We start from the raw sequence: 71,290 nt of genomic DNA, 5'->3' as shown, positions 1-71,290 counted from the left end.
TGATGCTATCATCAAGTGAAATGCTGCTGTCGCTCAACGAGGCGCTGAAGTCTTGGAACTTCAAGAGCTAAAGGAATAGACGCTTGACCGCATTACTCAATCGGCCTCTGCGAGCGTCTCTACGTTGCTCGGCCTGCTCAAGAGTTACAACCCTGCACTCGACACCTTGGTAGTGACAGTCGGGTTTAACTGTACCACTGAGGAAGCAGCAAGACTTATTCACAACGTCCAGCCTGTGATCCTAGCCTTTGTTGAGTCACTAGGGCTCAACCTGCCTGATGATCACAGTGAGGGGAGTCCATTTGGCTTGAAAACACTTTAAACTTGTTTTATGATCTGGGAGTGTCTGTAATAGTATTATCATCTTGTTTGTCTAACATGCTACTGCCTGCTATTCTCTTGCTTATGAAATAGAGTTAGCATAAGTAGATGCAACAACCAATAAGTACGTGCCATAACCATTCTTGATACTAGATGATTATATATTTGTTGATACCTGTAACCTCGATTAAACAAGCCATTAAATGCATGACCCTCGAGTGAACACTCGAGAAGACCGTAATAATAAGGAAAAGACTAGTGTAAAACTAGAAACAGAAAACCTGATGGCCTTTTGCAAACTTTCATTGACTTGCTTGTTTAACCAGCATTCGGAGATGAACTCGACAGAGGACACACATGGGATCGACTAGAACTTTAGAACCTTTTTTAGCCATTAGGTGTGAGATATCTGACAATCTCTTGTTCTGTTATGCCTTATTAGGTGTAGTTGTCCATCATCAGCCCGACATAAGCCTCTACTAGCTCTTATCCAAAGCAGTCGATGCGAAGCTAGATAAACTTTTGCAAAAATATGTCAAAATTTATGAAATGTATGATATTATTATGTAGCCCCTAACTCTATGGTCGAGGAGAAGATTACTTGATCTAAGAGTAGAAAAAAGCACATACATGTACCATTGAATATATGTGTTTCTATAGGTCTCGACTATCTACACGATGATGGAATCGAGTGAGAGTAAAGTCGTAGCATCGAAATTATGTAATGTAGCCCTCGACTCTCTGTTTGATGTGATAATCAAGGCAGAGAGTAGAGCATATGAATGAAAATATACCTAATGTGGTCCCTGTCTCTTCGCTCAATGACTGAATTTGAGTATAGAATGGAGCATAAGTATTCACACAACATGGCTTCTGACTCTCTGAATGGTGCAATAACCAGAGACAAAGAGTGAAGCAAAAACATTGAATCAAAATTATATTATGTAGCCCCCGGCTCTCTACTCGATGAATGAATCGAGTGGAGAGTACAACATAAGCATTAAAAAATGTGTGATGTAGACCTTGGCTTTTTGATCAATATGATAATCAAGACAGAAAAAGGAGCGTAAGCATCAACACATTACTCTCGACCACACGCTCGAGAGCGCTAGCCCCCAAGCTCATGGCTGTGGTCATCGAGTAAAGTCGAACATGCAAGTAGGTGAGCATAAAAAACCCACTCCCTCCCATGCTCGTTTTCACCACAACCCTTTATTTGATGCATCATCACAACTATGCACTCCTCTTTACATAGATTAGACAGGTCATAATACCACATCAATGCCTCGACTTTTGCCAGACACATTGCATGACTGAGGCGGCCTCATTATCACGCCTAGTGATATCGGATGTTGATGACTTAGTGTGTACAGTGCGACCTGTTCCCATCGCTATAAATATAGGGGACTCGAGGCCGTTTGTTTTTCAACCCATCTGCCTCCTTTCTCCCTATACGCTCAATAGAACTCGTAGAGCTTGAAGCCATGACCTCCATTCCACCATCGTCTCCCAAGCCCAATCTAGAAAGTGAAGAGATATGATCTCTCACCCAAGGCCCCTCGCTATGGTTCTTCTGAGAATCATCATTATTTCTTCCAATGATGAGGAATCGATCGAGAGACCTAAGAGGAGAAAGAACAGAATGTCCGTCGGAGGTCGCCAACCCTTCACCTGCCACCTCTGGTGTCTTCTTGACGTCGACGCCGTGGAACGATCGATACAAGAGCCGGTGACTCGAGTCATGCAGGAGGGAGATGAAGATGGTGGTGATCTTGTTGAAATCATCGACCAGATCAATGACGAGGTCTTCAGTGATGAAGCCACCGAGCCTCCAGTGGTAGAGAGAGTATGGTCGTCTTCTCTGTTGACAACCACCAGATCACCTTCGCATCCTACGAAGGACCACTCGGCATCATCAACACCGGTCAACAGCTCTGGTAGGGTCTTCGCCTCGGCCACTCTCCCTGGCCCTTACGCTGGTCGGCGTCCAATCCCTAGTGCGATCAGTTACCATCTAAGGGATGAGATAGAAGGTTCCTCGACTCGTTCTAGGAGAAGTAGAACCTGCACTGTTTGCAAGAGCTAGGTGAATACTTTCTATCAACTTTGCACTAGCCACACATGTTAGATGCAAAAGAAAAGGTATGTAATCAAGTAATTGATCGAATCAAATGTAACTGACTTACCTGTAATTTACCTTTTTTACGAATGAAACTTTTGATGTTGGTCGATATTCCATGAGTGCTCGAGTATCTCGCCATTTGGAGTAGATAGTTGTACTGATCCTAGTTGAGTAACTTTGACTACTATGTAGGGTGCTTCCCACTTAGGTGATAGCTTATGGCGTCAGGCCTGTTTCTACACCTTTCGCAGGATAAGATCCCTAACAGTGAGTTTCCTGGGTTGGATTTTTTTACTATGGTATCTACGCAATGCTTGTTGATACTTAGCCTCTCAAATAGATGCTCGATCGTGATACTCCTCGAGTAAATTGATGTTGTCTGCTCTTAACTACTCTTGCCCCTCTTCCGAGAAATTTTCCACTCGCGGTGATCCGAACTACAACTCAGTTAGGAGCACTGCCTTTGCTCCATAAACTAAAAAGAATGGAGTTTCACCGGTGACCCTATTTGTTGAAGTACGAATGGCCCATAGTACCGAGGAAGTTCTTGTTGGGGAACGAGCTGGCTATGCTAGCCTAAAACAAAAATTTTCTACCGCATTCACCCAGGAAATCATACTAGTAGGAGATCATAGATTGTTACCACTCGACGCGCAGTGTGGTGGAAGAAGAGTTGGCGTAGACCAATCTAACGTCATGCGTGTTAAACTCCTCGAGTAGCTTCTCGATCAGATCCGTGACCAGCCCCGTGCAGGTGGTCGTGCTCCTCGATCAACTCCGAGCAGATGATCGTGCTCCTCGACCAACTCCTCGACCAACTCATGTTCGACTCACCGAGAAGATCAGTGCCACAATAGCAGCAGCACCTCTACGGTATCCACACGTACTGGGTAGAAACATCGAGCGCCGATGTGCTAGCACCGGACGCACGACTACAGTTTTTGGGAGATCTTGTGGAAGTTTGTGGCTAGGGTTTCAGAGTGTCTCAACCTTAGCACGTCCTATCCACACCTCTCCTTATATAGAGCTCTCCAATGGGCTCCCACATTGGAAGCCCTTTAGGACTCTAACTTCTCAGGGATCACAATCCAATCAAAACACATATACGAATCCAATTCACATGTTTTGTTTCAACCCATTAAGTATGTGACCCGTTAGGTTTATGTACAAATGGCTATGACTCAGAAACCCTTTCCAAACTGAAATCAATAGCGGTCCCTAGCAGGACATGTTGACTCCCGAGTATACATAAAAGATCATATCAACTGAACCTTGATATACTTATGCACCGATCCCTTCGCCTCATGATACCAGTCAAGCTCAAGGCGAGATACGTACCACCCTTGTGATAGCCCGACCATTCACTCGATCAAATAGTGGATTCATCATGATTAACACTTTAATAATATTAGCATGGCCATGCACTTTCTCAATCCATCTACATGGAGGGGCCCGGAGATATCTCTCCCGTTATCAAGGAGGGACAAATTCCATCTTGATCGCTCATACCTCACGACATATTTCATGACAAATCCGAAAACTACCTTTATGACTACCCAGTTATGGAATAGCTTTTGGCAACCTCAAAGTATGCTACTACACATTCTGAGAATCAATAATGATCTCAGGTCTGAGGATCCTGCAGGTACACCATTTGAGATAACAGCTGATGGCATATCATAAATAACAATCCCAGCAGTATCTCAAGGGGGTCTATCCAACATTATGTTCTCTAATATAAATATCCACATTATTGACCTGGTATCTCTATACCTATGATCAATGAAACGTGATTATCAATCAATACATGTGCTGGTCTTATGTATCATCACAATGATATGTGGCTAGGGATCGACTTAGAATAACATCATGATATAAACAAAGAGTTTCATGAACAAGTCACATACTTGCCAATCAATGTAAACGATATTCATTCTTGAAATAACACATTATTTGGTAGTACATGAACATAGACGTGTGATACAATCATCTCTATAATTGCCTCTAGGGCATATCACCTTCAGTTCTTTCACCTAGTGTTTCAAGTAAGCCTTTAGCCTGTCGAAGACTCGAATTTGATGCCCTGCAAGACTATACCATTAGCACGTTCAACTTGACCATTACTTTGCGGGTGAGCTACTGAGACAAAACATGTTTTGATGCCAAATTATTCACAGAACGCAGCGAAGGTCCCGCTTCTGAACTGGCTACCATTATATGTAATTATCCGATGCAGAATACTGAATCGAATAATTATGCTCCTCATGAATGTCTTAGCCTCTTCAGCGGTTATCTTTCCCACGGGTTCGGCCTTGATTAACTTAGTGAACTTGTCGATAGCCACAAATCAGAATTTATAACCACCTTGGGAACGATCTCAGGATATCCAAGCCCCAGACGGTGAAAGGCCAGGAAAGAGGAATTATTTGCAGAGCTTGGGCTAGTCGAGTGGTCTACCTTCCAAAAAAATTGGCAGCTCTCTCACTTTTTGACCAACTCGGAAGCATCCTTGAAGGTAGTCGGCCAATAGAATCCTTAGTAAAAAGCTTTTTCGACCAAGGTGTGGCAAGACACTTGATTACCACACATGCCTCCACGGATATCAAATAATATTTTATTGCTCTCTTCTTGCGTGATGCACTTCATCAAGATTTCGTTACTCCTCTTTTGGTAGAGCTTGCCGTTTATCAAAGCGTAGAGCTTGGACTTACGAGTAATTTTCTCTAAAGACACATCATCATCAGGGATGTCTCGACCTTTGAGATAGGCTTGGTACGGAGTCATCCAAGTCAGTTTGCATTCGAGTAGTGCAACATCCATGTTTGCGGGTTCTGCCTCGCTGACTGGACTAGACTGCTGGTCAAGTTAGGCAGCATCCGTTTGCCGAACTATCGGGACAAATGGTTTAATGAGTTTCTCAACGAAGACTCCCATGGGTACCGGAGCTCAGGAAGAAGTGAGTCTTGCAAGTTCATTCGCACCAGAGTTGTCACTCGTCCTTATGTACATTGCTTCTAGCCTTTCGAACTTTTCCTCGAGGTTTCGCACCTCGCTTAAGTAAGTCACCATTTTGTCATTCGAGCATTGCTACTCTTTTGGTGATACCCCGAATAGGCATCTAGAAAACACAGCAATGTACGACCCGTTGTAGAGTCGATGATTTGGTCGATGTGTGGAAGAGGATAATTATCTTTTGGACAAGCTTTATTAAGGTCGGTGAATTCGATGCACATTCTCCATCTACCATTAGCTTTCTTGACGAGGACAAGATTTGCGATCCATGTAGGGTGACGAACTTCTCTAATAAAGCCCGCTTTAAGGAGTTTGTCGACCTCCTCCTGGATAGCTTGCTTCCTATCCATCGTAAATCTTTGTTGCTTCTGCACCACAGGTTTGGAGTTGGGCTTAACAGCTAGTCAATGCTCGATCACCTCCCTAGGGACTCCAGCCATATCAGACGGTTGCCACATGATCACGTCTTGGATTGCCCGAAGGAAAGTGATGAGCTCGAATTCCTATTTAGGGTCAAGGTTAGCCCAAACATTAACCATCTCTGCCGATTTATATAGGTTGAGGGGCATCGCCTTGATGCTATTGTCAGTCTTTTTGTATGATTTGAGAATTATTAGCAGTGTTGCTCGTATCCGAAGGAGCCATGTTCTCATCATTATCTTGGACTTGAGGCACCGGGGCTTGACATCTTCAACAGGTCCACCGCAAGTTGCTGCCCTCTCTTCAGCATCCTCATCAGAGGAGATGTCGATAACCTCAACCACCGAATCAAATTCGGTAGGAGACGACAGCAGAGTAAGGGGTGTGTAATCGGTGGAGGATGTGGAATAGTCAAGATATGAAGAAGTGTATTCAGGCAAACCCGGAGGGTCTATGATCGAGTTTGATACAACCAAGCTCCAGCATCCTTTATATAGGCCAACGGGTCATGAGATGCAACGCTTCATCCCCCAAACATTAATTCTGGGCACAGCTATATTATGAGTCACGGGCGCCCAAGCGATGCTCGGTCATCAAGGCTATGTCATTTTAGGTGACTAACATAGACAAAGAGGCGGACTTCGGTGCAGTCATTTACTCGCTGGGTTTTCCAATGCATCTGAGTAGTTGAAAGGATGGAGCGATGATCCCTTCGCATTCATACAAAGAATATTTTCACCAGCACACAAACTTTCCGCTGCCATAGTTCAACTTCTGAAACTAGCTAATGATGAGTCCTATCTCTCTTGTACTTGGCAAGGACGGGACGATTTTTTTTTTGAGCTGACTAGAAAACCTACCCGGATGGGATAAAGAATCCAGTACTCTCTTAAGAACCCAGAGGCATTTGGAATCCTGAGTAGGTGATATGAGAACCTAGAAAACCCAGTTAGATACTTCATCCTATTCAGAAATTTCAGTCTACTCGATGAAACGGTCAAATAAAAAGCATATCTTTACTGACTATTTATTTGAACTGTCGAAGCCTCATTTCACGTACTGATGGGGGGCTTGACGATGAATAATGGATAATTATTATATCCAGGTACCCCATGGTTTCATGTAATTCTTCGGCCATATCTTTATCTTTCTGAAGGGGATACTTAAGGTGTATATACACCCGCATATACTCAAGGCGTCTGTAGTGAACATGGCCCTATAAGGGCATGTATGTGATTTTGGTGATTATTTACAACCTAGTCAATGGGACTAATACGCTTGTTAAGTATATATTTTAGTAGGTCTCATGGATGCAATACATGAAGAAGCCATCAAAGCCGGGACATAGTTTGATTGAATTGGAGAAGTTCCAGAGAAATTATTCTCACCGGATAGTTCGGTGCAGAGGAGTTTGCACTCACTGGAGCATTTTGTCTAGAGGTCGTTGAACTCATCGAATGGTCTAGTGATAAAGCTTTGGCAACGTCGAAGTATTCTATCAGTGGAGTTTAGTGAAGTTGCACTCACCAGAAAGTCCAGTGATGCCTCGGTGAACACACCGGAGTATTTTGGACAGAGGGTGAGGACCACCTCACTGGATGGTCCAGTGCAGAAAAAGGTGTACAGACCGGAGCATTTTCGAGGAGCATGGAAAACTAAGTTGAAACCAGATTGTACACACCGAAAGGTCCGATGCTCAAGAGTAATGTACATTAGAGCATTTAACAGAAGCTATGCAATTTCTAGAGAATGGAGTTGACTATACCGGATAGTCTGGTGATGAAGAAATGGCAACATTGGAGTATTTTCCAGAAGACAATCTGGCTCAATGGAGAAGAAGCTATACACACTGGAAGGTAAGGCGATAAGAAGATCTATACACCGGACAGTTGAACAATGAAGAGATTGGCTCGTTTAGGCTCAAGTCTACACATCGGATAGTCTGGTGATGGAAGTGAAGGTTACACCGGAACATCCAGTGTTCAGAAGAGATTTTAGTGGAGTTCCAACGGCTAGATTCTACTGGTGTACGCACTGGATGATCCGGTGTTGGTACAACTGTTGTCACCGGATCATCCGGTGACCATAGTAAAGTTGAGTCGTTGGAGCAATAGCTAGTCCACGGGGTTGAGGCTATAATTACCCCTCCACTCAGTTATTTGAAGGTGCTGGAGCTCAGAGAAGCCCATATACACTTGAGAAGATATTCAAGCCATCAAAGTGCTAAAAGTAATCATCCAAGATGATTAAGCACAACATTAGAGAGTGATTAGTGCTTATAGGTCTAGAGAGAAGTGTTGCTAGGTGCTGCAACCTAGAGAGTGGATCAAGGAGTGATCCAACCTTGTACCGAGAGGTACGCTGACGCCTTGACATCTTGGTGACTCACCGGCACCTTGAGCCTTGGTGGCTTAAGCTTGTTGACCCTCCAACTTGGTGTGGAGCGGTGGTAAGAAGCATGTACAAGGACGCGGATGCCATTGCCTTGGTGGCTAAAGCTCCAGTGAAGATGATGTACAAGTGATCGGAAGAGAGATTAGTGGTGGGTCTTTGCTTTGGTGGTTTGGTGTCTTATCGTGCTTGAGGTCTTGCCTTGGTGGCTTGGTAGCTTAAGAGCTGTGACCGGAAGAGTCTTGGCAACCGGGAGTATATCCTTTGTGGAGCTCCAACGTGGATTAGGGGTGGCTTGTGTGCCATCAATATCACAGGATAAAAATCCTTGTGTCGAGTTTTCTCTCTCTACCTTAGTTACATTTCCTCATTTACATACTTGTAATCTACCTTTGCGCACTTACTTTCCTAGAGTAGACTGCTAAGATTAGCTATAGGATGCCCCTTTTGAGCGGTAGAGTAGACACGCTAGATAAACCTATAACACATTTAGATAGAAATCGATATAGGTTTATTTTGTGAAGGTTTTGGAGCATAATAGTTTTCCGTGCCATAATTCACCCCCCCCCTCTTAGGATGTCACCAATCCTCACAGTGTCCTGTAACCGAGAAGGTTTATATACACCCTCATATATATACAGAGCCAATGGGCCCTATGGAGGACAAGCGATACAAGCCCAAACAAGCCAACAGAAGCCAAATAGGATGTCACCAACTAGGTTTCGATCCATCTAGGCTAGCTAAATTTCCTCTTGTAACAAGCTTAGATCAATACAAGACAAAGATGACATAGGGTTATTATCCTCTGGGAGGCTCGAACCTATCTAAAAACCCTTGTGTGTTTCATTATGATTTGTCTATTTCAAGCATCCCCTATTTCTTCAACAAGTATGTTAGATCGGCGATTCATTAATCGTCGATAGGTTCTAAAACGTTTTCTAAGTTCAGAAATTAAGAGCAACAAATTAAAACAATCCTAAGCTAAATGTACTCTAGTTTTCTATCATGGCTATCTAACGCAAAAAGTTTTACAACCTAATTCCAATCCTATTCTAGCATGACAACTCTAAGAATGTAAATTGCATAATGTAAACATGCAAGAATTGAAATGCTAGAAATAAATACATAATGTAAAGAGGAGGGACTAGGTGAAGCTTATTTTTTTCCCAAGGTATCAGAGAGTTGGTGCTCTCCGTTGGTCCACGTTGGAGCACCCACGTAAGGGTGTAGCTCCCTCTTGATCCCACACAAGTAACCAAGTGCTCTTTAGTGATAGTCCTTCTCTACTCCGGATGAATGGATTCCCAACCAATACATCTTCATCTTGAGGCTTTAACAATCACTACACCACGAAGCTCATCGAGATCAAATACCAACAAGCCGTATAGGTGACACAAATCACTAAGTGTAACTAGCTAAGAACCTCACTTGACTAAATCTAAACCAAAGAGATGATGCATATACACTAGCTACTCTTCTGACACTAATGATGTCCTTAATCTTATAATTAAGGAGCTTAGAAATCACTCAAGTGCTTCTTCTTCCTCTTGACTCTCCAAGGATACGAATGAACTTACCAACCAGCCAACATAGCCTTTAATAAGATGATATGTAGCACATGCACGTTCATCGATATGTCACATGCCAACCCGCATCTCACCACAACGATCACGACCAACAATGATTAAGCAGAACCTAATTCTGGTAGTCGCAGCATGTGTTCCCAAGATCGGGACACATACCTTTACAACAAGCTTCATCACATCAATGCATAATAAAGAGAGAGTATTGTAAGCATATTACAAGTCCTTAAGTTATTATAGTTTTCAACAATTTACAAAACAACGAACACTAGGAGAATAAATACAATAGTTTCATCTCCTAGCCAGTTAGAATTACTACGCAGAGGAATTAAGGTTTATACATATCAAAAGATAGGTGACGCCATTTGCCCTAAGGCACCACCAAAAAACCACATGTAGCCCATACTACTCTTGCCCATCATCGACATCGGTGGGCATGAAGTAACTGTACACTACTTTTTCCTCACTTGCAAAACTCAACAAAAGCAAGGTGAGTACGAAGGTACTCACAAGACTTATGCCATATTTGGTACATATAATAAACCGACTCCAAGGATCATTCATTTGGCTATGGATAGCAAGGAATCGACCACAAGGTTAAATGAATATATTTGCAAAAGCCATTTGTTGACTCAAGAGTGTGAGCATCTATATATCTTAACATATTGTACTCTCCTATCATGAGATCATAACCAATAACATACTTGTCCCATTATCATACTACTCTAAACATGACCAACAATAACCACTTCCAAACATACCTCATACATCCCAATACTGGAAGTCTACGATTGATGTGGATGGATATAAGCATGCTCATAACCGAGAGCACAATAATTCTAATTGACCTTACACTCTACAGGGGGATACATCTTTACCCACATGACTCAGGTCCATCCTCTTGGCCCTTGAGACAACCTTTCTCCCACTGGAACTACCCACTTGCACATGCTCCTATAGCACCGGGGTTACCGTGAGAGTGTATCGGACAGCTCCAGCTCCTTGCCACCTTGCTTCTCCTCATTCCTTCTCTCTTACGTGTTATAGGACCACAAGTCAAGTGTTAGCATGATGTATGATAATCGGCTCATTCGTACATTTATTGAATATGTGGAAGTACAGAAAGTGCTGAAGTTAATGTCAAACAACGGTCGATGCTTAATTGATGCAAGCAGTCTATGGCATTCAGATTCTTCTCCTGACCTACCCCTAGCACCGCCCACATCTCGTCTCATACTCACCAACTCTTTCATCCCAGCATCATTTTTATTATGAAAAAATAATTAAACCCTATAGCTCACAAATGATGGTCGAACCACCTCTCGACTTCTATCAATGACCTATGCATTGCTAAGCATCTCGGATAACTTTTAAGTTAGACATCAACATTATTATACCCAAGTTACAAGGATGGGGATCATTAATAGTTCAAGGTAGGAACAATGCATCAACATAGGTTCTATCCACAAATTCTGACATCGACTCGCTAACATGCACAATATACATAAAGCGATAACTTATCAAATTAGACACCACAAAATCCAAAGTAAAATATAAAATATGCTTAGATGCTTGTCTTGTTGCTCTGGCTTTGCTCACGTACAGTTCTTGTTTGGTGCCGGCCTCAACTGCTTGAACCGTCGATGAGTCACTCTCTAAACAATTTAAGAACTCATCGAATGAACAAACGAACAAAAGGAAATGTATGCTTATGACGCATGATCGTGAACGAGTTGTAATGGACCATGCTACGAAAACATTTGCAAAAAAATGCCTAAGAGATTGGGTTAACAAAGGTTTGAACCTCGCATGAGACAACCTAAACTCATAGGGTATGGAGTTCTTAGCGGTCAGACTGGCCTAGGTGGCGGTCAGACCATGGGGTAGAACAAAGAAGAAAATGGTATTGAGTAGACCTGGTGGTCAGACCGGGCCCATGGCAATCTGACTCCATACTATGGAGTTTGACTAGAAATTTGATCGGCCAAGTCACAACCTAGTGGTCAGACTGGACAAGTGGCAGTCGGACCGCTGGGCCTGGCTGACGACACCTCGATGAGATCACCGACGAAGGCTCCGATGATGCCTTCAACCATGAATGGTACCAAAATACTATATAAGAGTATGGAAGTGTTTCTTGGGTGTTTTGGGCAACATGCACGGAGCCAAACTCGAGGACCCCATGGATGAAATCTATAGCTAGGGTGGAGCTTGAGTATAAACAAAATGGGGACCAATTGGAGGTTAGGAACGACGGGGAAATGGTAGGGGAAGTCTCAACTCAACGTAGGGAATCTTTCTAGCGGGTTGGCCAAAACCGGGGAAGCTTCGATTTGAATATCGTGCTTCGGGGTGGTGTTTGGCCTTGAGGTGGAAGAAGTCGTATGGAATCATCTCTGACGAAGAAGACAGCGGGAAGGAGCTCGCGGAAGCCTTTGGGGAGCTCGAGGAAGCCGTCGAGGTTGTTGAGGTGATCTTCTCTCTCTCTATCTCTCAGTTGGAGAAAGGGAGGGAGTGAATGAACGAGAGAGAGCGAGTGAGAGTTGGTCGATGGCTTTAAGTGGCACCTCTGTGCTCTGGCGATCAGACTGCGGGGAGTCCCAGCCAGACTGTGGGCAGGGCCCATGTGCTAAAAGCTTCGATCTTTTTCCCATTTCTTCCTTTTCTTTTTCTTCTCCTTTCTAAATGACTTTGGGGTCTTCCTAACTATCTCTAAATGATTTCCAATCATAATATATATGGTGGAAATGTGCATGATCAATAACATAAATGTGTTAGGAAGACACAAAATCAAAACCAACAACATGAAGCATGATGCATATGCATACTTAATGACTATATTAGGGTTTTGGGGTGTGACAAGTGGTGGCCGTATATATAGCCTCCAACAAAAACTAGCTGTTATTCTCCACATCAGCTAGAAACTTAGGTCACAATACATACGATGATGTGGCTCACTAACGGCAAGGAAAACTAGTCATTATTGTTCCATACAAGTCACCGTATCATACGGTGACAAGCACCATATCATACAATGACCCTGAAGATCCAAACCAGCAAACTTTCCAAAGTTTTTGTTTAGTAGCATGGTGCATCGTATGATATGGTGACTTGATCACCGTATCATACAATAACTTATATCATCTGAAGCTGCCAACTTCTTGGAGTTTCGGTCTAGCAATACGGTGCACCATATCATACGGTGACTTCATCACTGTATCATACAACAACTACAACTGAAAACCATCACCTTTTGTCCAATGACTACCCAGTCAACGTATCATACAGTGACCTCATCATATCATATGATAACTCTAAAAAATCAGAGACATGTGCAATTCAATCCAAGCTTAGTCTCATCTTCGATCTTCACTTTCTTGGACTTCATATGAGTTACCTAGTGCTATACTTGATTAGTGTGCATCACAATTATCTCTCTAGCTCAAATTAGATCAAGCTACTATCCTCGATCCTCCTTTGTAATACGACCAAAGGAAAAACAAAAGGCCTATCTACTATGAGCATCAACCCTAACTCTATATGACATTTAGAACTAAATAGTCTTTAAAATTCGTGCATATCCTTTGCCGATAACCATGAAATTCATTATAGGGGCTGAGAATACCCAAGAATCATCACCGTGACCTAACTTACAATTAATCATTCATGAAGCATATTAATCATGATGATTCCATTATCATTAATCATTAAACTCAAATTAGAGACCTAGAAGCTTTCAAACAATTCTGGTTCCCATATAAAATAGAAAAAACACCCAAATGCGGCATAACACATTGTAATTAAAAAATGACTATTATTTTCTTGATACCCTAAAATTCCACTAAAATTTAATACCTTTATGTTGAAGTATAAGTGAATTTCCATCAGCTTAGACTTTTTGGTGAATTGGTTGGTGCGTGCAGCTTAATATGATTGTGAGGAACGATGATGTCCTAAGAGGGGGGGGGGAGTGGTGAATTTGGACACTTAGAAACCTAAATCAAATTGGCTCCAAAAACTTCACAAGATAAACATATACCAATTTCTATCTAAATGTGCTCTAGATTTATCTAGTGTGTCTACTCTACCGCTCAAGAGGATTATAACCTACTCTAGCAAGGTAAATTGCAAGTATTTAAATGCGGAAACATAAATAGGGTAGAGAAACAAACTCGACACAAGGGATTTTTATCCCGTGGTATCGATGACATGAATGCCACCCCTAGTCCATGTTGGAGCCCCACCAAGGATATGCTCTCGGTTGCCAAGTCTTTTCCGGTCATGGCTCTTGAGCTACCAAGTCACCAAGACAAGGTCTCAAGCACGATGAGCCAGCAAGCCACTAAGATAAGGTCTCACCACTAGTCTCTTTTCCGGTCACTTGCCGTTGTGATCACTTCGGAGCTGGAGCCACCAAGGCAAGGGTCTTCGCATCCCCATACACATTCTTGTCGCTGATTCACACCAAGTTGGAGGGTCAACAAGCTTGAGCCACTAAGGCCTAAGATGCTACCGAGTCACCAAGACTCCAAGACGATGATGTACTACTTGGTACAAGTTAGGATCACTCCTTGATCCATTCTTCAAGCTGCAACAACTAGCTATAATTCACTCTAGGCCTATAAGCACTAAACACTCTAATCTTGTGTTCAATCGCCTTGGATGATCACTTTAAGCACTTTGGTGGCTTGGATATCTTCTCAAGTGTGTATTAGCTTCCTATATACTCCAGCAGCATGCCACTCCTTCAAACGACTGAATGGAGGGGTATTTATAGCCTCAAACCTGCCAACTAGCCATTTTACCAATGGCTCAGAAAAACTGCTAACACCTGATGATCTGGTGAGAACAGTAGTACTAACACCGGATCATCCAGTGAGTACATCTTTAGAAACTAGCCGTTGAAACTCCACCCAATGCCTCTGTGAACACCAAACACTACGGTGTATCTTCAAATCTATCACCGGACCTTTCGGTGAGTTATCTTAAGCCATCCGAACCTTTGCAGCCTCTTTGTGCAAAATGCTCCGATGCATTCATCTTCAAAGCACCGGACCTTCCGGTGGGTTGTTCTTCATTCTTCAACACTTGCAGTCGCCTCTGGAAAAAAATGCTCCAGTGCTATAATCCGGTGTACACAAACCAAGCACCGGACCATCCGGTGGGTTGATCTTTAGTCTTCTGCACTTGCATTCTTCTCTACAGAAAATACTCTGGTGTTACCTAGTGCAGATGACTAGACTATCTGGTAAGGTCCTTAACCTTCTCCACCTTTGTCAGAAACACTCCAACGAGTTCAACGCACACAGCATCGGACAGTCCGGTGAAGTCACTAGCCTTCACTTTGCCTCTAGACAAAATACTCCGGTGAGTTCAACCCTTGAATACCGGACCATCCGATGAGGTCAATTCTCCTAGGACTTCTCCACTTCAATCAAACTTTGTTCCAACTACGATGGCTTCTTGATGTATTGCATCCATAAGACCTACTAACATATATTTTGACAAACATATTAGTCTCAATGACTATGTTTTCATTAATCACAAAAATCACAATCGTGACCTAATAGGATCATTTTCGCTACAATGATATCAGGCTCAGAGGTCTTGGGTTCGAGTCCTGACGGGCGCAATTAAACAAAAAATTTCATCCGACTCCTATTTCCACGTCTGAGACCTGAGGGAGCCTCCACATGAGGGGGAGTATTTAAGTATAAGTGAATTTCCTACCTTTTCCCATAAGCTTAGTCTGTCCACGCGTTGTAGAAGGAGGGCCACCCAGATGGGCTGCCTACGCTATTGGTACGTTTGCCCTCATTGCTGCCCCTGTTCCCGCGATAGTGATGATGGTTGGAGGTGTTGGAGGAGGCGCCATGCGAAGGCGGATGGGCCACTCGAGCCCTTGCTGTTACAGGGGGTTGTGGCGATGAGGACAATGGAGGGCACCGACAATTGAGACACCATCATCAGTTCCTTGAGGAGAAGGTCAGAGAGAACCTCGAGGAACATGGGGAACGGCCGCTCCCCTTGAGAAGCGACGCCATGTGGATGAACTTCTCATTCAAACCACGCTAGACCTTCAAAATGAGAGTTCGGTCATGGACTGGCTCGCCCACATCACCGAGGGCATCGACCAAGCCCTTCATTTTGCATCAGTAGTAGGAGACGGAGAGCTCACCTTGTACAAATGTGTGGAACTTGGCGTCGAGAAATAATACATGAGTTTCCTTGTTGCCGATGTATTGTTGCTCGATCCCGAGCCAGATGATGATAGCGGTGGTGGTCAACTGCATCACAATCTCGAGGAGTTTAGTGAAGAGAGTACCGTACAACAAGAGATGATGATGCAATCCATGCGATGCGAATCGGGTACGTCGGGATGAGCCTCTTTGGTGAGGACATAGCTGGTCTTGGAGAACTTGCCGAGGGTGATGAGCATGAGGTCGTGCCACTTGGTGTAATTAGGGAAGTGGAGGTCGAGGACGAGCGGTAGGAGGGCGTGGATGTTCGGGACTCATACAATCTGGGCATGAAGTTGCACGACTGTGGCCGCCTCGGCGAGGATCAATGCGTGCTCGTCCTCGGCGCATGAGGCAGCAGCACATGCGACCTCATCGTGTGCCTTGCGCATGGCTTATTCACATTGGCAAGGCGTGGTGGTCTCCTATTCCTGGGTAGCGGTAGCCTCACGTTCACGTGCAGCAGTGTCAGTGATGACATCATCATTGGCCATGGCAGCGCAGATGGATTAGGAGATGAATTGGTGGAAGGTGGAGGTTAGGGGACTGTAGATTACCGATACCATGAAATCATACATGCTAAGGCAAAATACGCAATGCTTCATTGATGAGGCAAACAGGAAGAAGGATTACATGCCATGTTTGGTTTACACAAGATGCAAACCAATTATATCTATTGAGCGGTTGCCATATAATGAATGACATTGATCCGTCTGGCGATATAGTTGCATTGGCATGTAGACATAGAGCGTAGGGAGTCTGGCACGTATAGTGCCATGATGCATGTCTAACACTTTAGGCCTAATTTAAACTCTGTCATCCTCGAGTTGCCTATTGTATATATTCATAAGCTTACACTAATACATGCCAAACTCTACATGTTCCTCCCCTCCCCACACGAGCACGTTGCTGCACTCGCCCTCTCTATTGCAGCTGTCCGCCCACCCTCCTTAGTTGTTAACTTTGCCTGTCTCCTCCTCCTCCCCTTCTTCCCCATGTGTGGTGGTGAGTTGCAAGATACCTAGACTCCATCCTAGTCATATACGCCTAAGTTGTCATTGTGCATGTTCTGTCACCACTTACCCACCTTTGGCCTCCCACGCTTGTGACTTTACAACACTCTAGTTGTGTCTTTATCTCTTGCTACCGTACTCATAGTCTCATACAGTAGCCATGCACTAATCTTGAAGAAAGACTTAAAGCTGAGAATTTTGAGTGACATTTTTTTTCTCATCACGAGAGGAAATTCGAGTGATCTGCTAAAAGTTTAATTAACTCATGGACGAAAAGTCACTGGCTGAAAGAACAAAGGTTGTGGATACCTAAATGGAGGTTACTCGGGCTGAAAGAACGATGATTGTTCTGGTGACTTTTTCCATAATCATCTACAGTGCCGGGCTCCATTCATGACAAAGCCATTCCATGATTATCACTGCTCCGCACCTTGCTGGCTCTGCTGTTTGCCTCCTCATCGATCCTTGGGTGCACCCCATTGTTGGCCTCATCACGGCTAGCAAGCTACCTCCCCTTGTCCCCGTGGCCGTTTGACCTTGCACCATCGCACGACATGATTACCACAACTAGAAAGCAAGAGGAGGAGAAGAGAGATGCCAACATACGTCATCCTCATCTAGTGGCCAATTGCGAGCATTCGTGACCACATAACCCATCACCTTTTCTCCGGTGACACAATGTCACCAGGGAGAACGTGCAACGGATGGAGGGGAGTAGAGGCCAGCACTGGGAGCCCACGGCTGGCCTCTACTTGTCGACCAGGCCGAGGCAGTGTCGAGAATGACTCGTACCACCGTTTTGGAAAATGAACCGTTGGAAAACCACAATCCATTACGGAAGTGGAGCACATCATTTCTTTGCAACATACACACACTCCATGTGTTAGCTGTATATAAGTTGTGATCATGCTCAAATGAGACCTACAAGAACTCGTAATTCATGAAGTATTAACTGGGCCAAGAACCTAGTGCGCTCCAATAGAGACTCAACAACTCAAACAAACACATAGTTCTTAAACATTCTGACACACCAATGCGAGGTGGCGGGCAGGGAGGTGTGCTTGATCATCGATGGGAGGATGTGAGCGTATTCTGTGCTGATGCAGCTCATCTCCTGCGGAACCATCACCGTCCTCGACCCCGACCACCCTATCACGGCTTCACCGGTCGGTAACGTCATCCACAGTAACATCAACATCGAGGCGTCTATCAATTGTTCGACAAAATGCTCCGACTCTGACTCGAGTCCTCCTCCTCATACTATTCCATGGGCAATGGCTCGCCTTCGCCAGAACGGGCGATGAAGAAGGAGGTGCCCCTCGGTCCAGGCAGGCGCTCACATACGCGTCGTCCTGGCTCAACTTGGCCTCCGTGAAGGCGCTGGTGAAGGTAGGCAAGTGGCACATGGTGATGGTGTGCTGCAACTTCCTCAAGGCGGCCAGGTCGGCAAGGATGGTGGAGGGAAGTTACACCATCATGCACCTCGACCTCGTCTCCCTTGACATTGCCTGACAGTTCATCAAAATCTTCCATCTCTTCAGGATGCTGCTCGACTCACTCGTCTGCAATGCCGCCATCTACTGCCCCACGGTACGGACACCGATGTTCATGGCTGACAGGTACAAGATGAGTGTGGGCATGAACCACCTGGGCCACTTCCTCCTAGCACAGCTACTCTTGGACGACCTCAACAAGTTCGGCATCTCCTGCACCATGCTCAAGAAGTTGACCGTCCTCCTACTGGACGAGGCCACCAGCGCGCTTGACCCTGAGTTCGAGAAGCTCGTGCAAGAGGCGCTCGACCACTTCATGATTGGTTGCATCGCCCTCGTAATCACCCACAGGCTCTCCACAATCCACGAGGCCAACCTCGTTGTCGTCCTCTAGGGTGGCGCCATCTCCGAGATGGGCATGCACGATGACCTCATGGACAAGGGGGAGAATGGCACCTACGCCAAGCTCATCCGCATGCAGTAGCAGGTGCATGAGGCCACCCTCGTCAATGGTACTCGGATCCAAGTTCCATGAGATGCTGGAGGTGTCACGATAGTGGCTTGAGGGCAAGCCGTATTTCAAGAGAAGGGGAATGTCACTTATTGGGCTAGGATGGGCCACATGCAAGCTAATACAGAGTCCACTCCTCATCCTCACAGTACAAAAGGAAACTAACACCATCCACCAAGGGGCATCGAACAGAACAACCGAATAGGCTTCTTCTTCCCGATTCTCCTCTAGTATTCCTCTTCCTCCTCTAGACCTCCCTCTAGCTTCTTCCCCAACGAGGCTGTTAACACATATCGGCCTATACGAATTATTATCGGCAATTTGAGGATCTTTTCAAATAGTGTGAATAATAATTTTTAATTTCTGGATTACATCTTTGTCGTCCACACGATTAGCAAACATGTCTAGATAATGTACTCTAACCTGCACTTTTCGGTGGGCTCATGGGGCCAAGCATGTGATAAGCGGAATCTATGCCTTCTGATCTTTGCTGGGAGGATGAGAGTAGGGGGCTTTTCAGCAACTGGGGCATAAGTTTCGAGCTCGGATTTCGCATGGCTTCACTCACTTCCCCTCAGCAGCAGCAGCAAGATCTGCACAGTGGGGCTGCTGGCTGGTGCCACTGCCGTCTTTTTCGGCAGCACGCAACGAATCAGGCATGTGGGGAAGGCATGCAGCTGCAGGTCGCCACCAAATCTACCAAAGATACACACATCTATCCAAATCGAGCATATGATTCATGATGGGCATGTGCCGATGTGTCTGTAGGAACGCAGCATTGGTTTGCTCAAACAATTGGTCCTCTTTCGATTGACATTCGGTGCAAGGACAACTGCTCCACGTCGATCTATCTCCGGAGAAACAATATCTCCCAAGAATTAGCCGAGAGCATTATAAATATTATACACTTCATTCAGCTCAAAAGTCTGTCAGCTACGCCATCCAAATTAGAGTTGCCAAAGCTACTACTTTTACAGAAGCCACTTATGGAAAAACAGCCCCTTCAAAATCTGAAGCTAGATGCAGCTTTTGAAAAGCTTCGACCCAAACAAACAAGCGCTAATTCTCAGCCGGCGTCACTGCCTGAAAATGAAAGAAGTAAGCGCGTCCCAGCAATCTGATCGATTTGTCGGTCGACACGCCACTGAAAATTCTACTAACGCGCATTTGATCCAACGTTACTCCGCACTGCATTCCTGCATCTGCATGTCTGCGCGCGTATCTTTCGACCCTCCCAACAACGCAGCGAAAGCAGCAGAGCACGGAGCACTACGGGTCGATATGGACCTCGAAATTCTGATGTGAAAGGGGGGGGGGGGGGTAGGCCCGGCCGCACTAGCGCCACCTGCCGCGCCGGCTCCTTTCAGCGTTCAGAAGACGCCGCGCTGGTGCTGCGCGCGTACGTGCGCGCCCGTGTGGCGGATCGCCGAGCAGGAACCCGACCCAATCACATGCCGCCTGCCTCCTGAACTCCTTGTCCTCCTCCGCTTATAAATAAAGCGCCACCGGACCAACTTGCCATTGCTTACGCAGCTGAGCTCGCCGGCTTTCCCATTCAGGACCACCTGCTCGGCTTGACTTCTGTTCTGTAGGAGGACAGAGAAGGAGAGGCCCGAGAAATGGATGTGGAGAGCAGCCCGGCGCCGGAGGTGGTCTCCGTCGACTGGCGCGGCCGCCCATGCCGGCAGCACCGGCACGGCGGCATGCGCGCCGCCGTCTTCGTCCTAGGTACGTACGCTCACGGCACATTGCTTGGCCGATTAGTAGTTCGGCATAAGAAGCGAGAGGTTGACCAAGAACCAGGCGTGCTCGCGCGCAGGGATCCAGACGTTCGAGATCATGGCGATCGCGGCGGTGGGGAACAACCTGATCACGTACGTGTTCGGGGAGATGCACTTCCCGCTGTCGCAGGCGGCCAACGTGGTGACCAACTTCGTCGGCACCATCTTCCTGCTCTCCCTCCTCGGCGGGTCCCTCTCCGACTCCTACCTCGGCTGCTTCTGGACCATGCTCACCTTCGGCTTCGTCGAGCTCTCGGTACGTGCAGGCAGCCTTCCTTCTAGTTCGTTTCACGTACAGGTGCAAATTAATTCAACTAAGAATACCTACTGATCCTCTTTAGCTCAGTCAATTACATTAACTTTCCAAAATTTTGGTCAATTTGAAAAAGATAACGTTATTGGTTGAACTAAAAAGAGTGCCCTTAATTTTACTTTCACCAATTTGCACCCCTACTTTCACGCACCGGTCAAAAAAAAAAATTCGATTGCCCAAAAGCTTTAAACTGATGAGGATCGACAGCCAATCAACTCATATTTACATGTGTTTACCTAAAGAGATGTAAAGGACACAGGGTTTTCCCCTTGGTTGTTGACCGTAGTTTTCACCTAAAGGGAGGTAGATAAGGTGGATGAATGGGGCTGAAAAGGCGCCAATCACCATGCATGGACCAGAGATTTGGTTCCCGGTTTCGAAAAGCTCTTGGGACCAGGTTGAATTCAACCAGAATGGCATGGCGCCGGGGACGTACACGCGGCCGGACACCAAAAGCAAAGCGAGTAGAAGTAGTGCACATTCGAAAGGGAAAATGTTGTTAGGGTCTTGGAAGCAATAAGACCAACTGATAATGTATTACTAATACTTAGCACTAATAAGTAACCTATGATTAATAAGTACATAGCACTAAGTGCAGGTTTGTTTGCTACTTTTGCTTGTAGTTTTTCTAAAAAATTGTGTTTTTGATTTTTCTGAAAAAACAGGTTTTGGATTTTAGTTGTTGATTTTTACAATAATTTTTAACTTTTCAGACATAACTTCTAAAAAAAACTACTTTTAACCAGCTTCTCAGTTTAAAGTGGACTTCTGACTTCTTCAGAAATCACTTTTCAGCAACTCTGTTTATTTGAGCTTCTGACTTTTGACCTCAGTCATCAGAGAAACTAGAAGCAGAAGCAGCAAACAAATAGAGCCTAAGTAACATGTGATTAGCACAAAGAAACTTCTCTTGTAGCATACTACTTTGGTACTTTTGTAACTGACCCTTAAAACCCTGCAATAACAGAAATCTGAATCAAGAAATCCAGGGATGCTCAAAATGTAGATTTCTTCACTTTTTTCGACGCAAGAAACCATCTAAGACAGTACGCTTTGCGTGGTCATAACTTTTTTTTAACCATGTTATACCAGGGCTTCATATTACTGTCATTGCAAGCACACCTGCCACAGCTCAAGCCGCCGCCGTGCAACATGGCGTCCATGGACGGCAGCTGCCAGAAGGCTAGTGGCTTCAAGGCCACCATCTTCTTCATCGCGCTCTACCTGGTGGCGCTTGGCAGCGGCTGCCTCAAGCCCAACATGATCGCGCACGGCGCCGACCAGTTCGCCGGGGGCACGCCGGACAACGCCAAGAGGCTCTCCACCTACTTCAACTCGGCCTACTTCAGCTTCTGCGCCGGCGAGCTCGTCGCGCTGACGGCGCTGGTCTGGGTGCAGACGCACTCCGGGATGGACGTCGGGTTCGGCATCTCCGCGGCCGCCATGGCGGTCGGGCTCGTCAGCCTGGTGTCCGGCGCCGCGTTGTACCGGAACAAGCCTCCGCAGGGCAGCATCTTCACTCCGATTGCAAGGGTGAGAACTTACACAAGCACATCAGTTTGATGTTAGTAACAACAACACGCTGTTCTGAACTTTTCATACGGTCACTAACACTATATGGCCAGATTCCATACAGTAACCAGTCACACAGAGGATTTGAAATATGAAATGCTTGGGAACAATTTGTACAAAGCTAGTACTCAAACAGATAATGCAATTAAAACGCGGGTTAACAAAACATTCCAGCATATTCAGCTCTGAGTTTGATTTTTAAATGGACATCAGGGCTTCATTTTTTAGCTTACAGTCTAGGTGTTTTACATGCATCCTGACAAACTTGCTGAACTAATCTAAAACTTGGGCACAGTATGGGCTGTTGTGCTAGTGGCCGGCAGCTGTATGTTAAGCATTTCATTTCTGCTAAACAAGTCCATTTCAGAAAGTTCCAAGATACTTCACTTTGCAAGAAACTTTTCTGATCACATTTTCTTATCTATCTTTCTACTACTCTGTGATCAGATTAGGTATGCTTGAGCTAGTAGTACATGTTTTTTTGTCATCATTCAGTCAGAACGGGTCCCCTGCAAGTGATATTCTGCAGTTCGGTGTTTGGGATCATATAATAGCTAGCAGAAGTGATTTACATTTTTTTTCCTCGATCAGATCTAGTAAGATACACCTAGCATGAACTGATGCGCCATCTGCAAGTTGTTCTTGCAAAGTAGTTTAAAAGGCTCTTATCATTTGTTGACTGTTAAGCTGTCAGTTCTGTGCAGCTGTGATTTTGATCATAACGATAATGACAGAACTGACTGCACGTTGTTTAAGCTCTCACATGAACAATATCTGCACTTCAATATTCAGTGACGCGTTCAGGATGGCTATCTTTCTTTATGCAAGCAACGCAAATAAATTAAAAATGTTAACTTTTCCCTGTTCATGTCGATTAAGTTAGAATCTTTTAAAGTTCATACACTTGCTTCTTTTACCATATTTTTGCACTAAAATATATGTGCTTTCGCATTTCCCAACCAAGAAAAAACATTTACCCCGGAGAGCCTACAAAAAAGTTTCTTGATCACATCTATTGTTAACACAAGGTTTAATCACATTAAAGAACACTAGAACAGGATATGCCATCCTTGAGTATAAAAAGAGTTCCTTATCGTAAGACAAAATTTTGTTGTAAGATTCACCTTGTAGTGTTCAGTTCAGAGTCCCTGAAAAATTTGCTTAATCGTGCAAAATTCATCAGGTCTTCGTTGCTGCCTTCACTAAGAGGAAGCAAGTCAGCCCTTCCATCTCCTCCAATCCTATCAACGCCGGAGCTTGCGAGCCGGCACGCCTCGCTGGCAACCTTCGCCACGCCAACAAATTCAGGTCATCATCTCATCCACATGGCACCATTCATGCAGGAAACAGCAGGCAATTGCTGACAATGGCCGATGCATACCGCTCTAAGTTGCGAGTCCCTGACAAGAAAAGCTGTCAATTTTTGCAGGTTCTTGGACAAGGCGTGCATCCGGGCAGCGCAGCAGGGACCGAACACGAAGTCGGAGAGCCCGTGGAGGCTGTGCACCGTGGCCGAGGTGCAGCAGGCCAAGACCCTCCTCGCCGTGACGCCCATCTTCGCGTGCACCATCGTCTTCAACACCGTGCTCGCGCAGCTGCAGACCTTCTCGGTGCAGCAGGGCAGCGCCATGGACACCGCGCTCCCGCCGGGCTCGGGCTCCTTCCGCATCCCGCCCGCGTCGCTGCAGGCCATCCCCTACGCCTTACTGCTCGCGCTCGTCCCGGTCTACGAGCTCCTCCTCGTCCCGCTCATGAAGCGCCTCACGGGCACGCAGTCCGGGATCACCCCGCTTCAGCGCATCGGCGTCGGCCTCGGCACCGTCGCGTTCTCCATGGTCGCCGCGGCCACTGTCGAGCGCAGGCGCCGCGACGCCGCCGCGGCGGGCACGCAGATGTCCGTCCTGTGGATCGTGCCGCAATTCCTGGTCTTCGGCGTTTCGGAGATGTTCACTGCCGTGGGGCTCATCGAGTTCTTCTACAAGCAGGCGTGCGCCGGCATGCAGGCCTTCCTCACGGCGCTGACCTACTGCTCCTACGCATTCGGGTTCTACCTCAGCTCGGTGCTCGTGTCAATGGTGAACAGGATCACGGCGAGCCACGGCGCCGGCGGCTGGCTCGAAGACAACGACCTTAACAAGGACAGGCTCGACCTTTTCTACTGGATGCTCGCCGCGCTCAGCGTGGTCAACTTCTTCTGCTACCTTCTGTGCTCGAGGTGGTACAATGCTGGTGCACATGGCTCTGATGCAGCTGCCTCTGGTCAGGTGGCAGCAGAGGACGATATTAAGGAGACCATCTGAAGAACTACTCAAGAACATGAGAATGAAACTGTATAGGTGTATGTATACATGCATGAAAAATATTGGGAAGAAAATGAGTACTACTGGCAGTGAAAAAGCTCTCATTTGATAACAAATAGAAAGCACATATAAGCTAGTTCTGCAGTGAAACATGGCATTGAGAGTACTCAACAAAAGAAAACTAGGTAACTTTATCTGGAGGAAATTCAGAGTAGACAACAAGGCAATGGTGTTGGACTGAGCAGCCGAACTCAACGCAAACACATATACACGCGAACACACTTGTGGCTAGCAAGAAGAACACGGAAGACTTTTGTGCTGCTCAACCTTTATATCACCTGGATGTGACTCACTCATGCTATCACCTGGACGCAACACGACACGAACACGAGAGAGACGAAAAACACGCAAGAACTTGATGAGGCACTCACAGATGGCCTCGTTTTTTCTTTCTGTTTTCCTCTCATTCTTCCAAAGGATAGGTACATGCTTTAAATAAACAAGCCACTAACTAACACACTCACACGGTGAGTAGCTCATCCACTTTTTAAGCCACCACGCTCACCACTTGACTCGGCCACCTATCCAGGCCAACGTCCACATGCATGCAAGCATCCAATCCCTGTTAAACAACTAGATAGACTCGGTTATGTATATCTCTATCTAGCTTATCTAGCCACTTCTGTAATCTAGAGCTTGTAAGTCTAAGTTATCTCAAGCTTTCAGTTGTACTGCTGCCGTACGGCACATCTATAAGAGGAAAGGCAACTATAGCGTTTCGGCTGCACCAGTCTAACCCTTCTAGTGTGATCCTGTTTTCTCACATGGTACCAGAGCTTAAATCGATCTACAATGTCTTCTACTAGATTCACCACCTCTACCATGGGATCCACAACATCCAACTCAACCTCATCCACCATGAGCACTATTCGAGCACCAAGTCTCAACCATTTTATCACCATCAAATTGACTCGTGACAACTATATGTGTTGGAAGGTGCAGTTTCTCCTATTTCTGAAGAGCCAGGAGCTCCTCGGTTTTGTTGATCCACTGAAGAAGGAGCGATGCAGGTGGCCAGTCCAGCGTATGTGCAATGGCTGCAACAAGATCAGTATGTGCTTGGAGCATTGTTGTCTTTTCTTTCCACTGAGGTGCCCAGGTAGGTTCTTTTTCTCCTTTGAAACGATCGGTGATGTTCTAAGAGATGGTGAATTGAGACACTTAAAATTAATTGATTCTAAAAATTTCACAAGATAAACTTATATCAATTTCTATCTAAATGTGCTATAGGTTCATCTAGTGCGTCTACTCTACCGTTTAAAATATTTACAACTAATAGCCAGTCCTAGCAAACTACTCTATGAAGTTAAACATGCAATGATAGATTGTAAGAAGTAAATACGAAAATATAAAGATGGTAGAGAGAGCAAACTCAGCATAAGGGATTTTTATCTCGTGGTATCAATGGCATAAACGCTACCCCTAGTACACGTTGCAGCAGCCACCTAGGCTATAGCTCCTAGACGATACCCGGTCATGGCTCTTGAGCCACCTAGGCCTAAAATAGGTTGAGCTACCAAGACAAGACCTCACCACAAGCCTCTCTTTCGGTCACTTGTCGTTGTCTTCACTTCGGAGCTTGAGTCACCAAGGTAAGGGTCTCTGCGTCTCTGTACAAGAGTCTTGCCGCTGCTAAACATCAAGTTGGAGGGTCAACAAGCATGAGTCACCAAGGCTCACGATGCCGGCGAGTCACCAAGACTCTAAGGTGCCAACAGACCACTTTGTACAATGTAGGATCACTCCTTGATCCTTTCTCTAGGCAGTAACACCTAGCAACAACTCTCTCTAGACCTATTAGTACTAGTCACTCTTTAATCTTATGCTTAATTACATTGGATTATCGCTTTTAGTACTTTGGTGGCTTGAATGTATTCTCAAATGTCTATGAGCTTCCCTGGACTCCATCACACTCAAATGGCCGAGTGTGAGAGTATTTATAGCCTCAAACCCGTGCACCAGCCGTTGCTCCAACGGTCACAAAAGACAGTGAATACCAGATGATCCAGTGTTAACACCAGTATAAACACTGGACCATCCGGTGTATACAGCAGTAGAAAACTAGCCATTGGAAACCCACTCACAACCATTATGAACACTGTATATTCCAGTATGACCTTGAACTCCATCACCAGACTATCCTGTGTGTATACTTGAGCCGATCGAGTAAAATCTTCTTCACTATTCATTGTTCGATGTGTATACTTCTGATCATCGGACCATCCGCTATATATAACCACACCAGACTAGAATTTGCAACATCTCCTGAAAAATACTCCGATGTGCACATCTTGCTGATCACCGGACTATCCGGTAAGTTCATATTTATTCTCCTAAGAACTGCACTTCTCCTGTTTTTACACTCCGGTGTTCATACCACTCTAACACCAGACCATCTGGTGTGTTCTTCAACTTTTTCTTCTGCGTCAAAATACTCTGGTGTGTACACTTCTCCTTAACACTAGACCATCTGGTGTGTTGAACTGCAGAACCACTTCAGACACAAAATTTTTGGTGTGTGCATCATACAGAACACCAGAGCATCTGGTGAGGTTATTTTTCCAATGACTTCTCCAATTCAATCAATCTTTATCCTAGCTATGGTGTCTTCTTCATGTATTGCATCCACGAGACATACTAAAGCATATACTTGATAAATATGTTAGTCTCATTGACTATGCTGTCATTAATCACCAAAATCGCATGCATGTCCTAAGAGGGCTATGTTCGCTACATCCCTACTGCATGGGAAGTCTAGGCCACCCTGGAGAGCCTCTATTCTACTCAATCGCAAGCAAGGATCATGTAGATCCATATGCAGATGGCCAACTTGAAGAAGATGGACACATTGGCTGCCGAATACTACAACAAGGTGAAAGGTTTCGCTAATGTTCTTGCCTTTGCAGGGGCACCACTTCAGGATGATGAGGTCATCTCTTATCTCCTCACTGGCTTGAGTGAAGAATATGAACCACTGGTGACATCGGTCACCACCAGAGCTAACGCCCTGACGCTGAGTGAGATGTACAATCATCTTCTTAGCTTCAAGATGTAACTTGCAAGCCATAATGGTATATAGCAAGGAGAGAACACGCACTCGGTTCAATACGCTACCAAGGGAGGCAGAGACAAGTCTTCTGGTTTCTGCCATGGAAACTGTGGTTGTGGTGGTGGCAACCGCGATGGATGGAAAGATAGCAACAACGGTGGAAGCTCCAATTCTGCTTCTGGGCGACCGGTGTGTTAGCTCTTTCACAAGGAAGGACATGAGGCATGGAAGTTCTATAAGAACTTTGATCGATCATTCAACGTCGACAAGAGCCGTTCTGCCGCTTATGATGTGACTCCATCGTACACCATTGACTCAAATTGGTACTCTGACACGGGGGCAACAGACCACATCACCAGTGATCTAGATCGACTCATTGTGAAGGAAAGGTACTCCGGCAAGGTTCAAGTCCAAATGGCCAATGGATTAGGTTTGTCTATTACTCATGTTGGTCATTCATTTTTTTCACACACCCTTGAGATCTCTAAAATTGTCCAATATTCTTCATGCTCCTGATGCATCCAAACACCTCCTTTCTGTTCATTGTTTTACTCAAGACAATAATGTGTTTTTTTTAGTTTCGTCTGAGTTTCTTTGTTGTCAAGGACAATACAACAAAGAGAGTTCTGCTCCATGGTAGATGCTTTAAGGAGGGCCCTACCCACTTGCAACCTCTAGTGGCACATTTTTTAGGAAAGCGCTGCACACAGCTAGGCCAACTACAAAAATGTGGCATTATCGTCTAAGACACCCAGAAAATGTTGTTGTTCAGCATGTACTAAGGGAAAATAGTCTTTTAGTTTCATCTAATAATGGTGTTGCTTCCATTTGCAATGCATATCAAATGGCCAAGAGACATCAACTTCCTTTCTCAGATTCAAAATAAAGATCGCTTCCCCACTTGATTTGATTCACTCTAATGTCCAGGGTCCAGCTATTAGATCCTCTAGTGGTTGTCACTATTATGTGAGTTTTTGTTGATGATCATTGTAAGCTCACCTGGATCTATCCCTTGAAACACAAGTTTGAAGTTGTGAAAACCTTTGTTCAGTTTCAAACACATGTAGAGCATTTACTGAACAAGAAAATTATTTGTGTTCAAAGTGATTGGGGTGGGGAGTTTCAAAGGTTAAATTCTCTCCTAAACCAAAAAGGTATTCAACACCATGTATCTTGTCCACATACACATCAGCAAAATGGCACCGTTGAGAGAAAACATTGCCACGCTGTTGAGGTTGGCCTTGCCCCTTTAGCTCATTCATCTGTGTCACTGCGTTTTCGGGATGAAGCTTTTATCATTGCTCGCTATCTGATAAATAGGGTGCCTAGCCATGTAACAGGCAATAAAACTCCTTCATAATTTTTTCTTAGCAAGCAGCCAGAATACGATGATCTTAAGATCATTGGGTGATGTTGGCCAAACTTGCGCCCTTATAACACCAAGAAACTCTCTTTTCGCTCTACTCAGTGTGTGTTTCTTGGTTATAGCAGTATTAATAAAGGATACAAATGCCTTGATATTTCATCCGAATGTGTCTACATTTATAGAGATGCCATTTTATGAGCATGTGTTTCCTTTTGCTTTTATTTCCACACCAAAATCATCATCCGATTCTACACTACTCTTCTCTGAAAAAATCTAAATCGGCCTTAGAACGGGCCCCAGAGCACATCACCTCCATCGACGCCTCTCCGGCCCTGAGTCCCGATACCGTATACTCCAAGTCCAACAAGCTCCGGAACGTACCTCTTCTGTTGGACATCTTCGGTCTTCCACTCCGACTTCGACGCCAGCTGCACCTCCGACCTCAGCATAACCCTAGGGTGTGCTGCCATCACCAATGCACCGTCAGTATTGAGCTTCACCATCAACGCCTGTAGTTCCCATCGAAAAACTCCTCAGAGACAAGGAATGGCCTTCAGGCATTCTTGTTACAAACCCAGGCTGGAGTGGGTTTTCCTCTACATCCTCTCACCCCTTCAAACGTCGAGGCCAGATAATGAGGGATACTATTGGGGGAAAATAGACCAACCTAAGGATAATAGTTGGTGGTCGCTATCAAAGGTCCTTCTAGAGCCTTCGGCCTCCAGACTCGGCAGGAGTCCCCTCCCCGGAGGTTGCAGGTCCCTTTGGATCACCTCTCCGGCTCATATGTTGCCTTCCGAAGACTTGGAGCTATAGCAAGTACCCCCGGAACCTTTGCCTCCGAGCTCAACAGGAGGCATTATCCCCGGGAGGATGCAGACCCTTTCGGGGCGCCCCTCTGGTGCCCATGCGGCCTTCCGAAGCCTAAAGGCGCGAGTGGCCTCCAGAGATAATATTGAGAAAGAAAGGACACCCCTCTGCCACCGACCTGATGCGAGGTGACTGGTGATAAATGCCGGTGCAAGTGGTGCTTATTCTGACACCCTAAGACGATGCAAGTCGTCCTGACACCCCTGACAGAGCGACGCTGAGCCGTAATTGGTAGCCGGCTCATCCCTCAGGGGGCAAGCACCAACATAGTTACCACGGTACATATTTATCTTCTATGTAGGGTAAAAGGTAGTTATCCAGGATAAGGCTCAGTAATTCGACCATATCCTAAATATTTGTATATCGTGATAACTTGTACACTAAGTTGTGTACTGTATTATAAATAGGGGGTCGTGGTCATCTGGAACGAGGAGAGGAAAAAGAGGACACGCTCAACACCACAGCACGGAGGAGCATAATCGCAGAAATTTTCCTATGATACACCCCCTTAGCCCAGTCTACATCTTTACAATCAATACATTCGTGGTGTTCCTTTCTCTCAAACTTCGTCTCCAAACTTGAGTCTCCTCCTTAGAAGAAACTCTCATCGACTTGCTGTGGCAAAACGAACTCTTGCTCCAACATACTGTTTCAGTCTGCATGAGCGGGTGAAATTGTACTCCTGCTGTATACGTAGACTGAGGGAAAGCAGGCTGAGCGGATACAAGAGCCTTAAAAAAGAAGAGTGTTTGGTTGATTATATCTGTCTGGATAGGCTGAGCTGAGTTTCTGTTTGGTTGATCGAATCTAAGGTCGTATGAGCAGATGCAAGAGCTGAGATTCTGATTATTTGCTCATATGAAGATGGTTTTATGACACTAATAAGTGGATTCGCTTGTATGAGCGGATACAACAGCCTACATCTGTCCAGCTAGATTATGGAGGGGTCCCGAGCCAGACTACGGATATATATTTTCATCCGTCGGCCCAGACTAAAATTGTATATATGAATAACTAAATCTATTTCTCTCTAAGATTATACGTATCCACAAAACCAGATACTGAATACGGTGACCAACCACCCCCTATTGTCTCTGTTCTTACGGCTGCGTTCCTGCGTGTTATGATCGGTTCATCTCCTCCATGGAACTAACGGTTGGTTGGTACCTGGCGCGGCAGTGGGCCGGGCCGCGCAGGCTCTCGTGGATTACGACGTCCAGGTGAAGCGTTGCGTGTACCGGCGCACCGCGGCGCTCGGCTGTGGGATCGTGGCGGCGCTGCTCGTACTGACGGGGCTGGCCATCGTCACCGCGACCAGCGGCTGCTCGGCAAGGCGAGCGCGCCCGGCAGTAGGCGCTCCACCGCCATCAAGCTGTTCACCGTCGGGTGGTACGTCACGTGACCATAAGTAGCGTGCCTCCTCTAAGTCCTAGCTACCGAAAGTCATGCGCGTAGCATGAACTCGCAGCAGTGCAATTCGGGGCAGCGCGTCGTGTCGTGTCGGGCGTTGAAATTTACAGAGTTGGGTTGATTGGTTGCTGCTTCAGGGTGCTGGCGGTGCCAACGACAATGATGTACGTTCTTGTATGGCGTGCGGTGGAACCAGTGGCGAAGCTAGAGCAGAGATGGGTCTGATGTCAGTAGCTCTTGGGCCCTGGTGCACATAGTTCAAAGGGGCGAGATGGGCTGCAAATTAAGAGGAAAAAATTCGGATCCCGGTGCCTGGGCACCACCCTTGCACAATGTGGCTTCGTCCCTGGGTGGAATGCGGGCGGGACAAGGAATCCCACTATGATCGTGTGGCCCTAAGGCGGCACCTATTACGTTTGCATCGAGCTCAAGGGTGGTGTCTTCTCGGCCGCGTCCATCTTGTCCGTCTGCGCCACCGCCTGCGCAATCGTCGCCTGAGTCTACCTCCAGAGGGACAAGCCGGCGTCCGGCCAGTTCGCTGGGGCGAGCCTCGCGATGGGGGCAGCCGCAGTGGTCTCCGCCCCAACCGCCAGCCTACCCACCTGGGGCTTACCCACTGCCACCTCCATACGGCTACGGCGCTCAACAACCTGCGTGCACAGCCTGAGCTTGATGTCAGTCCCAGCTTGCCTGGTTAGCCTATACCACGGGCAGGGGTGAAGCTAGGCATAGGTAGGGTGGTGCATTGGTATCAAGGTAAATCAAAATTTTAATAATAATTATTTTATTTTAATCATATGTGTATCAGGGTAAATTAGGCTCTAAGAACAATGTTACTTTAGATTTTATATATTTGGCACCACTAGCATTTCAGTTCTAGCTTCGCCCCAGACCGCGGAGTTGTGCGGCTTGTGTAAGTAACATGCAGTGGTTTATCAATCGTGTTGTGTGTAGTTGGTGACTCCTTTGCCGGCTATTGGTTTTGAAGATATGATTGTATTCAGTACTAGCTCCGGTTACGAATACTTGACGTATTGGATAATGACATGGTATAAAGAGCATAGTTTTAACTATTATTTTCTATTACAATATATTTATAAAATCTAATAAATTTATGATATTATGAAGGGTCCCTATTATAAAAGTAGTTTTAAAACAAATCTACAGATGGTTTTAATGATTTCAAAATAAATATTTTGGAAGCTACTTATAATCAAAGTTTCAAAAATTTGGTTGGAATCTTATCCAAAACGTGACTAGAGGGTATTTACATTGCGAATTTGTAAGTGTGGTTCATTTGTTGGTGAATTTGCTGTATATCAAATTATGTACTAAAGTCAATGACATGTTTGCATACTGGTGCTAAGAAAATGGAGAGATATAAGATAAATTCTAGAAATGAGATATATAATAGAAAAAATGCATTTGCTCGATATTTGTCCACCATTTCTGACTTGCGATTAAGTACATTACGATAACTTGAAATATTTGATACAAAATGAAATGTGATATGATAGTGGTTGTTTAAGGATAAATATAACTTGCATATGAACGGAAATAAATTAAACAAATTAGACCAATGGGACTTAAAAGCATACTTAAACTAGCTAGCACAGTTGTGCTGGTATCTCAACAAGTTGTAGAAAATGCAGAGATAGACAGGTTTAAGGTACCTTACATGAATGTTGCCAAACTAAATCTATCTTAAATGAATCTTGTATCACTCCCAAAAGTTTCCAGTGTCAGGGGTTGAAGTTTGTCAAAGTCATCCACGAAGCTGACCATGACAGCCAGTAAATCGAACTGTTGTGGGGCATCGGGAGGATCCTACCAAATGCATGCCACTATCATACTCACCAATTATCGGATTAAAGTATTCACCAAGCTTTACACTACGTCATCTTGGTTGTTTATCGTCACAATGCTCCTGGCCTTAATGCTCATAGATTATCGTGAAAACATTTGTGCCCAATGCCACTTTTCATTGTACAAATTATGACGACGACAACTTCATCTGCTACTATTGTCTGCTTTTATACGTGCATGTATTCTGTTCATACCCTTCGTTTAATACAGGAAAATATATACGTCGTATGAACCCAAGTTTGTAACAGGTATCACACCAATCGAAAATTGACAAGCTTGGGTTACTCTGGCACTACCATAGTATGTTCTTGTTTGCATACTATTGCTTTGTATCGAAACTAAACTAAACTTTGGCAGAAGTGTAAATGTGTCAGCGGCGCCGGGTCTGGTATGAGAGAAAAAAGAACGGGAGGGAGATAAAGGTGGGTGGGTGGGGATAAGTTTAAAAAAAAGTGGAGCTGATCTGAATGGTTGGATCTAGGTTCAACGGTTCCAAAAAGCAAAAAGCGACAAAGATGATATATCAGGCAGCTGATAAGAAGATGAATCCTTTGCCATTAGGATTAGGGATTTGCTGATTGTCTTGCAGCCCATTTCCTCTCTGGGTGTTCAAATCAATCTTCGTAAGCGTCACATTTGCTCAAAAATAAAAGTAGAATAAAAAGAAGGGTAAAATTTTGGAGTTAGGCTTACCTATTTCTAAGAAGGGTCTGACTACTTTTATGTACTTTAAACCAACTTAATTTTCAATCATCATCATAAGTTCTTGGATCAACACCAACAGAAGGAAATTTATAGGACCTTGAGACATTGATTCATGTCATCCTTTTTCTGATCCAACAACTAGTGTGTGTGTAGGAGATAGAAGAAAGAAGACACGTGTTGTGCTAGTGGAGGAGATCTTTCGAATGATCCGGTCTTATAGAATTTCCTTCCACCACCAACTATCTCAACCTTTAAGTAGTTGGATGCTGTCATGCTGATCTAGGGCCTAGGATGGTGATTGGAAAATACTACATTCATTTTTAAATGATCCACATTTTAAACTTTGATGTTCACACTTTTATCAATGATTTTTTTAACAAATAACTTATGCAAACAATTTCGAGTACAAAGTGTTCTTAAAGTAGTATTGATGCCAAATCTAAAAACATCATCTTCATTCTTCTTCACAATAATTTCTAAATATTATATTTTATTCAAATTTGATATAGTAAAGTCAATATTATCAGTTACTCCTATTTATTAAAAAAACTAAAAGAGTAATTTGATTTGAAATATAGAAAATTGTTTTGAGAAACGTCGTTAGTTGGGCTTAACATGCCTTTCAACTCTTGGCTCGGCCCATGCTAGGACGTCTGACATATTTTGGCCCAAATTATTCACTCCACTCCTTTTTCCTCACAGTCCCCGGAGAGCGGAGTTTTCCACCTCCGGCGTGCTTCGGGCGTCTAGGTCGTCGGCCTCCGGTGATTCTCTCCTCCGCGGGAAACCATCTGCTGCTGCAAGCCGCAATCACAGGACGAGTCCCCATCTCAGTTAGCTCCCATTTCGCTTCTTCTTGCGCCCTCTGCTAAACCCTCTCTTCGTTTGATTACAATAGCCCAAGAACTCTTCAAATCACTTTTCATAATTCATAGTGCATTCATCATTTGTTTTTTGTTTCTGCGCCTAATCGATCTAGTTCCTCTTGTTGTAAATTTTCTTTTTCATCAATTTAAAGATATATTTTTTTATTAAAACGGCCGATCTCTGCAGAGTTTGCTTCTTGTGCGTCCATGGAGACCTCCAGGAAGAGGACCCGTGGAGGGGGTAGCACCGCCGGGGGCCGGCTGAGCGCCCTACCGGATGTCTTCCTCCACACCATCCTCTCCTTCCTCAAGGCCCGGCAGGTGGTTCAAACGAGCGTTCTGTCCAGGAGGTGGAGGAGCCTCTGGCGCCCCGTGCCGTGCCTCGACATCGACCAGGGAGAGTTCAAAAGCAGCCGTTGGCTGCTCATGCCCCAAAGGGATCTTGAAAAGTTTGAGGATTTCGCAGATTTTCTTTTGTTACATCGTGATGGTTCAGTCTTAGACACATTCAAGCTGCATATAAGAAAGAGTTACCCGAGGCATGTAGATGCTGATAGATGGATTCGCCGTGCCCTCAACTGCTCCCTTAGAGCGCTTCACATTCATAGCAACAGCATTTGTCTAGTTAAAGTGCCTCCGGATTTGAGATCCAGTTCTTGCTACCTCACAAGGATACATCTTTGGCGCATATCCTTGGATGACAAATTTGCAGAGTTGATCAATTTTGTGTGCGTGGTTCTGGAAGATTTGGAACTGAAAGGATGTGAGCTTTATTTTGACAATATTACCTCCACCTCACTGAGGAACTTGATTATGGAAGATGGCTACCTCTTCGATCCACTTATTATAACAGCTCCTCATCTTGCTTCTCTGCACCTAATCCTCTGTGATTCCAGTGTCCAAATATCAGTTAATGTAATGTTATCCCTTGTGAAAGCGTTGTTATGTTTTGATGTTTCCGATCCAGAGATAAGCAACCAAAATGATCAACTCAAGCTTCTAAGTAATCTATTTAATGTGACAAGTCTAGAGCTGTCGGGTTTTGTTGAAACGATACGCCTTTCTTTCTTTCATAGATAGATATATTTTATCTTGAAAGTCAATTTATTTTGGTGCTCCATTTGATTTATTTGTTATTAAATCTGATCTCTGGTATGATGTTTAGTTGGTATTAAACCTTATATTGTTTCTTTTGCTTATTCCTAACCACCAACCCAGTGTGCAACATAAACTGCCTTATTATGGGATTGTTTGGTTTGCACCCAAAGTTGCCACATAGTAGTCAATCCAAATTTTGGCATGCCAAAATTGGCCCTGATTTTAGCCACCAAAATGAACTAGGGTCTGCTTGTTTGGACTTCTGCTTATGGTTTTTCTGCTACTAGAAGCTCAAACAAATGGAATTATTGAAAAGTATTTTCTGGAGAGGTTAAAAGTCTGTTTACGAGGAAATAAACTAGAAGCTGAGAGTAGCTTCTTTTAAGAAACGGTGTGTTGAGAAGTTAAAAATTTATTATAAAATCTAACAATTAAAATTCAAAAATAGCTTTTTAGAAAAACTAAAAATACAGCTTTTTAGAAAAACCAAAAGTCGAAGACCAAACAAAGAGGCCCTAGGTTGGCCAAATTAGATGGTTTCCATGCCAAAATTTTGCACCAAACCAAATGGTGGCCAAAGTTGGTCAAAGTAGCCAAATTTTGGTTTGCAAGCTTTGGCACACTTGGGATGCAAACCAAACATACCTGGTCCTGCTGTTGGCATCATTGGTGTGCATATCTGAAGTTTGATTTAAATTTCCTCTCTTCTCTGATGAAGCAGCATTGCTCCTCCTCCTTTTCATAGAAATATTGCATCTCAATTAGAATAATCCTTATGCTGATGGTGACCTTTCGTAAAGAATGGCAATTACTCCCAATGTTGGTTCCTTGTTGTATCGTTCAGGTTATTTGAAACACCTTTGATCCAGGGTTCCTGCCTCTCAATATTAATGTAGTATTATTGTAGCAAACATGGAGTAGCATGACTTGAGAAGTACTCAAAGAGATCTGTTGCTTGGAATTAATTGTAGAAAAATTCCATAAAAAAATTGGTGAAAAATAGAAAAATTAAGAAATTTTGGCTTGTTACCGTTTCAGTGGGGATCTGAGGAAAAGGGAATCTGGAAAGCTGCCCTTCTGTGATCAAGGCAAAGAGCAAGTGATGACGTTCAGTTTACTTTCCACTTGTTCTGTAGGCAAGGAGGCTTTTCCTCCTAGCTCGAAAATGGGCAACCTTAATCACGGAACTACTCCAGACTCTTCAGTTCGTCTGCATGCCAACCTCAAAGAATTAGGCCATGTAGCTAATACCACACGTATAAGTTTGCCCTTTATTCCTGGAATGGAACATCTAAGTTCTCAGGCTAAATGGCTCTGTTTCCTCACAATGATAACCTGAGCTCAGGAAAATGCCATCAATGTATCACTGACATAGGAATGCGGTCTGAGGCCCTTGTCAGCCTCTCATTGGATGTGTTTTCTCGCACATCTTTGCATCCTTTTCGTGTGACTTTGGATCATTATTTCGCAAAGCAGCTCCATTATGGGTGCCCAGTCCTGAAAGATTTGATTCTCCGTCAATGCCTCAATGAATTTTGTGCCATTCAATCCGACACACTGAAGAACTTGGTTGTCGATTATTGTTCAAGTCAAGTTTCTGATATGTTGGTTATTAGGGCTCCTCGTCTTGTTTCCTTGCGCTTCAACTTTCCTTTTGAAACCTATAAAATTGGTGTTTTTAGATGCATGAAATTCCCTTATGAGGGCATCAATTTATTCGGTACTTGTCAAATTCTCTCAAAGAGTCGAGCCATACTTCTTGGCAGCCTATTCAATGTGACGAGCTTGGAGTTGGAAGGTTTTCAAGCAATGGTATGCCTTCCTTACTAGAGACGTTTCTGCCCCATGCATATCTGTTAAGTAGCATTCCAAGATTTCACCATGGACATGGACATCGGCAGTCTGTGCAAGATAATGAATTAGATAAATTCAGTTTCTATTTTTTTCTATTTCAAGCAATGCTTGATGAGGAATTACAAATTAGATAAATTCCCAATATTTGACAACATGAGAACCTTGTCCCTCAATTGGTGTTTACTCAGCAAACATGGTGTGCACAAACTAAAGGCTCTTGGGAGATTTCTGCAGAAATTTCCTAATCTGGAGAAGTTTACTTTGCAGAATTTTTGGGTAGGAGTACTTAACGTTATTCTTTATCTACTGTAAGTATGTGACTCGTATCAATCTGTGTGAACATCTTACTTGAATTTTTTACTATTGAAAGTACTTTAGAGGTTCCATAAGGATGCAGCAAAAGGCCAACAAGAGCAGGCTTAAAACGATACACCATACACCTTTCTTCCACGGAGAGAGATGCTTATCTTCCAACTCCATTTATAGCAGTATGGTGCTTAGTTGTTTTTATCCTTATGCTGCTTGTGTTGTTTATTGCTCACAACCAGCTCTGTGTGCAATATAAATTGCAGTACTAGGGCCTGTTGTTGATATCAATTATATACAGCTCTGAATCCATATTTAAATTTCTACTCTCCTCTGATGAAGCAGAATGCAGCATTGCTCCTGATTTCTTACTTTGAAATATCTGTGTCTCAATTGGAACAATCCAGATGCTTATGATGACCTTTTGTCAGGAAAGTTTTGATTACTCCACAAGTTAATTCGTTTCTTGTTGTGCCGCTTAGGTTATATCCGACATTACGACACATGTGATCCAGGGTTAAAAAATCAGCGGGAACCAGTTCCTGCCAATTACGTTAAAATTATTGCAGAAAAAGTGGAGTAATGTATTTTTGTCAAAAAAATCTTGACTTAAATTAGGAGATCATCTAAAATTTTGTAAATACTGCCCTGTTATTGACTAGAAAAAAAATGGGAATCCTGGAAATTGGCCTGCTGTGATAGACACAGGGTGCGAGTGATGATGTTCTGTTTACTTTTCACCTGTTATGTAGGCTATGGATTTTCCCTTCTAGCTCGAAATAGGGCAACCCTAAGCATAAAGTTACTCCACACTCTTTATTTGTACCAAATGCCAAGAACTAGTTCATAAATATAAAATTGAACATATAAGCTTTCTTTTCTTCCCCCTTAAATCAAACTATTTAAGTTTCTGGGCCTAATTGCTCAGTTTCATTGTAAAGATCACCTAAGTTAGCAAAATACCATCAACATTCCCTACTTGTCAGCCTCACATTTGGTTGTACCAATTTGCACATCTTTGCGATTGTATAGATAGAACTATTTTTCCCTAAGTTCTCTTACTACTTCCTGCTAGATAGTTATCTTAGTTGAAAAGTTTTATGTTGCTTGGAAGGTACCCAGGTACCTCCCTTCTAAAATATGGTACCAGCTCATAACTTAACTTTTTAATTGGTACCGGGTCCACCACTTTACGGTATCAGTCCACAACTTAAGTATCTTTCAATAGTTACCTTTTATTCTTGATCATTAGATTTGTACAAATGAACGATCATCGCGATTCCCAAGTTAGTTTACCATCTGAATGTGTTGCAAGTGCTGTTTATTTCTTGCATGCAATAATACAATCCAATACGCAGTGCAACTTCCTTTATAGAGGATGATGACATGATGTTGCTCCCGCTGTCTCTCTGAACCCTTCTCATGTAAAGATAAAGAAGCACTGCACCTGCCCTCTATTTTTTTTTTTTTTAAACGTATGATTTAAGCAATCCTAATACCAAAAGTGATGTGCTATTTTCAATTGTGCCCGGTGCTTAGTTCTCGCGACTACGACAAAATAAAGCCTATGTTTATCCTTTTTTCTGGAATTCTCTGTGCAGTTAGTTGCTTTGGATGATATAACAAGTTGTATCTTGATATCAGGTGGTGCCAGTTGAGCCGGTTGAATTCCCTACACTCGGAAACCTGAGAACATTATTCCTGGATAAATGCGACTTGCATGACTACTTCCGGTTACTACGTTGCTGTCTGCAGAACTCTCCTAATTTGGAAAAGCTCACCGTACAGTGTTGCATGGTAATTCATCTTCTCTTATTTGTACTCTCTCCACGGTAACTCCTGTTCAATTTATCTTTGCTACCAGTAACTTACACAAATCCTTTACTATGAAAACAGCTCTCAGAAGATTACATGGGAGGGGACGAAGGAAAGGCCAAGGCGAAGAGGACATATTCTCTGGTGCATTTCCATTGTCCAAAGCTAAAGTCTACTGAAATCATATACGAAGATTATGACAATATCCCGGAACTGGTCAGCTTTTTGCTGAATATCTCAGGGGGCGCACCAAAGAATACTGTAACACTTACTAATTAGTGAATGACTACTCAGCCTGACTCTCGATAGTCTTTTTTTTTTTTCTGTTTTGTGTCGACTTCCTAGCAGGAGACTATTTTTCAGATGTCTGGTGTGAATATACGGGCAACAAATTCACTTCTGGCTGTTTTTACATAAGGTGTACGTCATGGTATTGTGGTGTCTTGTTGGAATGGAGCGGTGGAGCCTACAACCCAAAATCAGAGATCATCAACTAGTTCTGTCTCCAATTCTTTGTTGCTTCCGGTTCAGTCTCCATTGTATTTGTATTGGTCATCCTTGGAAGGGGCAACCATGTCTATATGTTAACAGCGGTGTGCTGACTGCTTAGTTACATGTGTACTGCTTCAGTGCTTCTGCTCCTGCGATCCTTCGATGAAAAGCACTGCTGGAGGCCGTATACTAAGTTTTATTTAAGCAAGTTTCACAGGAACCTCGAGTTTTACAACAGAAACTTGTTTCGGCTGTTTGTTTTAAACACAATTTGAAATGGAAAGGTCAAGCCAAACTTTGGCATGCCAAATATCAGAGCCACCAATTTGACGACCACGGTTTTGATCAAAATTGACCTTCAAAATGAACTAAGTTGGCCAAATGAGAGGGGTGCCAAGCCAAATATTTGTATCTAACCAAACCGTGACCAAATTTGGTCAAAGCTATCTAATTTTGGCTTAGCCATATTGAAACAATTGTAACAAACCAAACAGACCAAAGAAACATGAATCTTTGGCCTTCCACTTTAGGCTCCGGGATCTCCAGCGACCGGCGGTGGCTGCGGCAGTAGGAGACATCCGGTGCTGCATCTTCAGATGATCGGGCACGCCCCGGCCCCCTTCGCTTAGCCGCGCTGAAGTCCGCGGTGGAGGCCTCCGCCAAGCGGGTCCGCGCGGGCCGCGTCTCGGCCGGCGACCGGCTGAGCGCCCAGACGGACGAGCTCCTCCGCCTTCCTCCCGTCCCGGCAGTCCGTGCAGACCTCCGTGCTGTCCAAGAGGTGGATAGATCTGTGGCGTTCGGTGCCCGCCATCGACCTAGACATCAGTGATTCGGAGGCTTCACTGCGGGCGTCTACAAGTGGAGAAAGATGAACAATTTCACCACCGAGCTGCTGATGCTTCACAATGCCGAGTGCTTGGATGCGTTCCGGCTAAAGTTAAATGCTCCTAATGCCTATCCGGATCAAGATGTCTATAGATGGATTCGCCGTGCCATCAAGTACAATCCTTTGGTGCTCAAAATCTGTGTTTATCGCGGCTTTCATTACCAGTTCCAAATCCCCCGTCTCGGTTCCACCTTCCGTCGACTGAAAAGGTTGGAGCTTGATGATCTGCATTTGGACCATTCTTTTGCGGAGCGGCTCAATTCTGGATGCCGAGCCCTGGAAGATTTGGATCTCTACTACTGTCATAATGAATTTGATGGCATTCAATCTGACACACTGAAGAATTTGGTAGTTCAAGTCGAGTTGCAGATATATTGGTTATCAAGGCTCCTTGTCTTGCTTCCCTGTGCCTGCAGTTTCCTTGTTACTACTACAGAAATGGTCTTTCATTTGAGGCAAGAAATTCCCTTTCGAGGGCATCAATTTCCGTAATGTCTGACGAATTATTTCAAAGAGGCGAAACAATTCTTGTGGGCAGCCTATTCAATGTGACGTGTTTGGAGTTGGAAAGGATTAGTGCAATGGTATGCCTTCCTTACTGGAGTCATTTGTGTTCCATGCATGCATATCTATTAAGTGTCACTCGAAGGATTTGGCATGGACATAGGGGCAATTAACTATTTGCCATCGTTACCAGTGACGTGTTCTCAAATACCATCCTACCGAAAAACTTCGACAAATTGCTATCCGGGCCCACTACCATCCTACCGAAAAGCTTCGACAAATTACCATCCGGGCCCATTGGACTATTGATACTTTGCTATTTTTAGCTGACGTGGAGGAATCTTTGAGGAATATTCCTCCCTGTGACGTGGTGATGATAGTAAAATGTATTTTATGCCCTTTCTTCATCTTCATGTGCCGGCTCCAAGTTCGGGCTCGTTCGGACCTGGACCCAGACCGAGCCGGTCAAGCTAGCAAAGGAACAGCACCACCGGCGGCGATCTTCACGGCAACAACGCGGCAAACCAGCAATGAGCACGCATCAACTCCATTCCCGCTCGCCAAGCAAGCCACAACTCCCTCTCCCTGCACTTCCTCTCACTCAGATCCGTCGCCTATCCTCCGTCCTAGGCTGTGGAAGTTGCTCTCGAGGCTCTTCTTCCCCAACTCCGACTGTGGGGTGAGATCAACCGCCACCGTCGAATCTATCGCCACCGGTGAGCGCCACTTCGATTCCCTGCGTGCTCCTCCTTCCTCTGCATCGGAGTCCGAGGTGCCACAGCGCCACGCACACCGATAGGCTCCCTCCAGTGGTGAGGGCGTCCTCCCGCGCCTCCCGACGGCCAGCTTCTTCCGGCGAGCGCGTCCCCGACCTTCCTCGACGCCTGCGCTGGCGTCCCCTCCCGCGAACCGTGGTTTCTCATGCTCTCCGAATCCAACCAGCCCCGCCTGGTCGTCGCCTTCGACGCCGCCGAACGCAGCTGGAACCACTGCCGCGCCGCACCGGGGCCCATGCTCGTGGCTGCGTCTCCAGCAACCACAGAGCTGAGCAACAGAATCAGCGGTGAACGGCAAAAAGCATGAGGCCTCAGGAACATCATCGGCCCAGGCACTTGCAACAAGTCGGCAGCGAACGGCAACAGAGCACGCGCCCTGGCGGCCAATGGAGAAGGACAGCTAGAGAGCTAGCGCAGTGGACGACGACGGCAGGTGGCCTCTCCATTGATGGTGGTGGTGATGATTCGTGACAGCGGCGACAAATCTTCGGCATGGTGGAGCTTCAACGCGGCAGATCTTCAGCCAAATCCCCGCTTCCTCCTCTTCCCGGCGAATGGCGGCGACTGGAACTTGGCGACAGCAGGGGCTCGTACAGCAGCTCAGCCCAGCATCAACGCCACCGCGCTTTTTGTTGCGCTAGTCAGAAGAAGGGGAAGGGAGAAGAAGAAGAAGAAGGACATTTCAATCAATTTGACCTCGTGACTAGAGGAATATTCTTCTAAGATGCTGCCACGTCAGCGAAAGTGGCAAAGTATCAATAGTCCAGTGGGCCCGGATGGTAATTTGTCGAAGTTTTTCGATATGATGGTATTTAAGAACACGTCACTGGTAACGATGGCAAATAGTTAATTGCCCCATGGACATATGGGCATCCACAGTCTGTGGAAGACCTACTCAACTAGGAATATAGTTGATTATTGCCTCAATTTTGTTTATTTCTCTATTTCAGGCAATCCTAGATAAGGAATTAGATAAGTTTCTCAATATTTGACAACTTGAGAACCTTGTCTCTCAACTGGTGTTTTGAAAGCAAGCGTGATGTGCACAATTTCAAGGTCTTGGAAGATTTCTGCAGAAGTCTCCTAAACTCAAGAAGCTTACTTAGCAAAATTTCTGGGTACGAGTACTTAACATTTTTCTTTATCTACTGTGAGTATGTGACCCGTATTGAATTGCATAAATGTCTCACATGATTTTGTACTCCTGAAAGTACTTTGAAGGTACTGAGAGGATATGGCGAACGGCTGACCAGCCCAGGCTTAAAATGGTACACCTTTCTTTCTTCAATGGAGAGATAGGCTGACCTTCCAACTTCATTTATTTTATTTTTGCCATCTGACCTTTTGTTATTAGGCTGGATTAAAACTGATCTTTAGTATGGCCATATGGTGTTTAGTTGGTTTTACCTTTACGTTGCTTGTGTTGTTTAATTCTCACCACCAGCCCAGTGTGCAATATAAACTGCCTTACTAGGGCCTGTTGTTGATATCAACGGTATACAACTCTGAAATCTGGTTTTAATTTCCTCTCTTCTCTGAGGAAGTAGCACTGCTCGTGCTTTTTTCTTTGAAATATCTGTGTCTCAATTAGAACACTCCTCATGCTAATGATGACCTTTTGTCAGTAATGTTTCGATTACTCCATATGTTCATCTGTTTCTTGTTGCGCCGATCAAGTTATATGTAACACCTGTGATCCAGGGTTAGAAAAATCGGCAGGAATCAACGGGTTACCATTACTGTAGAAGTGCAGAATTGCTGCAGCAGAGGTTGAGTACTGTTATTTGGGTGGATTTTTTGCATGACTTGAGAAGTACTCGAAGAAAAATGTTCATTGAATTTAAAAATTGTAAAACAAAAATTCAAGAGAAATTCCATAATTTGGGCCTGTTACTGATTATGGGAAATATGGAAATTTGCAACATGGCCCTGCTGTGATCAATGCTGGGTGTGAGTGATGATGTTCGGTTTACTTTTTATCTGTTCTGTAGGCTAGGGGTTTTCACTGCTGACTAGAGAAAAGACCACTCACAAAATTACTCCGCAGTCCATGCTTCATCTGTGCCAACTGCAAAGGAATTAGGCCATGCAGATAAAACCACTTCATCTGTGCCAACTGCAAAGAAATTAGGCCATGCAGATAAAACCAAACGTATAAGTCCTCCTTTTGTTATTCCTATTTAAGTTTCCAGACCAAATTGCTCAGTTTCACTGCAAAGTTCTGAGTTGGAAAATACCATCAATATGCCCTACTTGTCCTTTTGGGTTTGAGTTCTTTAGCTTAATGTTTTGAGAGTAGCGACCAACTGACTTCATTTTTTGTTCTGTACTAAACTTGTAATCTTGTAACACTAGCAACTATGTGCTTTCAATAAAGCAGAGCCAAACCTTTGGTCTTAACATGCCTCACTTGTCAGCCCTACTGTCTGAAAATGTTGCATGTCCTGTTATTTCTTGCCAGCAATTCAATACGCAGCGTAACTTCCTTTACCAGAGGATAATGACATGATGTTGCTCACTGTGTGCATGTGTCTCGTTGAATTCTGCTCATCCCCTTCTCATATAAAAAGAAGCACTACACCTCACCCACATTTTTTTAGGAAAAATATTGTATGAGCATTGAAGCGATCGTAATGCCAAAAGTAAGATGCTCTTTTCAACTGTGCTAGCTGCTTAGTTCGCGCAACTACAGCTAAACAAAATATTTTTTTTTTTTGGAATTCTCCGTACTGGTAAATCCTGTTGATGATGTAACAAGTTGTGCCTTGATTTCAGATGAGGCCAGTGTAGGACCAATTGAATTTCCTATGCTTGAAAACCAGATAACCTTATTTCTGGACAAATGCGATTTGTGTGACAACTTCCGGTTGTTGCGTCACTGTCTGCAAAACTCTCCTAATTAGGAAAAGCTCACTATACAGCGTTGCGAGGTGTTTCATTTTTCTCTCAGTCCACAGCAACTATTGCTCAGTTTAGCTTGCTACAGGTAACTTACGAATCCTTTATGATGGAAACAGCTCCCTAAAGTTTCCACGGGAGGGAAAGGAAAAATGAAATCAAAGAAGACATACTCTCAGTTTCGGAACCTGGTGCGTTTCCAATGTCAGAAGCTAAAATCTACTGAAATCATATACAAAAAGGGTGGCAAAATCAGGAACTGGTCAGTTTTTTGCTGGACATCTCAGGCCATGCACCAAAGAATACTATAACGCTTACAAAAGTATGAAGAAGTGAAGAACCTGTCAGCCTGACTCTAGGTGGTCTTCTCGCCTTCTGGTTCGTGTTGAATTTGCTAGCCTATAGACTATTTTCAGATGTACTGTTTGTTGTAAATGCACGGGTAAAGAATCTGCTTCTGAACGTTTTGTACGTGACTTAAGGGCCTGCTCCATGATATTGTGGTGCCTTGTTGGAATGGAGACTACAACCCAGAACCCGAGAAGTTCAACTAGTGCTGATCCTTATGTCTGAAATGCGTTGTTGGTTCTTATTAGCTCCTCTTGCCCCTGGGGATATGGGTGAGCGCCAGGGAAGGAGGACGTGCCGGATATGCGGGACCGGAGGGTGGAGTAACTGAAGGCAGCCGCGATGGCGTGGTGGCCGTTGCTGTTGGCAGCGGTGGACTTCTTCTTGGCTATGACGACATAGGGGACGCGGCGGCATTGCGGAAGCCGCCTTGGAGGCCCATGTAGTGGCGGATGGCGCCGGCGTCGTAGATATTGTCGCCGCCGGAGTGGGGTAGGGAGCCGTGCACATCGCTGGTGGCCGCAGAGGAGAGGAGGTGGAAGTGGGAGTTAAGGCTGAGCTGGGGACGACTATGGGTTGCTATGCTTGCTCATGAGGAGGAAAGATGACGGATGAGGTCTATCTGTCGGTAATATAGCAGATGACATATAAGGTTGGATGTTTGTTTGAGATGAAAGTGATTTAAAGAAGAAATCTTTTAGATATGATTTCCTGTATAAGAGTACATATAGTGGGTTTTAAAGAATCTCTTAGAGATGCTATTACTGCTTAGTTACATTCCAACCACCGCTAATATTGTGTTTAGATAGTCCAACTAAGTTGGATATATCTAAGACCAGTTCTAGGAAAACACACGAAAGAGTTTTACAAAAAACGGCTTTTGATGATTTTTAGCCAAACAGGTTTTCACATTCCACGATAGCTACGTGCAACAAAACACCCTATGAGCGTCCAGCCGCAGCAATCAATACTTGATTGGGCATGTTTGATGTTTCTCTAGCCTTTTTAACTTTTTTCCAGACCAAGCTGTCTTTGGTTTTTTTTTTCTTGTTCGGCTTGTTCTTTTGCCCTATTTTCTTGTTTGGTTTGTTTCGATTTATCAGTAGCTTCTACTTTTCAGAAAAGCTGAAACAAACGCTAAACTTATTATTGGTTTATGTCTTTTTTATAAGTTAGTTTTTGGTAAAATGAACTAAAAGTTGATAAGCTGACTGAAATCAGCTTTTCTGAAAAGTTAGTGTGCTGAGAGTCTAAAAAGTTATAAACAGCTTTTCCAGATTAGTAACTTTTAAAAAAACACATAAGTTTCAGCTCTATCAAACACATGTTTGTAAGATGGATATGTTTGTAAAATGCAACAGCTATGTTATTGATTGACACGTAATTGAGTTGAAATCGTGTCACACTTTCTTCCGGTAAGTATCAACGGAGGTGGTCCATCTCTTCCACGAACGATACTGGGCTAGGCCCTATTTGGATAGGGAGTATTTTTAGAGTTTTGGATAATATCATAGTTTCAGAAAAACCGTGGTATGAAAAACTTTCCTGGATACAAAGTATCTTTGAAGTTTAAAATACTATGGTATCAAAAAATTTGAGGTGTTTGGCTACACAAAACACCGCCAGTGGACATACATCTGTTATGTATAGTGTTACATTCAAAAGTTAAATCAATATAGGTCACATTGTAGAATTGTTAATGTGCCTAGCTTGTTTAATTTTCACTATAATGGCACGTTAGCTTAATAGCTATCCCCCTTGAACAAAATACAATATTTAATACTGCAAATGCAAAACACATCATGGTTTTAATAAATGTATAAAATACGGTTGTATTCACAAACTGTGGTATTTCATTTTCCGCACTTCAAAAATTATAGTTTTTAGAAACTATGGTTTCTAAATACCGTAACATCCAACCAAGCTAGGTGTATGGGTATAGAAACTTTGTAGTTTTATAAACTATACTATGCCTAAGACTCCCTCCGGTCAAAAATACATGACCTTTATGATTTTTTATAGTCTTCGACAGGTAACTCTAACTGTTATTTTTTATTAAAATATAGTTATAGTATCTAATAAAAATAGATTATTATAAAAATATTTTTCAAGATAAATCTACACATGTGATTTTTATATTTCTATACTAAATATTTTAGAAATTATTGACAATAAATTTTTTAATAATTTAATCGGATCTTAATCAAAATGATAAATATTTATAACCGAACAAGTACCATGATATTTTTTGAGTTTCTAAAATTCCACTCGCATCCTCTTACCGAGGTAACATCGCAACACTTGATATTATAATCGAGCACGCATCCAAGCTCACAGTTTCGTGCACACTCTTAAGTACTTGAATATATTACTCTAAAAATGTACTCGGATATCCTGATCACAACTTTAATTAGTGTAGCGGTCTTGACGTGATTATGACGTTAATTCGTACAAATTATGAAGCTACCGTACACGTTCAAATATGGTAGCACCGATGCATATGTAGAATTATCTATTTATAGTGTGTTTGGTTGGAGAACGATGTTGGATGAGATAGTATTATTATATTATTTTGGATGAAATAATTTAATTTTCTATTTAATTGAGATGAATGAATAAACTAGTTTTTTATTTTGTTAATAGAATAAAAGTGGATAAAACGAGCATGTACCTGATGGCTCCGTCCGGTCAATTTAACCGGACCGAGCCATCCAGAATCCTCACCGAATATTACATCCGGCTGGGTGTCACGTCCACACTGATACTCTCAACTAAACACCGATAGAAGAAAAAAAAAATCGAACGGAGCGATCCCATTCGGCCTCGTCCTGTCATCCAGACACACACTTAAAAATATTGTATTTGCCAAACACGTCTTGGTTTTCATAAAGCCGTGTAATGCTACGATAATGACAAACTATGGTATGTTGTAGCTACCACTCCGAAAACTATAGTTTTCATATACTGTGATCTTAAAAAACTATAACACCTACACGGTTGGCATCACTCGCACGGACGACCATTGCAACATATGTGCTGCACTTCAATAAAAAGGATAGTTGATCTAACTCTCGTTGTAGTGGCCCATCAACGGCCGTGGTGCTGCTGTACGACCATGATTTTCTAGCAAACAAGATAAGAGAACCAAGTCAACCAACACGTTTTGATGAAGACTACTCGTTCATTCAGAGTTCTTTTAGGGTTTTGTTCGCTTTAGAGTCTTCAATGCAAATACGGTAACTAATTTATCCACGAACGATTATTATCTTAATGAATACCAGAGGACTTTTTAAAATTCTCCTTAACACCCCCGGTTTTCGAATTCTACTTTCTCTGTATCTATATTTTCTTCCCGTCTTCTATTAATTCTTTCCCCTTTCTTTTCCCTGTCTGCCTTTTTCGCTTTCCTCCACCTCGCCTCTTCCTCCCCCCTCTCTCCGACAGTTCCCAATTTCTCTTCTCCCAAACCCAAACCCCAACCCCCCCGAGGGGGAAAAAAGGCCGCACGCGACGACGCGAGAAGAGAAGAGAAGGGAAGGGAAGCAGCAGACGAAAGCGAGAGAAATCCCCCCACCCCTCCCCTCCCTCCAAACCCTAGCCTCCACGGCCACCGTCGTCTCCAGATCTCGCTGCCGCCCGCCCCGCCTCGATGTGACCTGGCCCTAGGGTTTGCGACGGCGCGGTGCGTTGGCGAGGGTCTTTCTCGGGCAGGATTCGTGACGGGAGAGGGGGGCAGAGGTGGCGTCGGCGCGCGCGCACATGAAGGACCCGGCGCACCGCACGAAGGTGGTGCTCCGGCGGCTGCCGCCGGCGATCGGGCAGCAGGCCGTGCTGGACCAGGTCGACGCGCGCTTCGCCGGGCGGTACGACTGGGCGTGCTTCCGACCCGGCAATGCCAGGTCCGCGCTATCTCTTTCGTTCGTGTGTCGTTGTGTGGGTGGAAGTCGAGCGCTAGTTAGGGCTACAGTCAGGGGCTGGGTGATTGGCTGCTTAACCTATGAATTGTGGGTGGTCTTCCCTTACATTCCATCTGCTAGTTTTATTGGTAGTTTTCTTACCAGCAATTAGCATGTTGATCCATGTAACATAAATGCATAGCTGACATAGATGTATAGCTGTGACCGATTAGCTATTGGGTTGTGAAGTTGTAGTTCCACTCCTGCGGTTTTTGGTGGAGCCAAATAAATTGAGTGGCTCAGAATTATTACGAGGATGGTTGTGGTGACCTTTACAATTTTCTCCCACGTGCAATAGCCTGTGATTTCTGGTGGAACCGAATAAATATCTTGGTTTAAAATTATGGCTAGGATATGTTGGGAGTCCAATTTATATTGTGGTACTGATTGTTATTTAAGTGTTAGCCAGAGTTATATGCCTTTTTAGTTGTGTAGCTGTTTCTCCCAGTTAAGTACATCACTTGAGTTGTATATGACCTACTTACGTTTAGTGGCAGCTAAAAGGGGCTAAAATTATCAGTGAGGATAGACTGCCTTTGTAATTCTCTCTTTTGTTTGCCTCTGGGCCCAATAGGTTGTAGAACAAGTTGCTGAGCAGAATGAAAAAGTACAGCTGGCACATCAAAAATCTATACTTTGTAGCATTTAGCTTTTTTAGTTTGCAGTAAGTGATCAGCAACTTCCCCTGGCCGTTTTATATCATCAACTGCTAGTAGTCTAGCACAGTAGATGAACTTGGCAGGGATTTCATCTTGAGTGATTTTTACTGATGCATTGCATGCTTGGTCAGAAAGAAGTAATTTGATTAGATAGTATTGCTTTGTGTTCTTGGTTAGAAAGGAGTAACACGAATGAATCATCATGTCTTTGTTTGATCTGACTGTCTAGTGACCTTGGTATATTGATCTAACTGCTTAGTTCTTCTATTGATTTGTTTTGGCACTGCCATTCACCTGCGAGCTGTTTAGCTTGCCTGTAGAATTTTCTGCTTTATCTTGCCTGTGAGCTGTTTTACTTCAGATTAGCAATTTACTGCCTTGATAGAGCAAATCTAGTAGTACTTTAACTGTGGAAACTAAATGATAGTGACATTCCTTTTTTGTCATTTTTTTTTTGTTTATCTAGCCAAAAGAATCATAGGTATTCTCGACTCTACCTTAATTTTAAGCGCTCAGAGGACGTTGTTGAGTTTGCTGAGTTCTTCAATGGGCATGTGTTTGTGAATGAAAAAGGTATTTTCTTCGTTTTTTGCCCAATATGTTTCTCTGGTGTAGTTCCTCCCATTTAATCTATATTCATATGATCATATCATGTCAACTCGATCAGTTCGAAGCACTGAATATAAGCTTTTTTTTGACAGACCAATGGTTCATCATTGAGATACTCTTTCCCTCCTTCATACTTCCTGTGATCTAAGTTTAGCATGACTTGATAGGGTCTTTGCATCAACCATGTTACTATGTGACATCGCAAATCAATGTTAAATTTTGATGCTTGAGCATTTGCATAACCTTTAAAGTAGAGTTAGTTCCTGTTGATTATGATTAACTATAGTCTTAGATGAACACTGTAGTTGACCTGATGGTGTATAGGATTCCTTTTTTCCTTTACTTGCTGAGCTTAGAAGAAAAGATCCAAGGGGAAGACACTAGTAAAATTTCAACATGAAAGCACCAGTTTGAAATTAGAAAAAGTACTGCTTTCTACCTTGTTTAGTGCTTTTTGATATTTAGAAGTGCCACCATCGTAACTTTTTCCAGAATTTCTCTGAGTAATGGAATTGTACATCTGTTTTCTCTTGCATAGGTTGTCATATATTTTCATTTATTAATACCAAATTAGCCTTGAATCAAAGCTGGGGGTCAATTCGTGTGATATTTCTTCTCCTTTCTTGATCCACACAGTGGTGTCACAAGATGTCATCATGGGGAATGTGCACTGGAACTTTTTGACTGATAAATTTTTGTGAATAGTCACATTGGCAGCATGAGAATGATACATTTGAGGATCATTCTATTTTCAATATGTTTAGTTTGGTCCTGAATACATTCTTAAATAAGAAATTAGATTAGATTGGATGTACTTAACTAAGGTGGCAGTGTTATGATATAATACATTAACAATGATACAGTGTTCCACATTTATATCATTCCTTGGTAATCTTGTCCTGGGAATAACTGTGCTTGTTGGTCCAATCTGGGTCAGAGCCAGAGGTGGTGGCTGGAAGCAAGCACACTATATGTTGGCGCTTGTAACTTGTTACTGTGTAATTCTGAAACAGAAATAAACTACTTACCATATTAAATTTGTAAAGCCCTTTTTTGCAATAGAAGAAATAGAGCACATGTTTGCAGTTTTGTTTTTTGGAGCATGCATCTATGATCTGCTTTGTGTAAATTGTGTATCATGCATGTTGCCGATGGTTCTGTCAGGTGCTCAATTTAAAGCTCTTGTGGAATATGCACCGTCGCAACAGGTCCCCAAGTCAAATATCAAGAAGGATGGCCGTGAAGGAACTATTATGAAAGGTGCTAAGACAATCAATTTATCTAATTCATTGTCTGATAGTACCATGCTGTCATATTTATCATTATTTTAAACTCAGCTAGTGTTTTTTTTTTGGGAACAACTAGATCCGGATTACTTGGAGTTTCTTGAGCTTATTTCAAAGCCTACTGAGCATCTGCCTAGTGCTGAAATTCAGCTTGAAAGGAAAGAAGCTGAAAGGGCAGGTAAAATATGCCATAATTATTTTCTATTTATAAATTATAATATATCATTTTTGCTTAACTCACACATCTGTTCAAATACACCAAGCATAAAATGGGGTTTTGTGATATTATTTGGTTATTTTTGGCAGCTGCTGGAAAGGAAGCACCTGTTGTGACACCGCTTATGATATACGTTCGTCAGCAAAGGGTGGCCAAGAGTATGGCTCAGGTACATTGGTTCCTTAATTGATAATATAGGGTTCTTATTAATCAACTGTTAACTAGGTATCTTTTTTATACTTTGCAGAGATCTGGAAGTAGACTTGGCAGAAAACTTGCAGGTGTTGTAACTAGCAGGTCCAGTCCTTCTAAAAGGTCTTCTGAGAAGCGCAGATCCTCCACGGTAATTTGCTTGGTTTAGAGATTTTTGAATTTTTCATGGGTACAAGAAATGGAGCATATATAGTTTGTATAAATGTTTCCTTATCCTATCCCAGCCCGACTTCTGAAAATATTCCGCCTGTTCTCTGTTTATACTTTGATTTCACATGGTGGGAAATTGAGAATACCTTACCTATGAATCGTCATGTTGGCGGTGTTCATTCCTTCGGTTTAATTTCACTTTTGTGTGCATGGTACTAACTCATCATGATATTTCTTCTAATTCATCATTGGTTTTAGTAGTGGCCTATGGTTATGGTCTGCTGTACGAACATAACACAATTGTGCTCTATGCATTTCTATTTTATCTGGTGTCTGCATAGTGCGCTCCTATATATTTTATATATTCTAACTGGTATAAAAAAAAAAGAATCTGGTCATGTGTGCAGAGTTTTCTTATCTTCTGTTCTAAACTCTCATGCATGTATGTTTTCCATGATATTCGATTGGGTCACTAGCAAGCTCATTTTGGTTAATTTGTGTTTTGGACTACTTGTGTTGCGGTATCTTGTAGCAAGCCTTACTGGTGTGCTGGAAGCTCTGCCCTGTGTCCCATAGTTTTCTTCTGATAATGACTACCTGTCAAGACAAAACAACAAACGTTACTTCCTTTTGTTCTGTTAAATAAATCGTGACCTGAAGTTTTTAATTTTGCTGCTTTGCTGTGATCTCCAGCAGTATGTTGTACGAGACAGTGCTAAGGAGAAACCGACTTACATCTTAGTGCCAAAGAGAGAGGAGCATACACAGAGGGGAAAAAATGTTGCTGGAACTTCAGGTGGTACACTTGTACCAAATCAAGAAATTCTTACTCATTTTTTTTATAACTTTTTCTATCAACAATATGTTTTATGTTACCGCATATTACTAAGAGTGATTTTTCTGCTATTACCTACCCTTGATTATATGTGCTGTTAAAATGTTGTATCAACTTATGTATGGACTATGGCACCTGACTGTGATCCCCTTTATTGTAAAATTTGGCCCTAGGTATGTGATAGGGGCATAGCATCTCACGTTCCAAGTTTTTAAGAGCTGAGTCAGGGCGTTGTTGACGTTGCTGCTCAGCGTTGCATGGTGGAATATATGTAGATATAAGTGAACCTTTACCATTTTAAGTAAAATGGTTTAGCAGGTAGTTAACATATTTTCAAAATTGGCAAAGAGTTGCTGCAATGCTAAAAGCATCCTTAACACACACAAACGTGGATTTAGCTTTTTTGCTTGTTTGATTCGATCGCTGGCATGTGGCAGTAGACCAAGTGAGTCATGCTGATGCTACTGCCGGTGCAGTCCAATTTTGGGAATGATAACTGTCCTTCCTATTGGGTGACGTCATCTACTTTTACTACTGTTACATTACTTTTCTGATTATAGATAAACATATGTTCTGTTACCTATTTTTATTTGTTTTCTTCTGAGCATGGAGGCTTGTGTCTTTTCGAGAAAGGGAACTAATTTGCTCTGGTCTTGTCCTGTGAATCTCAACTCTTCAAATTTACCAGCTTATGATATTCTCTGAGTGGTGTGTTTTTTATGTTTATCTTGTTTATTTTGTTTTTTCTCGTAGATGCCATAAGTGGGGGAGCATCTGGATCTGCTCAAGCTGTTGAGGCTAAAAGGGACAAAATTGTCCTTTTGAAAGGAAGAGCAAGTGTTGATTCTAATGTAAGCAAACACGTGCCACAAATACTTTTGCAGTTTGGTTAGTATCGAGTTATGTTGTTTGATTAACTTTTACAACATGCATCTGATGGTGCAACTCAGCAGCAGTCATTGACCCCTGTGAAGAACGTACCACCATCAAGTTCTAGACAAGATCAGCGACACGAGGCCAGTGGCAGAATAATTAAGACTATACTTTCAAACAAGGAATTACGCAGTGCAAATCCATCTCAACATGAGCAGGAAAGTCATGCGTTTAACACTGAGAAGGATAAGCGGACACCACGGGTTCTAAACTCGCGCTCCACTGTGAAAGATCAGATAGTTGAAAATACTGAGAGAAGCCATTTTGACGAGAAACCTAATCATCTCCATGGCTCTGTACCGACTGGTGAGAAAATTGAAAGGCATGCTAGAAATAGAGATAGGCCTGATCGTGGTGTATGGGCCCCTCGGCGCTATGACAAGTCTGCATCTGGAGGTGGTTCACATGCTTCATCATCTGAGATCCCGCTAATGCAGTCACATTCTGGAGATAATTTCTCTCAATTAGCAGATGGTACATTCCTCGCTGAAGTGATTTCATTTCATTGTTAGTTATGATCGAGTCACTTCATTAACTGTATGAGTTGATGACCAGGTCATGATGACAGAAAAACAGATACAAGAAGCCATGGTGGTAGTCGCGGCGGTCCTGTCGAAAATGGTTTGTTTATTATTTGTTTTGTGATTATCAATTGCAAAATAAGCTGCGTACCACTTTCTAGATCAGTTTGTGCACTATGGTTCATGGCGGCTCTTTTTTAATTCAGGACATAGGCATGCCAACCGCCGTGGTCCTCCACGTGGTCCGAAGGAAACAGAAATATCTACTAGCACACCTGATGGAAAGAATTCAAAGAGGGGCACTGCCAACTATGGTGCTCATGAGGTACGATTATTTTGTAATTTCTTTTTCTTTCGTGCTGATTGCTACGGCCATGATTTCTGTTTATCCTTTTTCATCCAAACTTGCAATACCTTGAACGTCATGTGCAGAGACAAGTATGGGTTCAAAAATCTAGTTCAGGCTCGTGAGTTTGCCCATTGACGGTACGCTATGCTACGGTAATTATTTATATATTGTCTTCAAGCCCTTGTTAGTATCATTATAACACTACAGTGATCCTCATCAGCACCATATTCCTTATGTTTCTGCTGTATAATATTCTTCTGGAAACATTATTAATAAATATGGTTACCCAAAGATGTCTTAAAAGATCTAGGGACTCAACAACAGTTTCACACTTATTTGTCAACTCTTTTGCAGATACTCTCATCAAAGCGGGTATTGCAAGTTGTGGAAAAGTTTTGGATTTTGCAGCTCAGTCTTCTTTATTAGCTGTTGATCCTGTGAAGTATGTTAACACAAATGCCCATCGATCAAATGCTGCTGTGAAGTGCAATCTCAGTTTTGGCAATCGAAGTCTCAGCTATAGCTTAAAAGGGTGCTCGTTGATTTTATTCACAGAAATAGTGAAGTAACATAACCCGACCAGAAGGTAGCTCTCGATCACTTTGGGTGAGATTTGATTTGGCCCAAGGTTGCTGTTTCTGGAGCAATGGATGGAGATTTGGTTGGCACCAGTACCTCGTGACAGTGGTCACATTTCCTAGACCCTTGGAGGTTATACATGACCTTGACAATTCATCAGAGATGGATGTAAATATCTCTAGAGAAAGAAGAGGTCTGGTTTTGATTGCCGTTTACAGGTTAGAGGTGCCATGTATTTACTAAGAGAGATAAGATTTATTAGACTACCCGGTTTGCTAAATAAAGGTAAATTTAGTTAGTAGATTATGAGACCCCTGTGGTCGGCTGTTGCTATCGTGGTTTGGTGCAACAGAAAGTTACCCTAGACTGCAAAGTTGCACCTCATTTTGGATTGTTTCCGACTAAATGGGATGCAAGATTATTTTGACGTCTGGTGGGTGTTTTGCAGTCATGTTTCACCAGATTACATGGGTTTTTTCATGTTAAGAATGATATGCATGTACAGCATGAAAGGAGCTTGCTGTTATAAATCTAAGTGATGTTGCCTTGCGTTAATGATTGATGGTATGCATACTCTTGTGCTATCCGATATCACAGTCAAATCATAGGTTTATATTGCTGTATCTAACTTAGTTTGAATGCCTCGTTGATCGCCCTATATTATGGATTTATGGTGCATCCGCAGCCCTCGAAGCACTACTACTAGAAGTTATTATGTAACCAGCAATGGAGCAAGCGGTTGGCGATTGAGTCATGGAAATCTAGTTGGTACTTGAAACTGTAGTTGTAGCGATTCGTTAGTTAGTGCCCCACCCAGGTGTACCAAGATCAATGTGGATGGCTCCTTTATGGGTAGTTTTGTGTTATTTATTTCATTTTTTTAATTAGGTGAGGTGAATCTTTAGTTTATTTTTTAGTTTTGAGTTGACCTAATAATTCATAAAATACAATACTTACATCCTATACGCAACAATTAAAGCTAGGTGATACTATCATCGGCGCAAGTAAAATTTGGCTGCACCTCGGCAAAAGAATCAGAACTCCTGGCGTGCAGAGGGGGGCTTTATCTTGTGGCTTGTTGGTCCTGTAACGCTGGAGTCAGACTGTCCTGTTCCTCGGATGCTTTGATCCACTGTGATGTAATAATAGATATTCCACACAATCGGTGTGACTTCTGATAAAAAAAATATAATACAAGATGACTAGTATTCATTTAAAATATCCGTGTTATAAAAAAAATAATGTGATTTTACTTAAAAATATGATAAGATATACGCAAATTAACACACATCCGTAGACCGATAATATTGAATACTCTTATTTTACACCTTAACGATCATTCTCTATGTTCACTTTGATTGTATCCTTATATTTGTTTAAAATAAAGAGAGATGAATGATTGAATTCAGTAGAATAGGAATCGTGGTTATTCTCATTGATAGATATACATATTTATACATGGTGAATAGTCGCGTCCGTTCGAGAGGCATCCCTCCTGAACGGGTGTCTATTGCCCAAAGGGCACAAGCAACTGTAGGTAGTTGCTTGATGATCCATGGTGTTGATCATTATTGGTTTGTAACATTCCCCCTTGATCGATGTTATTCCATATATATATATCATCTTGAGAACTCCTTAAAAATCATGTGGGAAAAATGTGAGGAGGGTAGTACTGATATGCTGTTAAAACTCCTTTAAAACCTACTGACAAAATAAGGAGAAAATGATACAACATATATTAATTATTGTCTCTTTGTTAACCCATATGAGAAAAATCTTATAAAAGGAAAAATCCATAAGCGAGTTTAGAGAACAATAGATATATCTTGTATACATCTTTTTTAATAGTGATCTTGACGTACATTTTTCATGTTGGATAATTGTGACCATCAAGCGCTAGTTCATCGAACTCTTGGTTGATCATTGTATACTATATGAATTTGATCATAGTTTTGATTAATTTACTATATGTAAATTAAAAATCATCATGGTAATGTTGTAATAGTGATGTAATATTTTGTAAAGTCAAGTTGAGACTAGAATTATATAGTGTAGATATCAAATTATATAGCTAACACATTAAAGATAATCATCAAATGTGGTGCAGATCTCACAGTTGTAGGAGGCGTAATCTGACATTTGTTTGTGTTATGCTAAGTAGAATATTTGAAAGAATACGTTGAAGGTAGTCATTTTATCAAGATGACAAAATATAGACCACACAGTAATTGTGGATAATCTGTAAATTTGCAGTAGATCCATATCTCTATTACCTTGTGTTTCACAAATGTTAAATTGAGGTAATCACTTTTTTTGCATTATAATTCTGCTTGAATTAAGCACATTTGGGCGTAAGAGCTCATTGGGCTTAATTAAGATGAATTACTGTATAATCTTGTAAGAAAATGATTCTCAATTGTAAAATTAAAGTGGTCGTAAACATAATTGCATGTTATAGTGATTGCATGAAGCAAACACATTGAACATTACATAATTTTCCAGAAAAATGGAGTTTGGAATACAATTTTACATCAGTAAATAGTATAGTGTGCAATTACTGAAAACACCGAGGGCCTAAACATGAAAAGTACTATATACACAGTATTATTAGTTGGACCATCTTGCAATTTGTGAGAACCCGGGGAATATTTTGCAAAATGGCCTAAGGCTCTACTGATGCTGGCACTTGCGCATTGGGCCAAGCAACCTAGGCCTCAGCCCAGGCGGCCTTGCAGCCCAAGGCCCATGTGGGTGCCCCCTGTCCCCGCGCCGTATAAAGGGAGGTGAGCGACGGTTACAGATAGGGTTTCCCCTACCCCAGCCCCACACCCAAGCCTCGATGGCGCTGGCGCACCACTGTGTCAACTCGGGCAGCTGTGAGGCCACGCCGTTGCACCACATGGTCGGACCACCGCCATCGGAAGAGGCGCAGTAGGAGGCCGTCGGAGGGCGGAAGGGTGCGTCGGGTGTCGTTGATTGGTGGAGATACGCCGCCGGACTGCCACGACCCGAAGGGACCCGGGCGGATCTGTCGGGGCCAGTACCAAAGCGATGCTGGTGGGTGCCACCATCCTCTTCGTGGGCTTCATCTGCGGAGCCGGTGAGATGGAGGTGATGAAGGCTGAGGGGACCGTGGCTGCCCGCCATGGCAACGTCGTTTACGCCGAAAGTGAAGAGGATTGGTGCTGCCGTGTCGGTGGCCCCAAACCTTGGAGTCCGGCGCAGCCGCGGTGAAGAAGGTCGTCACACCACGGTGAGCTGCCATGGTGCCGAGGACGAAGGACGGGTGCGCTAGGGTGAACTCAGGTGAGCCCAGATAAAGACGCCTACAGGCGCTCTAGCAAGGGGGCTCGTCGGTAGCTGAGGGGATCCAGGTGCGCATAGCTTGGATATGCACGCTGGCTGGTGGTGCTCTAGCCCAGTGCTTCTGTGACGTCGTCGATGTTCGTGCTAGACGAGAGTGCGTTGGCCCAAGGCCTTGCGCTGCCGCCATCCAGAGGCGTGCCGACAAGGAAGCCACGTTGGGCTGCCCCACCGTGAGGGGTTCTTCTTGTTTGAGGCGGCTGGTGAATGCATTGTGTTCCGGGTGTCGCCTTCACGCGATTGCCAAATATGTTCTGCAGTCGTGTGGTCGCCTTTTTGTGCCGCCATCGTCGAGTGGAGTGTCTGATTAGCCGTCCTGTTGATACTGCAAGAGGAGTGGAAATTCTGGCGAGAGACGTTGCTCTGGTGCATATATGTACTAGCCAGTTCCTCTCTGTGCTTGTGATGCCCAGTGTGGCCTTGTAGTCTCAGTAGAGCGAGGTAACTGATAATATGTTTAAAGTATTAGAGAGATCGAATGATTGAATATAGTAGAATAGGAATCGTTGTTATTCTCATTGATAGATATGCATATTTATACATGGTAAATAGTTGTGTCCATTCGGGAGGTATTCCTCCTGAACGGGTGTCTATTGTCCAAAGAGCACAAGCAACTACTGCAGTTGCTTGATGATCCATAGCATTGATCATTATTGGTTCGTAACAATATTGTTTAATATGTTGTGTGATTAGTATTAGTTCGTAACAATATTGTTTAATATGTTGTGTGAAGATACAAGTAAAGTAAAATATTCTATATATCCGACTAACCGAAGTTTGTGTCACTATCTGTTTCGATTCTAACTTTGAGAAAAAAATATATAATATGATACATGATAAAAATATAATTATCCATCACTATCCGTGTCCAACTTTAACTCCGAGAAAAAATATAAGATATGATACCAAATAAGATATATCAGTCGGTATCCGATTTGATTACGGTCCTATTAAGGAGGACATGGCTAAACTTAGTTTTATATTTAGGGAAGTAAAGTTTCTTATATTAGAGATTCAAGAGGTTGAGATTAGTCACTGTAATAGATTACAAAATAGGATTGCTCACGAGTTGCCAGGATATGCATCTAGGGAATCTTCAGCTCATGTATGGCTGAGGAGACATCCTGATTTTGTTGATCTGATCGCGAGATCAGACTGTACCCTGTTTTGTAATAAAAATCTCACCTTTCCTCGCAAAAAAGTAGTAACTCTAACTCGTAAGTAACCCAACAAGGCAACCAATTAAGAGATGGATGATCAAATCCGTGGATCAAAATTAAGTTTGATGGACACGGTTATCCCGTGGCCCATTGCTCAATCCGAGCTTTGGTCCATGCGCGAATGGTAAATTATGACCAAACTGCATCACGGGTCGCAGGATAACCACGTCCGAGTGCGATGGTATATTTGAACTACTTATCCGTTAGATGGATATGTTAGAATTATAGGGATTTATATAATTTTAATAATTCTTAATAAATTATAGATCTAATATGATGTTCACCTTATATTAGTACTATATTGTTAATAAAAGTTGATGCAAGAGTTTTCTCACTATATATATATCTAAGGAGCGCTCTAATCTCATTTGAGATAGAAGATAGATTACTAATAAAAGTATCCCTTAACTTATTGTCCGGTGTATTATTCGGTGTTCATTATATTTTTTTTCGGACCATCCGATTGGTTAAAACTTCGATCTTCAACGGTTGCATCCTTCTCTGGTAATATTCAGTGCATTCATCCTTCTCAATACCGGACCATTTGGTGGGTAGAGACTTCTCTTTTTTTCTCTAAAAATGCTCCGGTGCAACTTCCACTGATCACCGAGCTATCCGGTGAGGCATATTTTTCAGCACAACACCTTCTCTGAAAGAATTCCTCCGGTGAGCACTCTGCTCAAATACCGAACCTTCCGGTGAGGTCTTCAGGTCTCTCTCTCCCATTCGATAAATATGCTCCGGTGAGTTCAACACTCAGAACACTGGACCATTCGGTGAGGCAAATCTTCTTAGGACTTCTCAATTCAATCCAACTTTGTCACAGCTATGGTGATTTCTTCATGTATTGCATCCATAAAACTTACTAACATATATTCTTGACAAATATGTTAGTCTCATTGATGATATTGTCATTAATTACCAAAATCACTATCATAGCCTAATAGGGCTATTTTTGCTACACCCTCGATCTTGAGATCTTTCACCGTGAAAGTGTGAATAAGGTTTTTGGGAAGTGCTCTGTTCGACTACTCAAATTCTTCACTACGGCTCGTCTTTCTGCTCATTTGGGAATCGCTCACTGTCATCGTTAACAAATCCGACGCGTCATCAGCATGATCGATCGTGACATCAATATGGTGCAACCTACATCCACAGTAGTCTTCACAGCGCATAATCAGTACGTAAAACTATGTCACTCGTACTTTATTTCCTGCAATCCCTAATTTTGAGTATAGTAAATCTAGGCAGAGTATTACATACATGTCTAGATTATGCTCTGATGTTATTAAACTATTAGTTTATTAGTTTACACTCATAAATTATTTATGGATTAAATTAAACCTAAAAGTGTCTAACTTTTCAATAATCCAAAAATCTTATTGTAGGTACTTTGGTTTATCAATGGTTGGATTTATCGATGCACTGAGGTCAAATAAGTTTTCTGATGTGCACTTTAAGAAATGGCAAGTCAAGATCACTCTATGGCTGACGGCTATGAATATCTACTGGGTGGCTAATGGCAAGCCGAAATAAACTCTTGGTGCTGAGCAGGAGAAGGCGTTCATGGATGTCAATACATTCTTTGTAGCATGCATTCTTAGTGTTCTTGGTGACTATATTTGTGATGTGTACATATACATACAAAACGTGAAGGAGATGTGGGATACACTGAATGCTAAATTTGATGTATCAGATGCAGAAAGTGAATTGTATATCATGGAGCAGTATCATAACTACAAGATGGTTGAAAACCACTCTATAGTCGAGCAGGCTCATGAGGTTCAATGCATCGCGAAGGAACTCGAACTCCTCAAGATCAATGTACCCGACAAGTTTGTGGCTGAAGGCATCATTGCCAAGTTACATCATTCGTGAAGAAACTTTATCACTGCTCTAAAACACATGAGATAAGAGATTAATGTTGAGAGATATGGTGCAAAAGGAGGCGAGGGACAGACTAGCGCCAATATGGTGCAAAAGCCCTTCTACAACAAGAATAAAGGGAAAGATAATAAGTCAAACAAAACTACCACCTCCAAGAAGAAGATGATGAATACAGCAAAACTACCTTGCTATGTGTGTGATGAGATTGGACACTTCACTAAGAATTGTCCAGACCGTAAGGGAAGAAACGTTACACAAAAGCAGAACTCAAAGACTACCAATGTGATGACCATTGGTGAAGCTAAAAACGGAGTTGCAGGTGAAGGGATTGGTAACGTCCTAAGAGGAAGTGAATTAGAACACTTAAAATCTATACGGCTCCAAAAACTACACAAGATAAACCTATATCAATTTATATCAAAATGTGTTCTAGGTTTATCTAGTGTGTCTACTATAGCGATCAAAGCATTTGCAACCTATCTAAGAAGGTAAATTGCAAGAATGTAAATGTGAAAACGTAAATAAGGTAGAGAGACCAAACTTGCTACAATGGATTTTTATCCCGTGATATCGATGGCATGAATGTCACCCCTAATTCACGTTAGAGTTTTACAAAGAATATGCTCTCGGTTAACACCCAGTTATGGCTCTTGAGCCACCAAATCACAAAGACAAGACCTCCACCCAGATGACCCACCAAGCCACTAAGGCAAGGTCTTACCACTAGTCTCTTTTCCCGTTTTTTGTCGCTGTGATCACTTCGGAGCTTGAGCCACTGATGCAAGGGTCTCTGCGTCCCTGTACATGCTTCTCGTTGTCACTCCACACCAAGTCAGAGGGTCAACAAGTTTGCCGGCGAGTCACCAAGACTCCAAGGTGCCAGTGTACCAAGAGGTACCAGATTCGATCACTCTTTGATCCACTCTCTAGGCAGCAATTACCTAGCAACACTCTCTTTAGGACTATAAGCACTAATCACTCACTAATCTTATGTTTAATCACCTTGGATGATCACTTTAAGTATTTTGGTGTCTTGGATGTCTTCTCAAGTGTGTATGAGCTTCCTCTAGACTCCAGCAGCATACCACACCTTCAAATGACTGAGTGGAGGGGTATTTATAGCTTCAAACCCGCGCACTAGCCGTTAACCCAATGTCTCAGAAAAGTTGTTAACACCGGATGATCCGGTGAGAACAATAGTGCTAACACCGAATCATCTGGTGAGTACACTCTCACAAATTAGCCGTTGGAACCCCACTCAAGCCTCTGTAAACATCAAACACTCTTATATATATATTTCATCACCATCATTGGATTATCCGGTGAGTTATCCTGATCCATCCGAGCCTTTCCTTTTTCTCTGTGTAAATTGCTTTGGTGTTAGCATACAGTACACATCACTTCATCACCGGACTATCCAGTGTGTTGATATTCGATCTTCCACGGTTGTAACATTCTCTGGTGGAAATACTCTGATGTGTATCTTGGTGGATTGTTCCATTCTGCTTTCAACAGAAACACTCCGGTGTTACCTTGCTTTGATAATCGGACTATCCGGTGAGGATTAGTCTTGATTCTTCAGTATTACACCCTTCTATGAAAGAATTACTCCAGTGAGCACACTTGCTAATCACTGGACCTTCCGATGAGGTCTTTAGGTCTCTCTCCCCTTTGTCAAATATGCTCTAGTGAGCTCAACACCCAGAGCACCGAATCATCCAGTGAGGTAAATCTTCCTGAGACTTCTTCAATTTGACCAAATTTTATCCCGGTTGCGGTGGTTTCTTCATATATTACATCCATGAGACCTACTAACATATATTTTTGATAAATATGTTAGTCACATTGACTATATTATCATTAATCACTAAAATCACAATCATGACCTAATAGGGTCATTTTCGCTACAACAGGGTATGGTAATTTATCTTCAATGTTTTCAGTGTTTCAATTTACTAATTGGTGGATTGATATAGAGGCTAATGCTCATGTGTGTGCTGATATCTCAATGTTCTCTTCTTATCAGGTCGCCCGGGATTCTTCCGTTCTAATGGGGACCGTGTCACATGTTTCTGTTCGTGGTGTTGACACTATAGATCTAAAGTTTACTTCGAGAAAGATCGTGCAATTGAAAAATATGCAGCATGTTCCTATAATAAACAAGAATCTAGTTAGTGTCTCCCTTCTATGTAGAAACGGGTTTAAGGTAGTGTTCGAGTCTAATAAAGTAGTGGTGTCAAATAATGGATAATTTATTGGTAAAGGCTATGGGTGAGAAGGCTTGTTCCGTTTTTTCTTTCTAATTTTAGCAATTATTATATGAACCATATTTGTGGCAATATTAATAACGATGCTAGTGTTTGGCATTAGTGTTTGTAGCAATATAAATAATTTTAGCAATTAGTATATGAACCATATTTATGGCAATATTAATATTAACTAGTATATGAACCATATTTTAGCAATTAGTATGAACCATATCCGTGGTACCTGATGGGTTCCTCTCTCTCACCCACACTCTGTAACTGGTGTTTCTCTGTCCCTCCATCGAGTCTTTCGCAAAGCGACGCACATGTGACATTGCTCTTCCTCTCTCATTTCCCTGGTCGGATATATTCCCCTTCCTATCTCTTCCATTCTTCGAGAGAATGAAGGTATGCTCACTCAATTTTTGCATTGCCCCCGAGTCTACTATGATTCGGCGTGCTATTCATTCATTTTACGTGCTACTATTGTTCCTCTCAGTGCTTAATGTTTGATTTTAAGTGAGATCTAGTGCTGTAGAGGAGTACAGGTTGTTTTTATGGGCTGGTGAGTTGAAATGTTTCTTATTGTGATCTATTGATGTTTTTATTGGGTTATTTGGATCATTTGCAGTTGATTTCATTGTTTTAGGGTATGTTCATGTGAGAGCAACTTCGATGGGGGGAGGTTGGGAGGGTAATTGGGAAAGTCTAAGATCCTTTTACAAGTGTATTTGTTTGTATTTTTGTGTTGTTTTGCACTGGATCCCTTTATTTTCACTATCTTATTTTAGTCATATTGCTGTGATTTTTATGCATGTGTTTGGTTCTATCACCATCAGGAGCTCGAATTGATGAGTGTTCATCTTTTCATTGCATATTGGTTAGTGTTTCTCAGTGTCTATATATGCAATCTATGAACCCTTTTTTTTGCAATGATCCATGATTCGTAAATTCTACATTGATAGTGAGTACGTAAAATTGTTACTAGTGTTAACCATATCTGTAGCTGTAAGTGGTGTCAATAACAATGCTTCTCATAAGACACTATATATGCAGCTCTGTTGTTCAAATGCTGAGGTTTTTTTTAGATGTTATCTCTGCTATATACTGGTGCAGTAGGTTTTAGATGTGCTACGTGTTCTTTTTTCCTTTTGTGATGTTGTACATGTTGATGTTGAATTTATGTTGAACAGAAACTTGGTTAGTAGTCTCTCTCTTTCTATCTATTTATATCTCTCTCCATATATTTATCTCTCTATTCCTCATTGACTAATTTATCTCTTTTTCTCTCTATATATATTTCTCTCTTTTGTAGCTGCGTCTATTTGTCTGTCTCGTAAACTTGTATAACTTGAATATAGGTGCCGTGTGTTAGGCGTGTGTGGGATGATCTTGCATGTGTTGAGATATCTTTTCAGAGGTTCATGATTCGTTATCCATATGTTCCTAAATAAAACAATATATAAGTTCATTTAATTGTTTTCATTACTATGTTTCTATCTCCTCTTTTTAATCTGTTGTTCACTAAACAATTTGTATTCTCACAGTTTTGTTTATGTAGTGTTGATTGTGTTGCTTTCGTGTACATGGAACTGTGAAAATTCGGCACTAAGTTGGTTAATGAGCTCTCTCTAGATGACATAAGAAGATTTGAGTTTAAATTGTCAATGATTTATTTGTTCAATGAGCACAACATTGTAGATGCAAGTGCAACTAAGAACCACTATGGTCAGGTTAGTTCTGCAACTACGTTTTTTTATAAACCATTTCTGCTATGTTTATGAAGTATTTTTTGAAGTAGTTCTTATGTTCTTTCCATCTTTGTACCTAGGGAGTTTCTCGTCGACGTGGGCATCTGTAAAATGTTGTCACACATGGTTTTGTCGGTATACATAATCGAAAAAGCACTAGAATGGCTCAAAAACATCATAGATAGTTAGGGATTTCTTGTGAATTTAGATCTTTGTTCTTGTCCAAGTTGATCCATGTTGAGTCATATTCTTGACTCGAACTTGTTTAGGGTTAGGTTGTTTTGGAGATAGGGGAGCCCAGTGGAGGAATCGACGAGTTCAGCTCCAGTTCGGGTGAGTAGCGTCTCTTAGTTTCATGAAGATTCTATGCTGGTTCCCTTTTTTGTCTCATTTTGTTACTGATTCGGTTTTTCATACAGATTTTTGGTGATTTTGTGTACCATTACTGTATTTGTGCTGCCTTTGATTGAGCATTTCCTAGTAACATGTCTATCTTCTCTCACACTATTTATGTATCTCTCTCACTATATCTTTTCTTTTCTCTTTCTATCATCTCTCTATTTGTCTTTATTTTGGTAGGTACCTTTATGTTTTTATGTCTCTTCTTCCTTCCGCACTTCTATTTATGTTTCTCTTTTTTTTTTACCTATTTATCTTTTTCTCTCTGTATATCTCTCTATTTTTATGTATGACTGTTATTTATTTCTCTAACTCTATTTAGATTTCTATCTCTCTATTTATATGTAGCCCTCTCTATATGTATCTCTCTCTTTCTCTATGTATCTCTTTCCCTCCCTCTCTATATGTATAGGTATCTATCTATCTCTACCTCTATTTCTCTCTCTCTATGTGTGTGTGTATATATATATACATATACATATATATATTTATATATATATATCTTTGTGTCTATGTGTTCCTATTTATGAATATACCTGTAGCTCTTTCTCTCTCTGCCCCTTTATCTTTATGTTTTCTACCCCTCTCTCTCATGTGTTTCTGTCACTCCATCTCTTTCTCTTTGTCTATGTTTTTCTATTTATATATATAGTTGTAGCGCTCTTTCTCACTGTAGATATATTACATGTGATTGTTGTAAGGTTGTTGACTGTATATTTGTTTTATTTGCAGCTAGGCACTTTTGAACTCTAATTGGAAAAGAAGTAGCCAATTGTTAAACTCTGATGCAAAACCAGTACGAGGATCGAATCCTTTTTATTAGTGTTATGTCTTGTAAAATAAGTTCTTTATTCTATCTCAAGTTGATCCTATTGTTGGATGGGTGTGTGTGGTTGTAATTGTTGGGTCCATAGTCCTGGTTTAAGACCTGTTTAAATAGTTTTGGATCTTTGTAGTCTGAGAACGGTTGCAGGTGTTTGTTCGACCTGTTTTATTTGTTCAGCTTTGTTTGTGGGTTGCCTATGCAGATCCGTGAGGCTGCTTCATAGTTGTTAGGCTTATTTGAAAAAAAAAAATAGACAACCAACATAACAACAGTTCATTAGATTGAAATCTGACAGATTTCGAGACAGATTTCGAGCCCTAAATTCTGTCAACAGACAGATAGTCTATCTTTTTTTAATTGTCCGACGGATAAGAAATTGCACTATGAGGTGCAGAATGATAATCCTATACGCTATAAACATGTCAGGTCTATTAGAGGATCATGCAGGTTGATTAGTGGACGGATGAATGTTGCTGTCTGCTGATGCTTTCCGATAGCGTAGCACAGGCGCCATTAGCCTACTACTGTAGCAGCAATGCCGGCCGATAACCACCCCCACAGCGAAAGGGCGAGGGCTTTGGTTTCGTCGCCATCCCCTCGCTCTCTCCCTGGCCCGAGTCGATATCTCACCGCACGGGTAAAAAGGAGCCCGACGCCTCGCCGCCACGGCGACACGCGACCAAAAAACCCTAGGGAAAGCTAGCGAGAGAGACCTCAGAACCTCACGCAGGGGCTAGGGCTAGGGTCCATGGAGAGCCTCGTCCTCGCCTCCTCGTGCTCCGCGTCCCCGCGCCTCTCCCTCCTCTCCGCCGCCCGCGGCCGCCGCCCCTCGCTGCCTCTCCCCGCCGGCGTCGGGCGGAGGGGACCCAGGAGGACGAAGCTCGTCGTCGCCGCGGCGACGGCGGCTCGCGGATCCAGGAACGGTGAGGGGACTTGGTTATTCGGATGCCTCCCTTCCCTAATTGCGCGCTGTTCAGTGTTCTGCGAGCGAGGCGTACTGTGAACTTGGCGTTGAGCAGAGGAAGCTCGCGCTTTGAATGTCTTCAAGTGCTGGGGTTGTAGTTTTTGTCGGATTGTTCCGTTTTGTACGTCTCCCTATATATATATATCGACTAAATCCGTGCATGTTCTTCGTTTGGAGAACTGAGTGCAGTATCCTTAGAAATTAGACGTTCTATGCTTCCTCAACGGAAATTCCCATAATTTAGCATGTCTGTACATAGGAGTACTCAGTGGCGGAGCTTGGACCGAAATTCAGAGGGGGAGGTAAAGCTAAATGGGTTCCTACTAGGTCATAGAGGGGCGAATCAATGAAATATGTGAGATTGGACCCAAAATACACTACAAAATGCAGAAAATACACTACAAAACACGCCCCCCTGGCCACAACAATGCTCCGTCCCTGGGAGTACCTGAGGAGTAGGGATTGTAAAGTAGGAGTAACTGATGTGTAGAGAATGTTTCGTCAGCTTAGGATAGCCCCATTTTGGAAGGATTCTTTTTCAGTAGCACCTCCGATGTTCTGATTCTTTTTTTCGAAAAATTGTTCCTTACATCAGTTTTGGAGGGATTGAGCTCAAAGGGCTTGGCAAGCATGTCGTCTTCGACCAGCAGTGAAAATATGTCGACCGGAACTGGTACCCTGCCTCCCCCGTCGTCATATATGTGAGTTTGTTTCCTTGTTTTGTCTTGTATGCCATTATCGACTTTACCTTTGTGTGATAGCGTGTTGTAAAATCTCTGCAGCGGTTCGCCTGTTTTCTGGATCGGAGTCGGTGTAGCATTGTCTGTGGCGTTTTCCACGGTGTGAATCCCAATGCCTGTTATGTTATATCGTGCTGTTCTGTATATCTTCTGTTTGTAACTTAACACTTGGTGGTTGATATATCAGGTCTCTTCAATGGTAAAGGTGAGCTCACAGCTATTCTCTGTTTCTATGTCCTCAAACGGTATGTATCTGTGCATGGTGGGGCTTGAATCAGGGAGGCTTTTCCTTTAGACTTTTTGTGCTTACACCTGCTTAGTCTTCCAGTGCATCTATACTGTATCAGTAATTGTCTTGCCATTTCAGAGCTTTGTGTTTTATTATTTTAGCAGTCGAAGCATAGTATGTAGTCCTATGAAGGTTGGAGTAATTTGACAGGTGGTTTATTTTCTGTATCCCATGTTCCTTCAAATTTTATACTGTTGCTGCAACCTGCAATTACTATCATTTGTTGTTCCCTTTTACTGTTTTTGTCTGTCTAATAGTTGCATTGTTTGAATTTGTCTGTACGTGAGATGCATCCATTTGCTTGCTGATTATTTCACTTGTTGCTAAATCTGTTGCAGAAATATGCCATGCAACAAGCATTTAAGTCAATGATGACCCAGGCACCACCAAACACTTTCGGCTCCAACTCGCCTTTCCCATTTGCCATGCCACCACAGGCAGCTCCCACTGCCCCAAGCGGTTACCCATACTCCGAAACAAAGAAAGATACCTCCCCACAGGGTGCAACTGTTGATGTTTCAGCTACTGAAGTGGAAGCCATTGGAACTCCAAAAGAGGCGGACGTGGCTGAAACATCAAAGCCTGCCAAGAAATTTGGTATTGACCTTTATATCCATAGATTTCCTTTCCTCCAACTATCCTTGAATGGAAGGTTGGGTCTTTCTGTGTGCCAGAGCATACCCAATTTATATGTTGTGTATTTATTGTGTTTTTTTGTGATTGTATTTCTTGCCCCTCTTCTAGCACAATACCAGGGAATAAAAAAGCACACCGCCCATTGACTGTGCTGCTGCGTTTCGCCATGCTTAACTTCATTTTCGTCATATATTTGGCATCTGTATCTCGTTGTGACTATCGTAACAAATTGTATGCAGCATTTGTTGATGTTTCTCCTGAAGATTTGCAGCAAAAGAACCTCCAATCTTCACTGGAGACAGTTGATGTGAAACCTGATAGTACAGACAGTGTAAGTAAGGAGGATACTGAGCAAAAAGTAAGTTATGTTACAAAGCTTCGTAATAAGCTTCCTGCAAAACCCATAGTATTTAATACATTCT

General features: G+C 42.9%; 4 protein-coding genes and 1 non-coding gene across 9 annotated transcripts in view; all 5 read left to right on the top strand.

Annotated features, from left to right (window-relative positions):
* The first annotated feature begins 20,425 nt into the window (after positions 1-20,425).
* Positions 20,426-25,673, top strand: LOC133889691 (protein NRT1/ PTR FAMILY 4.3-like). The gene is made up of 5 exons (XM_062330150.1): positions 20,426-20,833; positions 20,925-21,142; positions 22,292-22,732; positions 23,955-24,079; positions 24,201-25,673. The coding sequence occupies exons 1-5, from the start codon at positions 20,725-20,727 to the stop codon at positions 25,069-25,071; spliced, it is 1,764 nt and encodes a 587-aa protein (XP_062186134.1). The 5' UTR covers positions 20,426-20,724; the 3' UTR covers positions 25,072-25,673.
* A 2,369-nt stretch (positions 25,674-28,042) lies between these two features.
* On the top strand, positions 28,043-28,181 carry LOC133889878 (small nucleolar RNA Z247). Its single transcript, XR_009903958.1, has one exon. It is a non-coding gene; the product is annotated as a small nucleolar RNA Z247 (small nucleolar RNA).
* Positions 28,182-35,109: 6,928 nt separating this feature from the next.
* LOC133889483 (MEIOTIC F-BOX protein MOF-like) lies at positions 35,110-46,553 on the top strand. Its single transcript, XM_062329988.1, has 10 exons — positions 35,110-35,230; positions 35,451-36,320; positions 37,498-37,601; positions 40,166-40,318; positions 40,418-40,552; positions 41,359-41,432; positions 41,541-42,298; positions 43,945-44,112; positions 44,206-45,924; positions 46,012-46,553. The coding sequence occupies exons 2-7, from the start codon at positions 35,471-35,473 to the stop codon at positions 41,698-41,700; spliced, it is 1,476 nt and encodes a 491-aa protein (XP_062185972.1). The 5' UTR covers positions 35,110-35,230; positions 35,451-35,470; the 3' UTR covers positions 41,701-42,298; positions 43,945-44,112; positions 44,206-45,924; positions 46,012-46,553.
* A 3,041-nt stretch (positions 46,554-49,594) lies between these two features.
* LOC133887974 (regulator of nonsense transcripts UPF3-like) lies at positions 49,595-57,102 on the top strand. Of its 4 annotated transcripts, none has more exons than XM_062328026.1 (13): positions 49,595-50,139; positions 51,322-51,428; positions 52,629-52,724; positions 52,830-52,928; positions 53,057-53,136; positions 53,215-53,310; positions 54,024-54,126; positions 54,919-55,016; positions 55,116-55,572; positions 55,654-55,719; positions 55,826-55,944; positions 56,052-56,105; positions 56,323-57,102. In XM_062328026.1, the coding sequence occupies exons 1-12, from the start codon at positions 50,000-50,002 to the stop codon at positions 56,088-56,090; spliced, it is 1,500 nt and encodes a 499-aa protein (XP_062184010.1). In that variant the 5' UTR covers positions 49,595-49,999; the 3' UTR covers positions 56,091-56,105; positions 56,323-57,102. The 4 variants fall into 4 exon arrangements, with proteins under 4 accessions (XP_062184010.1, XP_062184011.1, XP_062184009.1 ...); XM_062328027.1 differs by having other exon boundaries at positions 49,596-50,139; positions 54,027-54,126; positions 56,052-56,120; XM_062328025.1 differs by having other exon boundaries at positions 49,596-50,139; positions 56,052-56,120.
* An 11,711-nt stretch (positions 57,103-68,813) lies between these two features.
* Positions 68,814-71,290, top strand: part of LOC133888233 (protein TIC 40, chloroplastic-like) — a 5,221-nt gene continuing 2,744 nt past the window's right edge. Inside the window, exons 1-6 of one of the 2 annotated variants that reach the window (XM_062328395.1) lie at positions 68,814-69,162; positions 69,799-69,904; positions 69,986-70,043; positions 70,131-70,148; positions 70,571-70,829; positions 71,108-71,199. In XM_062328395.1, coding sequence (XP_062184379.1) covers positions 68,988-69,162; positions 69,799-69,904; positions 69,986-70,043; positions 70,131-70,148; positions 70,571-70,829; positions 71,108-71,199 — 708 coding nt within the window. In that variant the 5' untranslated portion in view covers positions 68,814-68,987. Of the gene's footprint in view, positions 69,163-69,798; positions 69,905-69,985; positions 70,044-70,130; positions 70,149-70,570; positions 70,830-71,107; positions 71,227-71,290 lie in introns of both variants that reach the window. The other variant, XM_062328394.1, reaches the window with a different exon arrangement.

This window comes from Phragmites australis, chromosome 13 (genome assembly GCF_958298935.1).
Source record: "Phragmites australis chromosome 13, lpPhrAust1.1, whole genome shotgun sequence".
Classification (NCBI taxonomy): domain Eukaryota; kingdom Viridiplantae; phylum Streptophyta; class Magnoliopsida; order Poales; family Poaceae; genus Phragmites; species Phragmites australis.
Note: the sequence above shows the minus strand (reverse complement) of the source record. Positions and strands in the feature narration are given on the sequence as shown.

Coding starts and splice junctions, on each gene's coding strand:
- LOC133889691 (XM_062330150.1), top strand. CDS start 20,725: ATGGATGTGGAGAGCAGCCCGGCGCCGGAGGTGGTCTCCGTCGACTGG. Junction 22,733..23,954: donor TCTTCACTCCGATTGCAAGG/GTGAGAACTTAC, acceptor AAAATTCATCAG/GTCTTCGTTGCTGCCTTCAC. Junction 24,080..24,200: donor CGCCACGCCAACAAATTCAG/GTCATCATCTCA, acceptor CAATTTTTGCAG/GTTCTTGGACAAGGCGTGCA.
- LOC133889483 (XM_062329988.1), top strand. CDS start 35,471: ATGGAGACCTCCAGGAAGAGGACCCGTGGAGGGGGTAGCACCGCCGGG. Junction 36,321..37,497: donor GGGTTTTGTTGAAACGATAC/GCCTTTCTTTCT, acceptor CTTGTTCTGTAG/GCAAGGAGGCTTTTCCTCCT. Junction 41,433..41,540: donor CTGCATCTTCAGATGATCGG/GCACGCCCCGGC, acceptor CTGAGCGCCCAG/ACGGACGAGCTCCTCCGCCT.
- LOC133887974 (XM_062328026.1), top strand. CDS start 50,000: ATGAAGGACCCGGCGCACCGCACGAAGGTGGTGCTCCGGCGGCTGCCG. Junction 50,140..51,321: donor TTCCGACCCGGCAATGCCAG/GTCCGCGCTATC, acceptor TTGTTTATCTAG/CCAAAAGAATCATAGGTATT. Junction 54,127..54,918: donor AAATGTTGCTGGAACTTCAG/GTGGTACACTTG, acceptor TTTTTCTCGTAG/ATGCCATAAGTGGGGGAGCA.